This window comes from Martes martes (genome assembly GCF_963455335.1).
Source record: "Martes martes genome assembly, chromosome: 1".
NCBI classification, from domain to species: domain Eukaryota; kingdom Metazoa; phylum Chordata; class Mammalia; order Carnivora; family Mustelidae; genus Martes; species Martes martes.
Genome location: NC_137888.1, coordinates 71,123,853 through 71,195,941, shown reverse-complemented (window position 1 = coordinate 71,195,941; position 72,089 = coordinate 71,123,853).

Genomic DNA, 72,089 nt, shown 5'->3' with positions numbered 1-72,089 from the left:
GACTGATTCTATTTTCTTGCATAATACAGAATTTGTTTACTTTAATCTCTAATACTGCATTATTTTAGCAATTCTGGCTTTTGACAAGGTAGCTTAGATTTGTATGAGGCAACCCATTTGTGTAATAGTTATAGGAAGGGGAAGGTGAGGTTCTCCATCTGCCAGGAACATTTCGTTTCTTTTTGAAAAGAGAAAAGAATTGTAGCTAGGATATATAAAAGCCGAAGATGAGCTATACATGTCAGCTACAAAAATGGTAGAGCATAATGACTGGTAAGAGGAAACATTTTACGTGTAAGAAGGAGAGGCAAGTCAGTGTTATGTTGTGTGTTATGTTCTATTTCTCAAATTACTGAAAACCCTATGATGATAAAGAAATAGAGGGGTGGGTGGGAGAAAGGGCCATGTGGTGGTGGTGGGGTGAGAATAGTAAAGAAATAAGAAATTGAAGAAAACAAGTGACCACAGGGGAGGGGCAACAAGAATACAGCAGGGAGAAGAGCCTTCCTGTGGAGAGAGGAGATGGAATGTTAAGTTCTGAAGAACAGGCTTTGTCTGAAGTCCCCAGGGGAAGAAAAGAAATGAAGTAGAGAGCCTCTTCAGATTTACTAGGAAGACCCAGTACAATAAGAATAATAGGAGTAGTGTAGGTAGAACGTAAGCAGAGAAGATAAAACAAGAGAAGAGAAGAAACACAGAAAGTGAACTAGGAATAAAATAAATATATATGATTTGGAGGTGGGGAGCATACCCCCCCCAAAAAAAATCAGAAGACTGGATATTTAATTATTAAGCTTGGAGAGAAAAAAAAGTAGAAGGCTTTAATACAAGAAAACTAAAACCAGAAAATGGCTGAATATAAAGAAGAAAATTTATTTTCCATGTAGAGATAGGATAAGGGAATTTTTTATTTATTGCTAGGGAAAGACCTAACTAGAAGCTAGCCAGAGTTTTCATGAACACATTGTGTGTATATTAAAAAGATATGTACCATTAAGGAAATAAGATATATGTTCATGAAGGTGGAATCAAGAGGAGATAAACAGATTTATGAGTGCATAGGTCACCCTGTGGAAATTTAGGTAACATATTACTGAAAGCAGAGGGAACAGTGAGGGAAAGTACCCCTCTGTGTTTAATTATGGCCTATCAGGAAAACTTGTTGTTCAAAAGGGAGCCAAAGGCACAAGAAGAGAAAGTGACTGTGTAAGCTTAGAAATCATAATCCTGATTGGAAACAGCCAAATGGGTTTGGGCATTAGACAAAGGAGCTTAAAAAAACTCATTTTGAGTGATAGGACATGTAAAAAAGAAAAAGAGGGACCTTTAATCAAAGGCAAGCACAAAAAGTAGAAGCCTGGCATGACTGTTGAGATCGAGTGTTTGTACCAGTCATTAAGCTATTATTTCTTGGTTTCAAACCCACCCTGTAGACTCCCCCTGTGATGCTGGGGCTGCAACTCTGCAGACCACATTTCTGGCCAGCTGCTTTCTGGCAATAAGGATGCCAAAAGGACACATAAGGGTGGGGGTGCCTGGGTGGCACAGACTTTAAGTCTCTCCTTTTGGTTCAGGTCATGGTCCCAGGGTCCTGGGATGGAGCTCTGCATTGGGCTCCCTGCTCTCACTGTGTTTGTTTCTGTCAAATGAATAAATAAAAATCTTAAAAAAATGTATTAAGCAAAAAGGACACACACGGTTGAAGGAGGGGGAAAGGATATTCTTTTTGTGAGCTTACGTGTATTTCCCATTCCTGTGAGTGTCTTGCCAGTGATGCTTTTCATCCCAGCTCCTTTTAGGTACAGCATCTGATCCAGTTTGCAGTTTTTCCATCCCTTGTAGACCTGGTCTCAAGGCACCCCCCTCAGACATACCAGCAGCAGTCTGACAGCACACCCTCCATAGAAGTCCGAGTCTCAGCTTCACTTAGCCCTTCTCCAAGCCTCTAGGCTGTAATAATGCCAACCTTTCCCTTTGTTCCCCTACTCCTAGGACAGGTCATTGTTTCCCAGATTTACTACTTCTATTGAACATTTGTGTACCATTTTGATCCTTTCCTAGTTAGCTTTAGACCTAACTAATTCTTAAGCATCTACTGAGTTAATTTTGGTAAAAAAAAAAAAAAATTACTAAGGCTAATTATTAGGAGTTCTTTGTAATAGAATATTACATTAATTAGCTTCTGTTACTACTGATTCTGTTACTACTGATTCTGTTACTACTGATTATAATAGATGCTGTAGACTTCACATGACAGAAAGGAGAGCCTTTCAACAAGCCATTTTGCTTAAAATAAGCAGCAACAACTTTAAATTAAAAGAACAGCACAAATATATTAATAAGGGAATTGAAGCCTAAATGGAGGAGAAAAAATAGAAACTCAAGATACTTCGGGTGAGAATAAAATAGACAAACCAGGGAAAGATGTCATGTTGAGTAACATATAAGGAGGCAGTAAGTGGTGACATGAGTTTAATAAACACTGGCAAGCCAAACAACCTTGACCACCATTCCCCGATAATTAGAAGATATATACGGTTTATAAATGCACACACACGTAAATCAAATAATCCAAAAGTGAAAAAAATATCAGGACAATATCATAGGTATTACGTAAAAAAATGTCTGACAAGTTAATTTGAAATTTGAAAAAGTCTCCTGATAATCTTGTGAAGAAAATAAAGAGAGATATAAGGAATAGTTATATAGTCAGGTAGATATGTATTCTGTTAAATTACCATGGCCAAAGTTATTGATTAAAGGATCAATGACTATAAGCAGTGAAGGCTCCAGTGTTGTTTCACAAGCTCTGCCCTTGGTTTTGTCCTGTCCCACATTCATATTAAATCAATGATATCCCCTCCTTCCTGCCAGAGACCACTAGCAACATTACCTATAGCTGAAAAAGATGGGTTTACTACTTGTTGACATTGCAGGAAACTGTTATTATGGGGAGTTCTATTATAGGACTTGAGTTTCGGCAGAATAAAATTTTGGAGAGGGTCTAAGGAAATGGGGCTATCGACGTTATCAGGAAATAGGGGTAATTCTATGATTAGGTACTGTAATCAGTCTTTTTTCTTTTTTTTAAAGATTTTATTTATTTATTTGACAGACGGAGATCACAAATAGGCAGAGAAGCAGGCAGAGAGAGAGGAGGAAGCAGGCTCCCTGCTGAGCAGAGAGTCCGATGCGGGGCTCGATCCCAGGACCCTGGGATCATGATCTGAGCCGAAGGCAGAGGCTTTAACCCACTGAGCCACCCAGGCGCCCCAGTAATCAGTCTTACCTATGAAAAGAACATAGTTAGGATAAAGCCCAATTGATTAAAAAAAGAAGCAATAGTCACCTATGTTAGCTAGGGGAGGAGGAAATTTCATATTTGTGGCTTATACAGCGACCTTGGTTTCTTTCACTTTATCATACTCTTAGAGTGACCTTGTCTGATGTTGTTGTTCTGTAAGATGGCTTATGTTCAATAAGAGAACAACACGGTGTAGCTATAAGCCATCAGACCAGAATGTCAAGGGGTTCTTTTCTCTTTCTCAAGATTTATTCAGATAAGTACTTAGAAGGCAACTTAATTAAATTTGTGGATGACATCAAGATGAGAAAAGATAGTCACATGGACTCTAGAGATAAAATGTATGTTAGAGACTATAAAATACAAATTAGCCTTTTATAAATCTAGAAACAAAGACCTAAAACAATTAATGACTTATTCAATTATAAGGGCAAATACAAATTAAAAGTCAGAGACTTAATTCTCCCTGTTGAAAATAAAAACGGAGACTTCCCCTTTCCTTTTCGTAGAGCTTTTACTTTAGAAAACTGGTAAGTTCTCTCTCTCTCTCTCTCTCTCTCTCTCTCTTAAGATTTTCTATTCATTTAGGAGAGAGGGAGAGTGAGTGAGAGGGAGAGACAATCTGAAGCAGATTCCACACTGAGCACAGAGCGGGATGTGAGCCGGATGTGGGGCTTGATCCAACAACCATAAATTCATCACCTGAGCTGAAAGCAAGAGTCTGATGCCTAACCAACTGAGCCACTCAAGTACCCCTCTGTCTTTTTGAAAGATATAGGAATCTTACTAAAAGCTAAATATAGCTCTTGCCAGCTTTATGACCCAGGATTGTCCTTCTTAGGGATCTGGGAGACATCACTTCGGAAGGTAATCATCAAGGAATATCCTGACCCTGATTTCCCAGTTTCTGTGGAATGGTAGGAGCCCAGCTTTGGCAGCATCACACCAAGTTACAAAACCATTTCCTATTTTATAGATACAAGTTCGTGTTTCCTCTATATAAAGTCAATTAGCTAACATAGATAGTCACCCCAATTACTTGGTGAATTTAGGATGAACTGTGTGACAAATGGTGCTGTCGAGTCTTCTTTCTTGAGGACCAGTTCAGGTTTATCTTGAGAATATGTGTGTAAGGATTGTATCTCCGTGGCTCCAGAAGAGGGGGTGAGATTTCTTTCTGCCTTGGCATTGTCTTTAACAGATTGCATGGGATGCATATCACATTCTGATTTAATAATAAGTTGTTTTCTTCTTCTTCTGCCTTCATGGAGAAGTTTCCTGGGTTGGGAGGAGATTTTGTTTTTAATTATATTTCCACAACACAAGGTCACAGGGCACTGGAAAAGATGGAGCAGTTACATAGTTCTAGTAATGAATATAGTAAATGCATGCATGTATTTATTTATTTATTTTAAAAAGATTTTATTTATTTATTTGGGAGAGAGAGCATGAGCAGGGCAAGGAGCACAGGGAGAGGGGGAGGGATAATCAGACTCCCCACTTATCATGGAGACTGAAGTGAGGCTTGAAGGAGGTCTTGATCCCAAGACCCTGAGTTCATGACCTGGGGTGAAGTCAGAGGCTTAACCTACTGAGTCACCCAGGTGCCCCTGCAAATGCATTTAAATATGTCAGATAGTAAAGGGAAAATGGATTCAAAGTTCTGAGATACATCTCTAGTACTTATTTATCCTAATGCTAGAACTTTTTACTTTTTTTAAAGATTGTTTACTTGAGGGAGAGAGAGAGAGAGAGGACACAAGGGGAGGGGGCAGAGGGACAGGGAGAGAGAGAATCTCAAGGAGACTCCCTGCTGAGTGCAGAGCCTGATGGGGGACCTGTCCTGAGATGATGACCTGAGCCAACACTTAATGGACTGAGCCCCTGAGGCACCCTGAAGTTTGTACTTTTGGATCACTTTCCTCCAGTTCCCACTCCCCCTACCTCTATCTCTGGTAACCATAAGTTTGATCTCTTTTCACTGAGGTTTTGTTTTTTAGATTCCACATATCATATGGTATTTGTCTTTCTGTATTTGACTTATTTCACTTAGCATAATGCCGTCAAGGTCCATTCATGTTATTGTTAAATGGTAGGATTTCCTCATTTTTTATGGCTGGATAATATTCCTATATTATTGCATTCCATATCTATATATATACCACAACATCTTTTTTTTTTAAAGATTTTATTTATTTGAGGCAGAGCGTGTACAAGTTGGGGGTAGGGACGGGAAAGGAGAGAGAGAGAAGCAGGCTCCCTACAGAGCAGGGAGCGTGACCCAGGGCTCCATCTCAGCTCGTTATGACCTAAGCTGAAGGCAGACGCATAACCAACTGAGCCATCCAGGCATCCATATATGACAACTTCTTTAACCACTCATCTGTTGAGGGACACTTAGGTTGTTTCCATGTCTTATTACCATGTCTTGGTTATTATAAATAGTGCTGCTATGAATATGATGATGCAGATATCTTTTTGAATTAGTGTTTTTGTTTCCTTTGGATATATTCCCAGAAGTGGCATTACTGGATCATATGGTAGTTTTCATTTTAATTTTTTGAGGAATCTCCATATTGTTTTCCATAGTGGCTACACCAAATTACATCCCCATCCACATTGTAGAAAGGTCACATACAGCATGATGACTATGGCTAACACTGCTGTATGAAGTCTAGGAAAGTTGTGAAGAGAGTAAATCCTAACAGTTCTTATCACAAGAAGAAAATATTTTTCTTCTTTATTGTATCCGTAGGAGAATATGGATGTTAGCTGAATCTAGTGTAGTAATCATTTTATAATATATGTAAATCAAATCACCATACTATTGTCCTTAAACTTATACAGTGATGTATATCAATTATTTCTCAAAAAAAAACCCAGAAAAAACATTTTGAGATTAGAGATAAGACCAGTACCTTACTCTTGTCTGAGTAGTTATGAGTAGAAAGATTCCAGAAGGAGGCAAACGTTAGAGGTACTTCTCCTCAATTCATCATCCCCTCACCATCTTTCTTCCTGAGGTGGCTTCTAAATTCCAGAATGTTCATGCAATTCTGTAGGATTAGTGTGTGGGCCGTGGGAGTGATTTAGGAGAGGATTCTGGTTGTTGGCACCATTATGTGTACCACACAGTCATTTGCTCAGCTGTGCATCATTTAGTCTTAATCTGGAGTACAGTGTATCATTGTTGCCACCACCCCACAGATGTTCACCTTCCCATCTGCTCTCCATTCCAGTGATCACTGATCCCTCCACTGAGAACCCCACCTTTCTTATCAGCAGGAACAAAACCCTTATAGTAACTGGCTCTTTTTCTTTCACAAATTTTTGAGAACTTCTTGAGAGTGCTGGTGAGGGTCACAGAGTATGAGTAAAGTTTGGGAAAGAACACAATTGGTCAGTGCTTCACAGTATCATTTTATCTCAATGTTTTTCATCTACATTGGACAATCTATAGAGTTATCCTGGAGAAAATATGAAGAGAAAACAATAATACTCATAACTCAGATGACAAAGTGTTGCCTAATTGTCATTAAAAAAATTGTCGTAAAAGGCTGGTAATTCAGAGGATGGTAGAGGGAGGCTGAAGTAAACATTGTGAGGTGGATAAAGCATAAATTCTTATAGCTGACCAATTCATTTATTTTGACATTTATTTTGAAATCATTACAATAATGTCAGTCACATGTTTCTTAAAGGAAAGTTAATGGCAGATGATCTTTACAAAGTGACAAAATCTGTACCACAAAAGCATTTTCTTTGAATTCCACAACATATTTAAAGTTTCACTGTCTATACATTACCAACTTTTTATATTGTTTCTTTATCTAGAGATAAGAGGATTTTCCAAATTAGAGATATGCATTTAATTATTAACAAAAACATTCTGTGTTTGGAAAATTTGTAGGCAAAATTTCTCCTTGTTCAGCTGAACATTATAAAACACTAAGGAAATTCATATGCCCTTTAAAAGAAGAGTTTGTATGAGGTTAGCCTACAAAGCATAAAATGGGCTAATTTAGGAAAGTACAAATGCAATCTGCTAAATATATAGCAGTGTTGTTACACTGTGAAAAAATGAGGATAGTCTCCAAGGGTGGAGTTTACATTTTTCTTGCGGTATAAATAACTGCATTGCAAGGGAACAGAAAAAAGAGAGAAAGAGAGGAAGAGAGAGAGGACTACCATGGACTAAAATGGTAAAGGGGAGCTGGAAATGTAGAGCTTTGTGGGTTGTGTGGAGAGAAATAAATAAGAATGGGGTTTTCCACTCTTCTAACATAGTTCATACTGGAGTGTGGCTGATGGAAAGAGATGAGTTCCTCTTAGGACATGCTCAGTTTGCTGTGGCTGGGGATAACTAGGTACGTATATATAGAACTGGAGTTCGTGAAAGAGGATTTAGCTACAGAAAAAGATTTGGGGATTATTGTTTTAGAGGTGATAGAAAAGTTATTGAATGTTATTGAAGGTATAAATTATGAGAATCTGGAAGCCATGAATATTGAAAGGTTTCTAGGTCAAAAGGAGACATGAGATTAGGGAAAAAAATGCTATCTCCAAAGTATTCACTGGCTTTCCACACTACGTTTAAGTAAGGGGGAAACAAATAATTGAAAACTTAAAAAATACATGAAAATTTGCCACCAACTAAACACAATAGGTCACTGTTTCCATCAGCATCATTACTCTGGGGACTGTAGTAGGCAAAGTTGTGAGTCACATTATTCTTTCATTTCCAACTTTGTGGCCCTAAATCTCTCCAATATGAAATAATCCCCAGATGACTTGTGTCTCAGACTGTGCACAGCCTTATCCCAAATGGCCCTAGTACTTTAGAGCTTTCCTTGTTAGTCCATCCATTCATGCTTTTTCTCCATGAAAACCTTGTTATCTTCTTTTCTATTTTTCCCCTCAGTATCAGCTAAATTATCTGATGCATGATATGCTCAATACTAATGAACACTAATGATATTATATATGTGTATACACACTTAATATATGCATATACACATATAATTATATATATATAAAATATTCTCTTTTTTCTCCCAAATAACACATATATGTTGTCATTCTAAAGGCATGATTATAATTTAGACAGGATAGAGGATTGAAGAAATTGGTTGGGGCAAAGGTAACTCTTGTGCTCAAGCTGTACAAAAATGAACTCATTGTTTATTGTAGAGACAGTTTAAATAGTAGGCTTAGTTGATTTTAAAAGTTACATAGTTTTAGAAAATGTCAAGAATAACAAAAGAATAAGGTAGAAAACCACATCAGCCTGGGAATAGCAACTGATAGCATTTCTATGCCTCTTTTTATACATGTTAATTTCAGATCACTGCCACCATTATCATCTTCTAACCATTTTCTCTTTGTCATCTTTATTGACAAAACTGGTTGAGTGCCCATTCTGTACCAGCACTGGGTTAAGTGTCTTACTTGGAGTAATTTAGTCTCAAAACAACTTATACTGTAGGTATTATTTTCTTTATTTTGCAGAAGAGGAATTGAGACTTTGAGAAGTTACGGAGTTTACCCAAAGACAAGTAGCTAGTGTTGGAAGAAGCAGGATACACATCTGGACAACCTGAATCCTGAGCTGTACTTTTGAGATTATGCTATATTAAACTGGGTGTTGTTTAAAGTATTTGAAAAGGCAGTCATGATAACAGAGTCATCTCTTAGTAACCTTTGTGTTATTTTTCTTCCAGTCAAGCCTTTTGAACTTACATCTTTTGAATGCTAGTTGTGGTGAGCTTGGTTTACAAAGATGCTTTGTACTATAATTACTTCATAATTAGAGTAACTCTTCTATCCATTCTTCATTTGGAAAAGTTTTATTTTTGTGGCTTATACTTTTATTCTTCGCCTGGTACTAGGTAACAGTGTAATTAGTAACCATAGCTAGTTACATACTACTTTTAGAATAACTATGTGCCCTGAATTGAGTTATAATGTCCTGAACTGAGTAGTAAAGTGTGCAATAATATTTTCTAGGCACAAGATAAAGTAAAGAGGAAATTTGAAACTTTAGGACAATACTGTGCAAATCAGACATGCTGTCTGAACCACACTGATGCTTCATTATAATTAAATCAGTATAATAATAGTGTTTATCTTAAATTTATCAAATCCAGATAAACTCTCTCATATTCTCTGGGGTTCAAATTGTTAGATTCAGCAAATAAAAATATACCAAGTTAAATTTGAATTTCAGATCAACAACAAAAACAATCTTTTTAGTATAACTATGTCCCTAATAGTGCATACAATATATTTACACTTAAAAAAATCATTGTTTATTCAAAATTTGCATTTAATTGGGCATCTAGTTAGTATTTTTGTTCACACATCTATCTGGTGACTCTCCTTAGTCTTAGACAAATACTTTTCAATCACTTGAATGATTTTAGAGCCTTTCCTTTGAGAAAAATAGTGTCCTTCACCCAGTGCATCCTGTAACTTCTCACAGAGTGGTGCTGGGGAGACCTCCATCTTGCCTGAAATCAGGAAATGGTTTCCTAATGACTCACATTGAATGACCCTCTGGTATGTGACATATGTTATTCTCTTCCAGCAACACATATGTACTTATTAAAGAACTCAATCATATGATTAAGACAGCATTTAGAAAGACACTCTAAGAGTCATGCTTCATTCTCCTTGGAGAAGGTGATGTGTTTTCCCGTAGCAGGGCAAGGAAGCTGTGAGAGGTAGGAATGGAGACTCTTTGAGTGTGTATACTTTTATGTAGTCATTTTAATAGTATCTTAAATATATACCCTCTTTTATCTTTAGTATTTTAATTATTATCTTACTTTATGCCATGTTGGTTTTTATTTTATTTTATTTTATTTATTTATTTGACAGACAGAGATCACAAGTAGGCAGGGAGGCAGGCAGAGAAGGGGGGTGGGAAGCAGGCTCCCTGCTGAGCGGAGAGCCCGATATGGGGCTCGATCCCAGGACCCTGGGATCATGACTCCCAGCCAAAGGCAGAGGCTTTAACCCACTGAGCCACCCAGATGTCCCATATGCCGTGTTGGTTTTTATATAAATTTGTATGCTGCCTTTAAAATCTCACCTGGAACCGTGAGCCTTCCAATGTGGCATAATATGAAGTATAGAGTATCACTAGGACGTATAATTGGCCAAAGGAAAAAAAAATAATATAATTAAGACTTTAAAGTTAACTCTCATTTATAGGATATATTGGGACTAAAGGAACAAATTGACAAATGCTGTGTAGTCACTAAACTTTGAAGATTTATCTTCAGGGTATATGTCTTATATTCACCCTCTTGCAGTATCCTCTCCCCTTGAATCTAGGTTGGTATCAAGACTTGCTTTTTGATTGATAGATATTGTGTGAAAATGACACTAGGGGACATACCAGGCTAGAAGGTAGGAAACCTTGCAGCTTCTGTCCTTGGAATATTTGTTTTGGTATGTTCCTTCTTGGAATCTGGCCTCCATGCTATAAGTAGTGCAAACCACACGGAAATGCCATGGATCAGTGTTTTTGTTAACAACCCAATGGAGAGCCAGCCATCCTCCAAGCTGCGAACCAGCATTCATTTCCAGACATATGGGTGAACCCTAGTCAAGTCTTTTGATTTACCCTAGTCAAGTCTTTTGATTCTTTCAGGTCTGGCCATCATCTAACTGAAATTACATGGGAGACTCTAAGTAAGAACTTTAGAATTGAACCTGATCTATCTATAACACTGAAATAATAAGTAGTATATTATCATTTTAAATTTCAGAATTGTTAGTTATTCAGCAATAGGTAAGTGGCACAAAACACAGGCAAGCGGACAAACTCAGAATTTGAGAAATTCTGCGGGACAACTTACCCAGTTTCTTTAACAGCTTAGTAGCAGGAGAAAGAGATAAATAAAGGAAGGAATGTGTTTTCTTTTAGGCTAAAAGTGGGGCAGCCAGACATCAAGTGTGGCTATTGTTTAGATTCTAATACAAAACAATTATTTAAAAATATTTTTGAGGCAATTTGGGAAGTTTGAATACATTCATAAATTATTGATAATTCTGTTAGGAGTTAAGGTGACAAAAGATAAGGTCCTTTTTAAAAATAGTTGCATCTAAAACTATGTGAGAGTGAAAAGATAGATCTTCCATTTGCTTTAAGATAATTCATCAATGAGAGAGATAAAGTGAGAAAGGGATAATGTGAAGCAAGAATAAAAATTTTTTGATAATTGTTCACTCTGTGAAGGGTGTATGGAAGTCCATTGTAGTAACTTCTCTACTTCAATGCATATTTGAATTTTTCATAATTAAAAATAAGTGAAAATACTTTCTGAAGCAATGCAAAATATAAACCACACACATTATCTACTCATACATGTAAACATGAAAATTATACACATATCCATATAAATACAAAAATAAATAGAATTATTCAGAAAATAACTATATATCATAGCTGAGATTAGAGATGTCTATATTTCAAATTAATATTTATCTTCAATAAAATATACTGATAATATTATAAAAAGTAAGGTATGTAAAATACTTTATAACCAACCCTGTTTCCTGTCTTATCAGTATGTTCAACATAAAATTTAAGATTTAAACAGAATCTTCCATCATTTTTCCTTGATGTTATTCCCTATGCTACCCCTCCCATTTATTTTTATTTATAGTAACATGCAATAAGTATATTGTATTGACTTGAAAGCTTTATGGAAGTTGTCAGGGGCTAGAGGACATAGATGAAGTTACCTCATATTCCATATTAGATTCCAAAATTAACCTGTCTTCAATCACAGTTTTGCAAAACAGGACAATTGTTGGTTTTGTCCATATATATAAATTCTAAATAGTTAAGTTAGTTGTTTACTAGTTACTAAAGAGTCATTAAATTTTAATTCTTGAATAAATTTAGATAAATACTTAATGTATAGGAATCTGGTTAATATTCCTTCCTTTAAAGAGTCACCAAAAATAAAGAAAAGGATCGCTGCATTAAAATGTCAGAAGTGGTCCCAAAGTACAAATTTTAAAGTGACCTTTAAGGCATTTTGGAGCTTTTCATTTCAAATTAATATATCAAATGGATAAGTAATAGCACAGATTTTTTTTTTCCCTCATGAAACGTCCCTTTATAAACTTGAAAAGAACCTGAGAACCCTAAATTAAAATTGTTAAATCATAAAATTAAGAGCTAATAGTTGGACTTCAAATAGTCAATGATAAGTGGACTCAGCTTGATGTAGACAGCTTTGTAAGAATCTTTAAAATTCTTATAATGTTCCTGCTGTGAGCTGAAGCTGTGCTAAAAACTCATTCTTTTCAAATGACCCCAAGAAGAAATGACTCTCCTGAAAATGCAGAATGTTAAATTAATTATTAAGTTGTATTTTTAAGGCTTCACAGACCCTAATATTATCTCAGATTCTTTGATAAGGGCCTTGATTCCCGAGTCTTTTTCATTAGGATGGTAATTTGGTCAACTGAGAGGAAGCCTGCCCTGGTGTGATGGCAAGAGAATAAAGGTAAACTCATTTGCTTTTTGCAGATTAGTTATTAAATGTCACATTGACATTTACCAATGGCATTGACAGTATGACAGGCTTTCTTTTTTCCTGCTACTCTCTGGAAAAAAATATGAATTTATAACTTAAAAGATGCTATCTACTTCCCCAAACATCTGTGGTTAATCTGATTAAAATGATTGGGACAGAGTCAGAAGGAACATGCCACAGTTTATAAAATGAATTCGTTTTAAAAACACTGTGTGAAGCAAAAGTTTCTCAGTGTGTATTAATAGAAGAAAACTTCGTTTTTGTGGATCCATTTTAATCTGTCAAAAGAGGTGATTGCAGAAGTCTCCATGGGTGATTTAGAGATGATCATAGATGTACTTTGCAAAGAGATAAAAATTAATAGTAGTAGGAAATTAGTGAATTTCTTGCCAACAACAGTGTGTTATGATATAATCTCTCATAGAAAGTAATCTCTTAAAAAATAAAGCTGAGGATTTTTTTTTTTTTTTTCTGCATTATCTGAACATTGACAATCCGGATCTTTTACATCCTTGAGTTTCCAGTTGTTTCCTGTTTTTATCTCTGCTAAGATTTAGACTAGCCACAGAGAGTACAAGTCCAGGGTTCTTGTGGTGGCTACCCATCTGGTGCTCCTGGCTCCTACTTGGCTACCCCGGGGGATTAGCATCAAGTGGGCAGCTTTTTGTCTGTTGGAGCCCCTCAAACTCTTCTGTCTCAATGCACCCTACCCAGAAGGATTGATTGCCTTCTTTTTATGTAAGGAGCTCATTCATTGTAGACCAAATGCAACCCAGTCATTGATCTCGAGATGGATTGACAACTAATAGCAAGAATAGTCATTGCTCCAGGGGTGTTTCCATTTTAGTAACCTCTGAAGTCCAAGCAGGGTTCTCAGATTTCGGGGTACCTAAGAAATACTTGATGAGATTGTGAACAACATTGCAGCCTTTGGGTAGCATTCCCAGAAATGATTTCAGCTGTGTGGAACGGGATCGAGTGATGTGTGTTTTAAACAAGCTCCCAGAGTTATTCTTTTTTTTTTTTCCCTGTTATTACATAAAAAAAAAAAAAAAAAAGCCTTACTGAGACATAATTCACATTCCATTTAAAATGTAAAATTCAGTTGCTTTTCGTATTTTCACAGAGTTTTACAGCCATCTCCATAGAACTTTAAGGCATTTTCATCAGTCCCAAAAGAAACCTCATACCCATTAGCAGTGACTCTCCATTCTGCTACTACTTGACAACCAAGAATCTACTTTCTGTCTTCCTACACTTGCTTACTATAGACATTTCACATAAATGAAATCATACAGTATGTGGTCTTTTGTGACTGGCTTCTTCCATTTAGCATGATGTTTTCAAAGTTCATTCATGTTGTAGCATGTGTCAGTATTTCATTTTGTTGTTGTCATTGTTGCCACAAAATACTCTGTTGTATGGGTATACCTCATTTAATTGATCCATTCCTCAGGTGATGGACATTTGAGTTGTTTCCACTTTGGGACTGTTACGAATAGTGCTCATATGAACGTACACCGACAAGTTTTTGTTTGGATGTATGTTTTCATTTTTCTTGGGTATAAACTTGAAAGTGGTATTGCTGGGTCATATGGTAGCTCAATGTTTAACTTATTAGAGAACTGCTAAACTGTTTTTCCAAAGCAACTGTATCATTTACATTCCCATTAACAGGTATGTTTACATTTTCACAAATGCTTACAATTACCTTTTTTTTTTTTTAATGTTAGCCATTCTAGTGAATATCAAGTGGTATTACATTGTCATTTTAATTTGAATTTCCTTAAGTACTAAAGACCTTGAGCATCTCCTTGTGTGCGTTTGGGCATTTGTATATTTTCTTTGGAAAAACATCTATTCAAATCCTTTGCCTAGGATTTAATTATTTGTTCTTTTATTACTGAGTTGTAAGAGTGCTTTACATATCAATATAAGTCTCTTGTCAGGTATATGATTTGCAGATATTTTCTCCCACTATTTTGTCGGTTGTCTTTTCACTTTCTTGATGTTTGCTTTGAAGCACAAAACTTTTTAATTTTGATGTAGTTTATCTATTTTTTTCTTTTGTTGTCTGTGCTTTTGGTGTCATATGTCAGAAACTGTTGCCTAACACAAGATCAAAATTTATTCTTGTGCTTCTTATAATTTTAGCTTTTACATTTAATTCTATGATCCATTTTGAGTTAATTTTTATTTGTGGTGTATAGTAGAATTCAATTTCATTTTTTTTTGCATGTGAATATCCAGTTGTCTCAGAACTATTTGAAAAAGTTATTCTTTCTCTAATGAAGTGTCTCGACACCTTTGTTGAAAATCAGTTGACCATAAATATATGATTGTCTTTGTGAGTCTCAATCTGTTCCATTAATCTTTGTTTACTCTTGTGCCAAGTAGCACTATACACTTGTTTACCATATATCTGGGTTAATTTTGAAATTGGGAAATGTTTGTCCTCTAACTTTATTTTCCTTTTTCAGGATTGTTCTGGCTATTCTGGGTCCTTCCCAATTCCATTCAAACTTTAAGATCAACTTGTCAATTTCTTCAGGGAAGCTATCTGGGATTTTGATAGGAATTGCTTTGAATCTGTAGATCAGTATGGGGAATATTACCATCTTGACGATATCAGGTTTTGTAATTGGTAGATATACAATGTCTTTCCATTTATTTAGATCTTCTTTAATTTCTGTCAGTAATGTTTGGTAGTTTTCAGTGTCCAGATCCTGTACATCTTTTATGAAATTTATACTAAATATTTTATTCTTTTGATGCTAATATAAATAGATTTTTTTAATGTCATTGTTGGAATGGTCATTGCTAGCATATAGAGATAATTGATTTTTTTGTATTAATCTAGTAAACTTGTTGGGTTCACTTATTAGTTCTAATAGTTTTCTAGTGGATTACTTATGATCTGCAAATATAGGTAATTTTATCTCCTCTTTTGCAAACTTTTCCTTGCCTAATTGCTTGGGTCCTTGAGTAATTCTGATGCTAGAATTAGGTTAGAAGATTAGAATTTGAGAAAATGAATTAAAAACAAAATTTCAGACAACATTTCAGATATTGACAAATAAAGACAGGATTGAGGCCTCTGAAGCCCATACTTAAAGCCCACAAAAAGGTAGGTGTCCATTCCCCAGTACATAGATATAACCCCTAGAGGAGATGATTGAGGACTATGCTAACAATGTAGTTAAATTTGTTTCTTTTTGGAGAATTAAAGAATAAAGCATGCTTTTAATGACATTCCCCAAGAGAAACATATTTATACAACAAATACACAATTTTTAACACTTATTCTACTTAATAGCATATTGGGATAAAGGGAAATAAAAGTTATTTTTTTTTTAGTTCAGAGTCTATTACTTAATAGTTCTATGAACTGGGGAGAATCAATTAATCTCACTGGTTTTTATTTTATTTTATTTTAAATTCAAATCCATTAATTAACATATAGTGTATTATTGGTTGCAGAGGTAGAGTTCAGTGATTCATCTGTCTTACATAATACCCAGTGCTCATTACATCACATGCCCTCTTTAATATCCATCACCCTCTTACTGGTTTTTAATTTGCTGATTGTAAAATAAGAAAACTAATGATACTGTGTCTCCTTAAGGAATACATTCATATATTCATCAGCAGTGTATAACTTAAATACATAATGAATGACTCTTTTTATATCATAGTTTGTTGTTCACATTTGAAATCATATTTAAATTAAAACATTATTAAAAATATTGGTATCTTTCATTCTTTGTACCCAAGATTTAAAATCTTTTTTGTTGACATCTTATATGCACCAGTTACAAAACTTGTTATTGTTAAGATGGTAATATTCTCCATATTGACATTTACAAACTGGGATATAGTCATCTTAATATAATTCATGAGAAACTAGAATTTCACTTATGGTATTAATCATTTTCATTCATGAAGGAATGCACTCTATTTTAGAGGACTCTTTAATTTCATCTCTTAAAACCAATGTTATTTTACAATAAACCCTTACTACTAAGTTGTTCATAACCACCAGTGTTTAAAGTGGTAAGATCAACACAGACATGTATATACTTTAGTAGTAACACATCTTTTTCACTTATTTTTCTGGCATTAGTTTAATTATATAACTAAAAATGAACTAGGTCATGTATTCCCCGACTATCTCTAAACACACTTGAAAGCAAACAAATTAAATAGAATAGCCTTTTCTGTTTACTTTATCCTGAAGAGATTCTTCTTATTATCTACAAAATATTATAAATGTACATAAGAGGTCTAAAGTTTATTAGACTCATTTTAAGGAATTTAAGTCTTTTGGAACTTAGCTCAGTGTGATTTTTAGTTTAGGGTTGTTATAGCTGAGGAAACTATTGGATGTCCAGCTTTTAAAGATTATTTATTTATTTATCTGACAGACAGAGATTACAAGTAGGCAGAGAGGCAGGCAGAGAGGAGGAGGAAGCAGGCTCCCTGCTGAGCAGAGAGCCCGATGTGGGGCTCAATCCCAGGACCCTGGGATCATGACCTGAGCCGAAGGCAGAGGCTTTAACCCACTGAGCCACCCAGGTGCCCTGGATGTCCAGCTTTTAAAAAAAATTTTTTTCATAGATTGGATTCACATTGGTGACTAAGAGGGTTATATGCAAAGATGAATTATGGTACTTCATCCTGTTCTTCTTCCTCTCTTTTTTAAAACAGCATTTGCTTTGCCAAAAGGAATTAATGAAATGGATCAGCTCACCCTGAACCTGTCTAGAAATTGAACTTGTGTATTGGTTTAGAAATTTAAGGCAGAAAATGGGAAATTCTGGTGTTCAACTCCAACACTCAATGCCAGGAAAGACAGAGTGGGAGGTGGGAAGAGATTTTCTAAATTGGTTTCATGAATGGCTGGTGCTGGTCATTGATTTTTCACCCATAAATCCAACCTCCCAGCCCCAGATTATGGTAGAGCACTGGACTATATCTCAGGGAGCTGACTCCTGCGATCTGTTTTTCCCAGGCTCCCCTGTTGGCTAACCCACAGCTAAGTTCAGTCAATGCAAAGTGCTAGGGAGTGGTTGGGGGCAGAAAGAAGATAGAAATCAGGGATTTCTCTTCTAACTAGGGAATAAAATTTGGTCAGGGCCTGAAGTTTACATAATGTTTTGAGCCCTCTTCAAGAAAAAGAATATAAAATTACATATACAAGGTACTTTAGGAGTGTATATTTACTTAGAGTGAGAAAAGAAATCACATTTAATGATTTTAAAAAGCTGTCAAGGGATACCTGGGTGCCTCAGTCACTTAATGTGTCTGACTCTGATTTTGGCTCAGGTTATGATTTCAGGGTCATGGAATGTAGATCTGTGTTGGGCTCTGTGCTTGGCAGGGAGTCTGCTTGAGATTTTCCCCTTCTGCCTCTCTTCTCTGTCTCCCCCAACTCTCTCTCCTTCAGATAAATACATAAATCTTAAAAAAAAAATAAAAACAAAACAAATAAAAACCTGGAAAATATCACGAACATAAAAATATCAAGATAAGTATCCCAAAAATTTCCATTAACTTACTGCTGTACCTCCATAATATTTGGTAATATTTGTTTTCAATATTTTTGATTGCATACTCTAATTACTTTTTCATATGACAATGATTTTGTAATATTTTACCTAAACAGAGTGTAAAATAATAGTCTTTCCTCTGGCATGGCTGATCAAAACTTGTTCTTTTATTATTTATAGTTGAGATGCACAAAACACATGATTTCATGTGCAGACATTTTGGCTATTCATAGTACTGCTACAGATTTGTGTGTTGAAAACACAGAATTCTAACTTTCCACTTTGCAAGGTTTTTATAAAAAGCATATTGCACATTTATAATTATATATACCATGTAAAATATATTCCTAAAAAAGGGCACTTTGTTTTCTTTGGATTTTAACAACCTAAGTATTATCTTAGAATTTTATATGATAGACTATTAGAAGAATCTTCCTCAAAGTAGCTTTTGAGTCCACACATTGCAAATGCAATTTCCCTTCTATCATCCATACACTTGGTGCTGGACACCCTGGAATATTTTCATATCATGGTAGAGTGCCCCATCCTATCAGGACATTAGATAGATATACATAGTGGACAGTAGAGGAGTTTCTAGAGACCAGATTTTATACCAGGATGGCCAGCAAAAATTTCACTATACGTGAAAGTGATTGCAAGCTGCACTATATCTCACTGAGATCTCTTTAAGTTGTATCTCTAATTCTACTGCACCTTAGTTGGATTCAAATTCTGGTAGCTACTCCCATGTCGCATGACACAAGAGAAATGTGATGATGGGAAAATTAGAATGGAAATAGACCATGGTCTTAACCAACTGCAATTAATTTGTCCTATTAAATTTCTTACTCTCAACATTTTCACAACTCAGGACCATGTACACACATTGCTAAGGTCCTTTCCAGGGGCTCTGAGGCTTAAGTTTCAATGGTTTCACAGTAAATCCGTCTTTGTTCTTTGTTTCTGTTGGTGTTCTTGCCTGGTTCTGGGTCTGTAATAGACAACATCACCTCAGTGGTTCCCACTTCCTCAGTGTAGCCTTTGCCATTGTTTTACCTCCATGTTGTTCTTAATTTCTGGCTTTCCTACCAACTGTAACTTGGCTTCTTAGTGATTCTAACACTTCTTAACAGTTATATATATTAAATTTCCTCTGTTGAGCTACTTGTTGTGACCTTTGATTTCCTAACTGGACTCTGCCTGATAGCAAGGGCATCTATAAAACCATTAAGCTGAAGAAGGAAAAAATGGACAGTCCACAAGTGAAGTATTATTAGTCAAACTGAAGGGTTTAGTCTTAGTTTGGTCTGAGAATTTAAGTTGTAAAGGGTGAGGATAGTGTAATAAATAGTTGGGATCCATGTTTTGGTGTTCACTGACAACTTTTAAGCCTCACTTCTCCTTCCTCTTTGGCCCCACATCTTGGAGAGCTACTCAGTAGGCCCCGGAGCACCTTCTTCTGATGCAGGCAGGAAGTCCAAACAGTGCATGGGAGCCCTCAGGTCAGTCCCCTATAAAAATTCCCCAGCCCGTATAAAAATCCCAATCCAATCACCTTTCTTGCTCTCTTAAGCCATTTTCAGACGTGCTTGAGAGACATAATAATGATTTCTTTAGTTTCATACCCTCTTGGCAAGTGTGTGGTATCTTTATTCTCTATATTGAACCAAGTTTTTGGTGGGGGGAATTTCATTTCTATGGAGAAGTAACAGAGAAAGATGTTTCAGTACCTAAATCTCTAAATTCTTTTTTTTTTAAATTAGGTATAATTGACATATACCGTTATGTTAGTTTCAAATGTACAACATAATAATCCAATGTTTATATATCTCAAAATCCTTCATGTCTATAGGGGCATTTGTTTTATTTAGATCTTGACTCTGTGCACAGAGCCAACAAAATGCTCGTTAAAGTTTGTTACCACCATGTGAAATTACCTAGAAGTTCTTTCCTAGTTCAACCTAAGAAACCACACATAAACATAATACTGAGCTGCTTTTCAGAAGTTTCACAGGGACCTTCTTTTAAGTTGCCAGCTGGAGAGGGTTTCGATATTTAAACACTATTTTCTCAGAAATCTGAGAGTTGTATGATACCAAAAGAGTATCCTCATTCTTACTATTTGTAGAAAACACCTGGGAAAAACCATAGGATACCATTTTTTAAAATTTTTTTTTTTGCCAGCTTCATGTCCTTTCATAATCAAAAATATGAGGGTCTTACTACATATTCAGTGAAACCCTGTAGACATTTCAAATGGGGCATCAGGTATTTGGGGCTTTATTTTTGCTACCTGTTCATTTTGTCAGGACAATATACATTTTTCTCCTCTTCTGGAAGGTAGAACTTCATTACTATGGGTAAGGCGATGAATATATACCTTGGAAAAGAGTATTACATTCCTTAGAAAATATTTTAGGGTATATTTGTATGGGCAATGGCATACTCAAGCTCTTCTTGGCAAATAGATAATTAATATGTCATTGTTGAATAAATGTAAGAGGTAATACAAGGTATGTTTCTCTTTCTTAAAATATTCTTAAAGAGGTATCATTTTTTTCTCACATCTATCATTTCTTTGTTGATATTAGTAGATTATCTGACATCACATTATTTTACAATCCATCTAGTAAAGTGTGGAGGAATATTTTCTTTATTCTTGAGGATCTAGAAATTAACTAAAGTTTTTCTTTAGCCTTTCACACCTTGTCAATTAATAATGTAAGGAGTTTTTTAGGAACCAAGAACCTAGAAGGGCAATATTCCTATTCTGAAGGCAGCAGGTTTGATAAAAATATAAAATCATCTTTTTTGAATTTACAAATGAGACAGTTAATTCAATGTTACCAGGTTGGAGTTCTGTAAGAAAAAAGGATAATTAACTGTTGTTGAAAACCCATTGCTACTAACAATTGTTATTCCTTCCCTCAAAAACATTTTATTTATTGAATTTTACGCTGCCATTACTAATAAGCACCATTATTGTATATGCTAAGAAAGAAAAAAATGTTGCCAACTGAAGTATGACACATGCTTTTTTTTAATCACATAGAGCTTTTCTGCACATTTTCTCTTTTGCATCTTCAAAAACATTAGTAATACTATATTTCATTAAAGAATGCTCAATTTTGGGCTCTCAGATTTTCTTTTCAGCCACTGGCACTTTTTTTTTTTTTAAGTTTAGATGTTGACACTTTCTTAATCATTTCAGATGGTATGAAAATAAAACTTTTCAACATCAAGCAAGCAGTCGTTGTAAATGGCAGTTAAGCTCAAAGCATGAAACTAAATTGAAACAATAAAAATATGACCAAGTTTGCACATGAACAGTAATGCCAGTTATGTAGCAATTCCACAACAACAATCATGAGAGAACATTAGAAGACACGCTATGATCCCAGATATGTTAGAATGTTCAAAAATTGGCATCTCAGAATTTCTGAACTGTGTAAGGTTGTTGCACACAGCTAGCAGTCTGGGTCCCAAGCAGTCTACTGAGACATGTGATCTGCCTGTCAGGAAAGGCAGCTGAAGGCTTTCTAGGTAGATGGGAGAGCCTCAGCTGCTGCAAATCATCCTACATTTAATTTCTTAAATATGTGATATATTCTCCCCTTTTTTTAAGTGGAGAGCATGATTGATCTACTTCACTGTCTTGGCCAAGACCCACCTGCAAGGTGGCTTTAGAAAATGGATGCAATATTTCTTACTTCTCTTCCACTAGTAATTTAACAATAGATGTAATATGTTCAATAAACCTCTGTAAGTACTGCTTTCATAACTTAAGTGTTGGTAGCTTCATTACAATCCATTTGTCTCTCACAGGGGCATAATATGTGCTTTCACTTAGCACAGAATTTGTATTTTTTTCTCTTCAATACCATCATCAACCTTTCTACTTCTCTCCTTTTTTCCCTCTTCTTTTAGAGAGGGGAAAGAGGTTGAACATTTACAATATGTAGCCCTTTTTCCTACTTCTTTTGGCAAAAAAGAAGAAGAAAGATATAACCTTGGGAACAATTGTGCATGTCTAGTAGCATTGTTTCATCCAGACTAGAAACATGAAAATTTCTTTTTTGCAAATTTTTTTGCACAAATGGAATAGGCTATTTTCATATGAGGGAGTTATATTTAGAAACATTTTCTTTAAATAAAAATAATGAAAAATAATGGCTATCTCACCAGAATTGAAACATTGACTACATTTTAATTTAATAAATAACATATGTATGAAAGGATTGGTTCTGTGTTGAATATGGAATGGCTGTTTTATTTTGATTGGTATTCAGCATGATATTTTTTAATGTTTTTAAATGGGGAAGATTAATACCACAAAGAATAACCTGAAACCTGAATTTTATTCTAAGCAACAATAGAGAATATTTCAAACAATAAGTAGATTAGAACACAGATGTTATTGTAATGAGAGTTTTTGATAAAGGATGCTGCATCATGGTGACTAGATGACTTAAGGAAACACATTTGAAAGTTTAACCATGAATTATCTCAGAAAAATTCAATGTAGTTGAACCTATATTCACCATTTATTTTCCTCAACACAACAGGCATAGGGGATTTTTCCATAACACAGTGCGTGTGAACCTGAAAACCCAAGCATTTTGTAAATCTCCCAATAACGATAATAGAATGTCTTAGAAAAGGGTGGGGGGCAAGAACTTGCAACACCTATGCAACTTTGTGGAGAAAGCACTACCAAAAATTAATAATATTTATAGATTTGGAAATAATATGGACAGTCCAGGCAGGAAGTTCAGAGTGGTTAAGGACTGCCTTTTGGGATATTAATCTATATAAAGTCAACAGAACAGAAATACTGACTCAGGGACACTGAGCTTGTGCAGATATAGAGGGCTGAGCAGTGGGGTTGCAGCTGAGGTACACACAGCAGAAAGTTCAATCTTCTTTGAACCCAAAGTCACACTGCGAGTAGGTTCCTCCATGGAGAGGGAAACCTGGCTGCAGGGAATCTATTTAAATTTCCTTGAGATACAGTTGAAAGGGATCTCTCCTTTACTGCTCAAAATTTAACTCTACCATTTCCCATCTTGTTTTCCCTTCTCTAGATAAGATTCTTCTGTATTATTGTAATTTTCATATGATGCTTTATGATTCCCCTATTTTCCAGTTGTTTATGGGCCCTTTGGTATTGTAGAAACATTTGAGTAGCAGAACAGACTCAGTGTGCTTAGGAAGCAAATGGGTGACCAAGTCCATTCATTCAAGAAATTTCCATTATCAGTGAGAAGGCAGAAGCTAGAGATCTTTTGATAGATGTTATAAATTTTAAGAATTTTTAATGAATAAAATATGACAGTTGAATTAAGGAAGAAAATAACTGAAAAAAAGTTTAAAGGTTATAACTACAAGATATTAATCACCCCCATATAAAATGTACTTTTTTATAAGGGTAAATAAAAATGATTTGATTTCAAATTACATGTTACCTATATTATTAGGACGCTGAACTGACTGAAAATTGGTACAATACATTACACTAAATATCATCTTAGTTGATCACTATGCGCCACACTTGAATGATCTTTAAGAGATTAGTAAATTCTGCTCAGGTACTTTAAGATTTGTACTTCCCACACAAAGGAAGCCCTATGATGAAACTAAATGGAAGTTCTCTAAGCTAAATAACAGAGGGTGACAGAAGGGGTGGGGATAGAGAGAGAGAGAGAGGGGTCAGATTCAGTAATTCCACGTCAAACACAGTGCCTCATACAGAGGGGGGCCTGGATGCCTGGGAAAGGGTCAGCTGTCACAGTGCACATGGATTCCATTCCACTTGACCAGTTTAGCTTCCACTGGGAAAGCTTCCGATCTGCTCGTTGTAGGGGAGAAATAAATATACTCCCTACCTTTTTAGCATTACTAAGAAAAAAATTATTTTTAAGGGCTAAAATCTACTTTAAGTCTTAAGTCAAATAGAGTTCTAATAGTGAGCAGATTATTTGACAAGTATCATTTGAACTTGTGGAAAGGGGCAGAAGTGGTTTCTTGGCTCTCTCAGTGCCATGCTATGCAGGCAGTGACCCACTTCACCGTGCGTAAGCCTAACTAAGTGATGCTCTCATGGGCCACCTGATGAACCTCAGATGCATCTCACTTCTTGTTTTACAGAGGGTGATCCTGATGGCTAAAGAAGTGAAACAATTTAAGACATTGTGTGTAGCTTTGAAAAACTGATATACCTTTGTAAATTAAAAAAAATGTAGAATCATTAACTTTGCTTATCTTGGGTGAACCCTGAGGCTCCATTAATAATTTTTCATATGTAAAAAATAATTTTTCATATATATGCCTCTGTATTGTTGAATTTTTAGAACCATCTTTGTATTTTGTTAAAAATTTTGTAGAATTCCTTGTTTCAAGCCTTTCAGACACCATAAAAGAAACTTTATATCCAAGAGTATGTGGAGACATGCCAGGCTTTAGGGATAAGAATCAAAGACAAGACTCAAGGTGCTAAAAAGTCTGCAGTAGGTCATCAAATTCTTCACAGTTTCATCAAGTACTCTGCTTTAGTTTCCAGAAAGGAGTAGATTATTCCCCCTTCTCTTTTACTGGTCTTTAAACTAGTTGTTCTCATCTGGGTTACATTAGAATTACCTGATTTAAAACATACATATGCCAGGCCCCACCCCAGAGACCAATTTAGGGAATCTGGAGTGGAGCCAGAAGGTGGGTAGCTTTTTAAATTTCCCCCAGTGATGCTCATATGCAACCTCACGAAGAACCAGAGCTCTAAAGGACAATTCTCAAAGTGTTGTGGACCCCTAGAAATCCCTAAGACCTTTTCAGGAGGTCCATGAGGCAAAACCTATTTTCATAATAATACTAAAACATGATTTGCCCTTTTCACTGTATTGACATTTGCACTGATAGAGCACAAGGCAATGGTGTGTGAAACTGCTGGTGTCTCATCACGAACCAAGACAGTGGCAGCAGAATGTTCTAGTAGGTACTGTGTTCTTTACTGTCACACATCATCTATTAAAAGGAAAAAAAAATGCTAGTTTCATTTAGGAATGTCCTTGATAAAGTAGTAGAAGTAGTAGCGACTTTTCATTTTATTAAATCTCAGCCATTGAGTTTACATCTTTCTAATATTTTGTGTCAAAATGGGAAATGCACAAAAAGCTCTTCTATCACAAAAGGAAGTACATGTGTAATTACTTGAGTGGGAGCCTGAACTAGCTGGTTACTTAGCTGCTTTTCTTTTCATAAAATATTGCTTTTATTTGAAAGAAACACTGTCAAACTATACCTAGTCAGACTTGAGTATTTGACAGACTTTTTTTCTTTCTTTCTTTTAATGAATCATTTGGGCCTGTCACTTCAAGGAAAAACAACTGTCTATTTGTTGCCAGTGGGAGAATTTGAACTTTCAAGTGAAAATAAGAGTTTTAGATAACTTGCTCCTACCACTGTGAGCCTAACAACTTCCCCATACTGACTTTTCTGATTAGATTCCTGATGATGTTAACAAGTATGGTATTAAAAATATTGCATAATGAAATGTGTAGACATTTGAAAGATCTGCATACCACAGTGAAATATTTTCCAAATGAAAAATGCACATGTTACAAAATCACACATAGGTAAAAGAGCCATTGAAATGCAGGATATAGATCAATAGATTATAATGTAACCGAATCTGCAGTTTCCTTGACATGATTGCAGTTTCCACACTCTAAGTGACTTTAAAAAAATTACTGCTTGTCAACGATTGATGTACTATCAAAAAATAATATCTACAATTACCTGGAAAGGCTATTAAAATACTTTTCCCTGTTGTAAGTGCATATTTTTGAGGCAGGTTTTCTTAATGTACTTCAACCAAACCTATTATAGCAAAAATTTGAAGAAAGAAGCCTATATAGTAATCAAGCTGTCTCCTATTAAGTCAGAATTAAAAGATGTTTCCAAAGCCTTAAAATAATGCCACTTTTCTCTTTTTTCCATAAAACTTGGATTTTAATTCACTGTAAAAAATAATTATATATCAGAAATTAAGATAATTGTTGCAAAATCTAAGATTTTTTAGTTTCAAAAATCATTGAGCTTATCAGAACAATTTTTATTTTTTCCACATTTATTAAGATAAAATTGACATAGGGAGGGGGGTAGGGAGAGGGTGGTTGGGTTATGAACATTGGGGAGGGTATGTGCTATGGTGAGTGCTGTGAAGTATATAAGCCTGACGATTCACAGACCTGTACCCCTGGGGTTAATAATACATTATATGTTAACAAAAAATTTTAAAAAAAAGATATAATTGACATTTATTATTGTGTAAGTTTAAGGTGTACCACATAATGATTTATGTATATATTGTGAAATGACCACAATAAGATCACATCCATCACTTCAGATAGTTACAATATATATATATATATTTTTGTAACGAGAACTTTGAAGATCTGTTCTCTTAGAAATTTTCAAATACACAATTTAGTAGTGTTAATTCTAATCTCCATGCTGTACATACATCCCCTGAACTTCCGTATCTTACAACTAGAAGTTTGTACCTTTTGACCACCTTCATCAGCCATTTCCCCCACACCCCATACCCTCCCTCTGCCAACAATCAATCTGTTCTCCATTTTTATGAATTTGATTGTTTTTTTCTGTTCTACACACAGGTGAGATCAGACAGTATTTGTCTTTGTTTGACTTACTTCACTTAGCTTAAGGCCCTAAAAGTCCATCCGTATCATCACTAATGGCAGGATTTTCTTCTTTTGTATGGCTGAATACTATCCCACTGTATATAAATGCCACATTTTCTTTATCCATTCATTCATTATTGGACACTTAAGTTCTTTCCATGTCTTGGCTATTGTCAATAATGCTGCAGTGACCAAAGGAGTGCAGATCTCTCTTCAAATAGTAATTTCATTGCCTAGGGATGCATACTCAGAATTTCTGGATTGTATGATAGTTCTGTTATTTCTTGAGGAACTGTTTTGCATAATGTCTGCACCAATTTACATTCCCATCAACAGTGCATGAGGATTTCTCATGAGGATTTCTTTTTCTCCATATTCTCTCTAGCACTTGTTATGACTTGTCTTTTTGATTATAACCATTCTGATATGTGTGAGGTGTTATCTTATTGTGGTTTTGATTTACATTTCCTTGACAATTATTGGTTTTGGATATTAACCCTTTATCAGATATGTGGTTTGCAAGTATTTTCTCTGATTCTGTAGGGTGCTTTTCATTTTATTGTTCATTTCTTTTGCCTTATAGAAACATTTTAGTTTGATGCGGTCCCATTTGTTGATTTTTGCTTTTGTTACTTATACTTTAGGTATCATATCCGAAAGAGTCATTGTGAAAACCAATTTCAAAATTTCTCCCTATGTTTTCTTCTAGGAGTTTCAGGTCTTACATTTAAGACTTTGATTCGTTTTGAGTTAATTTCTGTGAGCAGTGTAAGATAGGGATTTCAATTTCATTCTTTTGTATACGCATATCCAGTTTTCCTAGCACTGCTTACTAGAGAGACTGTCTTTTCTTCATTGGGCTTCCTTGTCAAATATTAGTTGACTATATATGCATAGGTTTATTTCTGGGCTCTTGATTCGGTTCTGCAGGTTTATGAGACTGTTTTTATGCCATACCATACTGTTTGATTACTCTAACTTTAAATCAGAGAATATGATGTCTCCAGTTTTATTCTTTCTCAGAATTGCTTTGCTTATTTCTTACCTTTCCTTTTGTCTTGGAAAATATAGTTATTTTTATTAAAATATGTTATTAGGGTTAATTAGTAATGGATTTAGTACTGTTATTTTAAATAAATTTCTTAAATTTCAAAGATGGTCTAAATATAGCCCACATACTGGGGTTTTTAATTATTGTTTTTTGTTTGTTTCTTTGCTTGTTTGCTTTGCAAAGTGTAAAGCATACTGAAACCACAAGTTTGAGATCCTTGAGAACCATTGTCTCCCCTTTCTCTTGCTACACACACACACAAACACACACACACACACGTATGCAAGCTTCATTTACTTTCTCAAGAGAGATACAGGCATGATAATTAGTAAAGTTGAGCATATTTTCTTGTACTTGTTGGCTGAATGTGTGTCTTTTTTGGAAAAATGTGTATTCAAATCTTCTGCTCACCTTATAATAGGGTTGTTTTGTTTTATTTTGTTTTGTTATTGACTTGTATTTGTTCTTTATGTATTTTGAATATTAACCCCTTACTAGATGTATGATTTGAAAATAGTTTCTCCCATTCAGAGGTTGTCTTTTCATTTTGTTGATAGTTTCCTTTACTGTGCACAAGCTTGATATCATTCCTTACATTTGTTTTGGCATTTTTTTTGCCCTTGCTTTTAGTGTCAGATTTTTAAAAAAATCATTATCAAGATCTGTGTCAAGGAGCTTACCATCTATATTTTTTTTTCTAGGAGTTTTATGGTTTCAGGACTTATGTTCAAGTCTTTAATCCATTTTTAGTTAATTTTTGTGTATGATGTAAAATAGTGGTCCAGTTTTATTCTTTTACATGTGACCAATTAATATATTCTTATTAAATGAATAAATGAATGAGTGGTTATTTGTATAACATTTTTTGTCCTCTGATAGTTTCAGAGAGAATTCTAATAGACATTTCTCCATTGCTACTTTCATTAGACAGTTGTTTATAAAATCATGATTATATTTATTTTCACATCTTATTATATGTATACAACTTGTATGTATTTGACATGCACATTCTTCTAAAAGGTCCACCAGCAAAGAGAAAACTAAGAGGAATGGTAGTCATATTGACATCATTTTAAATATTTTTTTTAAAGATTTTATTTATTTGACAGAGAGAGAGAGAGCTCACAAGCAGACAGAGAGGCAGGCAGAGAGAGGGGGGGAAGCAGGCTCCCTGCCAAGCAGAGAGCCTGATGTGGGTCTTGATCGCAGGACCCTAAGATCCCATGATCTGAGCCGAAAGCAGAGGCTTAACCCACTGAGCCACCCAGGTGCCATATATTGACATCATTTTAGTTTCAATGATAGAGATGCCCTGTTTGGATGAAACTGATTTACACAGCTCTCTTGACAAGTTCATATTCATCTTTCAACTATTCCAACATTGTGGAAAGCTATTTTCATCAGTCAAGTATTGAATTCATTAACAATTTATCAGATCTTTGGCATTAAGCAGTATTAGGCTCCCAGCAGATGGCTTGGGACTTGAAGTTCTCATCACAATGTTATCTTGCATTCAGGTCAGTTTTATATTCTAGAGGAATATATTTGCTGGTCTGTTCTATTTGGCTTCTCTAAGTCTTTAGCATATTCCCACAATATTATCTGTTCTATTTCTCTTTCCTTTTGTCTTCATCCTTATTTCATTTCCAAGTGCCTGTTCTGAGACTTCCAAACAAGTTTAATTTTATCGTTTTGATATTTCTCCTTTCTAGTAGATCTGTTTCTTCTGAATGATGGGAGGAATCAAAAGTAATATTATTAACTGCTTTCTTTATGCCAACTTCCACTTTTTTTTGGCTTTTAATCCTCATAAAATTCTTATTATTTCCCTTTTTACCAAGTATTAAAAAAAGAATTTTTTTCCAGAAAACAAATTGCTGAAACACGGTGGTAATGAAATTTATCTCCAGATTTATTGGATTGTAATAGTTATTATTTGCCATTATATTGTTCCTGCTTTTTTTTTAAAAAGCACAAGCCCTAGTCTATTAAATTTTGGTAATAATTAGGATAATAGTAATTATGTTTTGTGTTATATATCAATTTATGGTTTAGTGCCTATTTTTGGTGCATCAGTATATATATATATATATGTGTGTGTGTGTGTGTGTGTATATATATGTGTATGTGTATATATATACATGCATGTGTATGTGTATATATATATGAAATCATATATGCATCATCTTTACTTTCCCTTAATAATTCCAGGTGCTTCTACTGTTAGTTTCCAGTTTCCAGTTTGGTTTTTGACTTTTTAGTTTAATGACAGTCTGATAATAGTAAGAGCTAGCTATCACTGAATGTGTAGCATTATGCAAGACACCATCTCATTTAACCACACAATGAACTTCATGGCAGGGATTGTTCACATTGTTCACCTATGAAATGGATGCACAGATTGACCAAGTGATTCTCAAAGATTTATGAATCCAGGAGAAAGGGCATAATTGCCTCTTTCTCAGGTGGAGGAGTTTCCTCCCAAATCACTAGCCTAGCCCATTTTTTTTTTCAAATTGAAAACTATGATCCAGAGTATAAAATCACTTTCTATAATCTAAATTGTTAAAATTAGTACTATTTTAAGACATAATACAAATAGGAGATCTGGTTAGATGACTACTTCCCCCCATTATCAAATACCATATGTAAAAAATAATTATTTAACAGGACTTGTTAGTTTTGGGAAATATTAAATTTTTATTACATCAGGTATTGACTATTTTCAAAGTATTTGGTTTTTTAAAAGATTTTATTTATTTATTTATTATTTATAGAATGCAACTGTGGGGACGGGCAGAGGGACAGAGAGAGGGAGAATCCCAAGCAGACTCTGTGCTGAGTGTGGATCTGGATGCAGGGCTCGATCCTAGGACCCTGTGCTCTGAGCAGGGTCAAGACCTGTGCTGAAACCAAGAGTCAGGTGCTCAGAGGGCTGAGCTACCCAGGCTCCCCTTCAAAGTATTTGAAACATAGTACAGTGACGAGAATAAAGATCAGAACCCAGAAATAACTATTTTTAACATGTGATACTTAATCTTTCTAGCCAGGTATTTATTCACAAAAATTGAAACACCTTGCTTAGTGAACTGATTTTTATCTTGCAACATTAGTGAATAGTTTCTATGGCATTATTTTTCAACAGTATCATTCTAATGTATGGATAATATTCTGTCTTTTGTCTTTGCCAGGTTTTGTTTAACTGATGCTATATTGCTATTCATTTAGGCTAATCTCACTGTTCAGAGGAATTCTGCTATAAACATTGTTTTATTTATTCACTCAAACATATATTGAAAATTCACAATCTGTAAGTCTTTGCACTTCCATACAAGATAGCTTCTGACTTGGACCAGAGTTCTGGCTATAGAGTTGCAACACAGAGCTGCTCAATTTTTGACAAGTCAACTTCTCTGAGATTCAGTGTCTTTATGTGTATAATGAGGTTGTTAGAGCACGTGGCTTCTGATGTCTCCTGCCTACCTGATGATCTAATTTTCTTGGAAAATAATGTCAACTGAATTAAGATGATGAAGGAAGTATTTGATCTATTCAATCCGAACTCCTTTCTGAGTGGATCAGTCAGTTATCTACTGGGTTCTTCGCAAAGGAGTCAGGAGTGCTTTTTTTCATGCTTCATCCTTGATGCTCTCACTGCTATGCAATATTTACTCAGTGTACTGTCCCCATAGATAGCAGCTGCAGTCTAAGTCATCCAGTGATAAGAGGATGCTTTCATTTTTGTAGGTATTTTAATTTTTAAAAAATTGACAAAAATAATGCGTAAGACCAAAAGGAATGAAGCAGTGAACATAGTTGGGAATTTAGACACCAAAACAGGGTGCACAGTGGATATTTTAGCTGGAAGGCTCTTTCAGTTACGGTCCAGATCAAAGGCATAGGCAGTTGCTTATATGCAGTATTAGACCAGCAAGATAGACTTAGCTCCTTAAAAAGGACATATTTGCATTTTCTCTGTATCTTTCTACTTGAAATTTAGTGTAGTTTCTGATTTTTATTCAGAAATTGTCTCTAATGGACCTCTGTGAATTGTGTTATTGTTTTGATTAGAGATTTAGTATAAAATTTTAGTAGCTTTTATACTATCCTAGCATAATATTTATGGCATAATTTTCAGGAATTAAAGTCTATAGATAGGCCAAATTCTGTCACACATACAGTACGCTAGGCATTGTGGGGTGGGGTTGTCTAGTGTGCAACATTGTTTTGGAGCTCTCCGGAGGTACCCAAGCCACTCTGACAAAGGCAGAAACTGCCTGTTATTCCCACTTTTCTTAATATCTAATTAAAAATGCAGTGCCGAGACTCGAAGATGGCGGGGAAGTAGGAGGAGGCGCCTTTTCAACCTGCACCCTAAAGTGAGCTGATTACCTACCAAAGAACTCCGATCACCCATGAAATCAGCCTGAGATCAGAATTATACACGTCTGGATCTCTACGGGGGCCAGAAGACGCCAGTGGGCAGGTAAAGTGGAGTGGGAACGTCGGACTGATATCGGAAGATAAACAAAAGGGGGAGGGAGCCACCAGAGGCGACCGACTGGAAAATAATACCCCAATACGAGAGTGCCCGGCATCTGGGGACCAGCATTAACTTGGAGTCTGGTTGAAAGCACTCAAAAGAGCAAAGACTCGCGCGGGGAAATTGTGGGAATCGGGGCGGATAGGGATAGGGGCTTAAGTCCCCAGACCCAGGACAGCATCCCCTGGCGCTGAGCCGGAGAGTGCGGCGGAGAAACCTGGTCTTTGTCCCGGAGCCGCCAGTGCGCCCGAGAACGGGTGGAGTCCGGCTCCCGTGAGGGGCTGGGGCCACGCCAGACGGCAGAACGCGCACCTTCCTGGAGATGCGCGCGTGCCTCAACCTCCCCTGAGAGAGGTCCACGAACGCCCAGCCTGGTGTTCTGGGACCCACGCGGTGGTAGACCCACGCGGCGATAGAGCCGATAGAGCTGGAGGCGCCGCGCCCCAAACCATCCCCTGGGAGAGGTGCGCGCAAGCCCTGAGCTCTCAGCCCCAGCCAGCGGGAAAATCTCAGTGTGCGATCCCTGCTTGGAACGTCTCTGGCGGTCTGGAGCTGCCCAGACAGCCACAGCTGCCTTGGTTTTGCGTACAAGCAGGAGATCCTGCGTCCACAGGGACCGTGACTCAGAACCTGCTCTGCCAGCGGCCCAGCAGCTGCAGCACCTGCAGGGGAGCAGACTGAGGCTTCTCTCTGAGAGGGAGGTTGGGGTGCAGTTTTCTTTCCTCTAAACCTCCAAAAACCATCAAAAGCTGTCAAGGCGAGAGAAAAGAAGTGAACAAACATAAAAACCTCCAGAGAACAAAAACCTGAAAAAAAAACGTTTTTCTCAGAGCCCACCCCCTTGAGGGGGTTGGGAGGACTTAACTCAGGGAACATCATTGACTGAAAACCCACGTGGCAGCCCCCCCCCCAGAAAACAAATCAGGAAAAAAAAAAAAAAAAAAAGACTACAAGAGAACAACCACCACTACTTCATAGATACAACTTTTATTTTTAATTCTTTCCCACTATTCTGGTTCATATTTTTTTCTTTTTTTATATAGATAATTTTTTAACCTATTTACCATCACAGTGAGATGTCCAGTACATCAAATTCCATGATAAACTTCTAACCTGAATTTTTTGATACATACACATGTGTTTTTCTTTTGCTTTTCTATTTTCTTAATTTTTAAAAAAATTTTTTAATTTAGTTTAGTCCAGTTTATTCCTTTTTTATTTTTATTTTCTAATATTCATATAGAGTTAAACTTCAAGGTAACCCCCTTTCTCCAAGCAATGCTACCCCTATAGGTGAACCAATTTTTAATCCCCCTTTTTCTTAGGAAAGTTGAGTCCTTTAACAAAGATATCAAGATACATCCAGGAAGAATCAAAATAACCTTCCTCGCCCACACCGAGAATCTATAACCATGCTCCCATCTTTTTCTTCTGCCAGTGTCTCTGTGTATTTATGTTTGTCTGGATAGTATATAAATCTTATACTTGGGGTTCTTCTTGACGAGGCTCCTCCTTTTTTTTGCTTATATATATATATTTTTTCTCTCGTCATATACTTTTATCAGTCTTTTTGTTTGTCTGTTTTTGTTTGTATACGTCATAAACCTTACCCTGGGGCCCATTTGGGCTGAACCTTCACTTTTATCTTCCCTTTCTTTCCTGTCTCTCTCTCTCCCTCTTTTTTCTTTTTCTTTTCTTTTTTCTCTCATTTGGGTGGGGAATCCTGAGTGCTCAGAAGCGTTCCAGGGTGCACCTTGACTGCACCACGGTCAATACATCCAGCTACATCTGTCCAGTCATCTCTCACCAAAATGACTAGGAGGAGGAATCCCCAACAGAAGAAAAATACAGAGGATGGGCCTTCTGCAACAGAGCTAACGGCTATCAACATAGACAATATGTCAGAAAGAGAATTCAGGCTAACAATTATCCAGGCAATAGCTAGGTTGGAGAAAGCCATGGATGACCAAACAGAATTGATTAGGGCAGAATTGAAAGCGACCAGAGAGGAGGTTCATAATGTTAGGGCAGAGCTGAAGGCCACCAGGGATGAGGTTCACAACGCTCTCAATGAGTTCCAATCTAATCTAAATTCTCTAAAAGCTAGGGTAACTGAGACAGAAGATAGAATTAGTGATCTGGAGGACAAACAAATAGAGAGAAAGGATCAGGAGGAAGCCTGGAACAAACAGCTTAGAAGCCACGAAAACAGAATCAGGGAAATAAATGATGCCATGAAACGTTCCAACGTCAGAATTATTGGAATCCCTGAAGGGGAGGAGAAAGAAAGAAGTCTAGAAGATATAGTGGAACAAATTTTTCATGAAAATTTCCCCAATCTTGCGAATGGAACAAGTGTTCATGTACTAGAAGTAGAAAGGTCCCCCCCCAAGATTATAAATTCAAAAAAAACATCCAGGCACCTCATATTAAAATTGAGGAATCATAATTGTAGATACAATCTCTTGAAAGCTGCTAGGACAAAGAACCTCCTTACATACAGAGGAAAGCCCATCAGAATAACGTCAGACCTGTCCACAGAGACCTGGCAAGCCAGAAAGGGCTGGCAAGATATATTCAGGGCACTAAATGAGAAGAACATGCAGCCAAGAATACTTTATCCAGCAAGACTGACATTCAAAATGGATGGAGAGATAAAGAGTTTCCAAGACCGGCAAGGCTTGAAAGACTATGCAACCACCAAGCCGACACTGCAGGAAATATTAAGGGGGGTTCTATAAAAGAGGAAAAATCCTAAGAATAGCATTGAACAGAAATATAGAGACAATCGACAGAAAGAAAGACTTCAAAGATAACACAATGTCAATAAAAACGTATCTCTCAATAATCACTCTCAATGTGAATGGCCTAAATGCACCCATAAAACGACACAGGGTTGCAGATTGGATAAAACGACAGGACCCATCCATATGTTGTCTACAAGAGACCCATTTTGAACCTAAAGATACACCCAGACTGAAAGTGAAGGGATGGAGAAGCATCTTTCACGCCAATGGGCCTCAAAAGAAGGCCGGGGTAGCGATTCTCATATCAGATAAATTAGATTTTAAACTAAAGACGGTAGTCAGGGATACAGAAGGACACTACATCATTCTTAAAGGGACTATCCACCAAGATGATCTAACAATTGTAAATATCTATGCCCCCAATATGGGAGCAGCCAATTACATAAGAAAACTATTAATCAAGATAAAGAGTCATATTGATATGAATACATTAATAGTAGGAGATCTTAACACGCCTCTCTCAGAAATAGACAGATCATCGAAGCAGAAAATCAATAAAGAAATAAGAGCATTGAATGACACATTGGACCAGATGGACCTCATAGATATATACAGAACATTCCACCCTAAAACAACAGAATACTCATTCTTCTCAAGTGCACATGGAACCTTCTCCAGAATAGACCACATACTGGGTCACAAATCAGGGCTCAACCGATACCAAAAGACTGAGATTATTCCCTGCATATTCTCAGATCACAATGCTTTGAAACTGGAGCTCAATCACAAGGAAAAGTTCAGAAGGAACTCAAATACCTGGAAGCTAAAGACCACCTTGCTTAAGAATGCTTGGATCAACCAGGAGATCAAAGAAGAACTTAAACAATTTATGGAAACCAATGAGAACGAAGACACTTCAGTCCAAAACCTATGGGATACAGCAAAGGCGGTCCTAAGGGGGAAATTCATAGCCATCCAAGCCTCCCTCAAAAAAATTGAAAAATCCAGAATACACCAGCTGTCTCTACACCTTAAAGAACTGGAGAATCAACAACAAATCAAACCAACTCCACACGTAAGAAGGGAAATAATCAAGATTAGAGCAGAGATCAACGAGGTAGAAACCAGAGATACAGTAGAACGTATCAACGAAACTAGAAGCTGGTTTTTTGAAAGAATCAATAAGATCGATAAACCATTGGCCACACTAATCCAAAAGAAAAGAGAGAAAGCCCAAATTAATAAAATTATGAATGAAAAGGGAGAGATCACAACTAACACCAAGGAAGTAGAAACAATCATCAGAAGCTATTGTCAACAGTTATATGCCAATAAGCTAAGCAACCTAGATGAAATGGATGCATTCCTGGAAAACTATAAACTCCCAAAATTGAACCAGGAAGAAATTGACAACCTGAATAGACCGATATCTAGTAACGAGATTGAAGCAGTGATCAAAAACCTCCCAAAAAACAAGAGCCCAGGACCTGACGGATTCCCTGGGGAATTCTATCAAACTTTCAAAGAAGAAATAATACCTATTCTCCTGAAGCTGTTTCAAAAAATTGAAGCAGAAGGAAAACTTCCAGACTCTTTTTATGAAGCCAGCATCACCCTGATCCCCAAACCAGGCAAAGACCCTACCAAAAAGGAGAATTTCAGACCGATATCACTGATGAATATGGATGCTAAGATTCTCAACAAGATCCTAGCAAACAGGATCCAACAGCACATTAAAAAGATTATCCACCATGACCAGGTAGGATTCATCCCTGGGTTACAAGGATGGTTCAACATTCGCAAATCAATCAATGTGATAGAACAAATCAATAAGAGAAGAGAGAAGAACCACATGATCCTCTCCATTGATGCAGAAAAAGCTTTTGACAAAATCCAGCATCCGTTCCTGATTAAAACGCTTCAAAGTATAGGGATAGAGGGAACATTCCTGAACTTCATCAAATCTATCTATGAAAAACCCACAGCAAATATCATCCTCAATGGGAAAAAGCTCGCAGCCTTCCCATTGAGATCAGGAACACGACAAGGATGCCCACTCTCACCACTCTTGTTCAACATAGTATTAGAAGTCCTAGCAACAGCAATCAGACAACAAAGAGAAATAAAAGGTATCCAAATTGGCAAGGAAGAAGTCAAACTCTCTCTCTTCGCAGATGACATGATTCTTTATATGGAAAACCCGAAAGACTCCACCTCCAAACTACTAGAACTCATACAGCAATTCAGTAATGTAGCAGGATACAAAGTCAATGTCCAGAAATCAGTGGCTTTCTTATACACTAACAATGAAAATACAGAAAGGCAAATTAGAGAATCGATTCCATTTACTATAGCACCAAAAACCATAAGATACCTCGGAATAAACCTAACCAAAGAGGTTAAAGATCTGTACTCGAGGAACTACAGAACACTCCTAAAAGAAATTGAAGAAGACACAAAAAGATGGAAGACCATTCCATGCTCTTGGATGGGAAGAATAAACATCGTTAAAATGTCTATACTGCCCAGAGCAATCTATACTTTTAATGCCATTCCAATCAAAATTCCACCAGTATTTTTCAAAGAGCTGGAGCAAATAATACTAAAATTTGTATGGAATCAGAAGAGACCCCGAATTGCTAAGGAAATGTTGAAAAACAAAAATAAAACTGGTGGCATCACGTTACCTGATTTCAAGCTTTACTACAAAGCTGTGATCACCAAGACAGCATGGTACTGGCATAAAAACAGACACATGGACCAGTGGAACAGAGTAGAGAGCCCAGATATGGACTCTCAACTCTATGGTCAAATAATCTTTGACAAAACAGGAAAAAATATCCAGTGGAAAAAAGACAGTCTCTTCAATAAATGGTGCTGGGAAAACTGGACAGCTATATGTAGAAGAATGAAACTTGACCATTCTCTTACACCGTACACAAAGATAAACTCGAAATGGATAAAAGACCTCAACGTGAGACAGGAATCCATCAGAATCCTCGAGGAGAACATAGGGAGTAACCTCTTTGATATCAGCCATAGCAACTTCTTTCAAGATATGTCTCCAAAGGCGAAGGAAATAAAGGCAAAGATGAACTTCTGGGACTTCATCAAGATAAAAAGCTTCTGCACAGCAAAAGAAACAGTCATCAAAACAAAGAGGCAACCCACGGAATGGGAGAAGATATTTGCAAATGACAGTACAGATAAAAGGTTGATATCCAGGATCTATAAAGAACTCCTCAAACTCAACACACACAAAACAGATAATCATATCAAAAAATGGGCAGAAGATATGAACAGACACTTCTCCAATGAAGACATACAAATGGCTACCAGACACATGAAAAAATGTTCATCATCACTAGCCATCAGGGAGATTCAAATCAAAACCACATTGAGATACCACCTTACACCAGTTAGAATGGCCAAAATTAGCAAGACAGGAAACAACGTGTGTTGGAGAGGATGTGGAGAAAGGGGAACCCTCTTACACTGTTGGTGGGAATGCAAACTGGTGCAGCCACTTTGGAGAACAGTGTGGAGATTCCTCAGGAAATTAAAAATAGATCTTCCCTATGACCCTGCAATTGCACTGCTGGGTATTTACCCCAAAGATACAGATGTAGTGAAAAGAAGGGCCATCTGTACCCCAATGTTTATAGCAGCAATGGCCACGGTCGCCAAACTGTGGAAAGAACCAAGATGCCCTTCAACGGATGAATGGATAAGGAAGATGTGGTCCATATACACTATGGAGTATTATGCCTCCATCAGAAAGGACGAATACCCAACTTTTGTAGCAACATGGACAGGACTGGAAGAGATTATGTTGAGTGAAATAAGTCAAGCAGAGAAAGTCAAGTATCATATGGTTTCACTTATTGGTGGAGCATGACAAATAATATAGAGGACAAGGGTAGATGGAGAGGAGAAGGGAGTTGAGGGAAATTGGAAGGGGAGGTGAACCATGAGAGACTATGGACTCTGAAAAACAACCTGAGGGTTTTGAAGGGGCGGGGTGGGAGGGTGGGGGAACCAGGTGGTGGGTATTAGGGAGGGCACAGATTGCATGGAGCACTGGGTGTGGTGAAAAAACAATGAATACTGTTACGCTGAAAATAAATAAAAAATTAAAAAAAAAAATAATAAAACCAACCTGTCAAAAAAAAAAATAAATAAAAATGCAGTGCCTTTTTACAAAAATTAAGATGTTTTACTTTTATTGTAAGTGGACTATTTAGCATTCCCAGTATTCTTTTCATCTAGATATGTCTTAATGTACTTGGATGATGATTTTATAGCAGAATGGGAAGTAATTAAAATATAAAAATTAACTTGTTCCAGAGATCATATTATGTGAATTTAGCTTCTGGGAAATTGAATATTGCTTAATTTCACAGAGACAACACAAGGTATGGGTAATGACATGTTCATTGGTATTCTAACCATGGTTGTTCTCTTGCATTCCCATAGTATCCTAGACACCTCTGCCTGCTCTGTTCTAAACAACTATATTGGGGAGTAGTTCTGGAGACCCTCATATTTTGACAAATTTCCAAAATTTTTAACTCTAGACTAAAGATAGGTATGGAATACTTATGAACTCCTGAAGAGGTGTACTAAGCTTGATTGGCAAAAAACGGGTATGACTCTGCGGTAGTGAGGGGAGGTTTATGACATCCATCAGTAGATAGTTGAATTGTGTTCCAGGGCCTTTCAAAAGTTTTTAATTTTATAAGAAAAGTTCTAAAGAACTCTGACCCTTGAGCTGAAGAACTGGGTACCATTATGGCCAGGCAGCAAATCAGTGATATTTCTCCTATTGTCAAGGGACAACACATTTGATAATTGCCTGATTAGTTGTAATAATAAATATAGTTAGGTGAATTACTGTCCATTACCAGAGGAAAATATCTTTTTATTCTTGGTTCTGGGAATATCCCCAAATTTGTTAGTATCAGCTTCCAAATAAATGACATTGGAGAGATTGATTCATTCATTATGTGGCCTGGTCAGGATTTTATAAACACTCAGCTTGACATTTAAGAGTCTAGTAATAAAAAAAAAAAAAAAAGTTAATTGATGACCTTTGAGAAATCTGGTTTTCTGTTTGGGTCTGTTTAATGGTCTCTTTTGGGAATTTTAGTGGAAGGAAACAGGGTATTTTGTGGCCATGGGCAATTTGGCTCATTTTGGCATCCTCCACAGTGCCTTCTGTAGTGCATATAGCAGATACCATATACACACTTATTGAATTGAATTGTACTCATGATCCTATGCTTGCATGCTCAAAGTAGTTTTCTCTCTTCTAAGTCAACCCAAGAATTGTAATGACATGGTATGGAAAACCTTACCTGAAATGCTATTGGTCACAATTGAATTACTTATTTTTCTAATCCCACACTCAGTCTTGAACATCTATAAACACTCTATATTGGTCTGGATTCCCTGAAAACAAAATTCTAGAGTGAAGAATTCAGTGCAAGGATTTTTTTTTTTTTTTTTTTTTTTTGGTAGGGAGATACGAAGATAATTCTGGAATTCATGTTGAAAGAGTAGGGAAGTAAGTAAGTAAAGCAGGAAAGGTCGAAGAGACAATAAATGGTGTGTTCATGAGTAGGGCACCTGGAGTTTAAGTTTGCTGGAGAGCTTCTGAGAGATAATACTCCTTATTATCTTAAACTTAAGGCTTCCCACAGTATGTATCTATTAATTATACAGCCTTTTTACTGGATTCTACTTCTGCATTTTGTAAGTTGCATGTTTCTTGCAAATTTAACATGACCAGGTAATTATTGACTTCATTTAACCAGGGCTGCTCTCCAAGGCTCAAAGAGCCTGCTCTGAGCATAGAAAACATTTCTGTTGTAACGATACTAGTGGCTCTGGGACCATGAGTAGCTGCAGTCTATCCATTCATTTGGCAGTAGCAGCAGTTGTGGTTATCCGTGCTGCCAGGTGGTATGGTTATTCCTTTTACTTCTGTTTTTCTACTCTGGCTACAAAAGCATAGTTTAAGTTCCTCTTATTCCATGAAATTATCTCACAATGAATTCTACTTTATAATTTCCCTGTATACCAAATGCTTCTGACTTTCTATTCAGTTTTTTTAAAATTTATTTTTTTTTTCAGTGTTCCAAAATTCATTGTTTATGCACCACACCCAGTGCTCCATGTGGTACATGCCCTCCATAATATCCGCCACCAGGCTCACCCAGCCCCCCCCCCCAAACCCCTCAGTTTGTCTCAGAGTCCACAGTCTCTCATGGTTTGTCTCTCCCCTCCGAATTCTCCCAACTCACTTCTCCTCTCCATCTCCCAATGTCCTCCGTGTTATTCCTTATACTCCACAAGTAAGTGAAACCATATGATAATTGGCTCTCTCTGCTTGACTTACTTCACTCAGCATAATCTCCTCTAGTCCCATCCATGTTGATACAAAAGCTGGATATTCATCATTTCTTTTTTTTTTTATTTTTATTTTTTTTTTTATATTCATCATTTCTGATGGAGGCATAATACTCCATTGTATACATGGACCATATCTTCTTTATCCATTCCTCTGTTGAAGGGCATCTTGGCTCTTTCCACAGTTTGGTGACTGTGGCTATTGCTGCTATGAACATTGGAGAACAGATGGCCCTTCTTTTCACTATGTCTGTATCTTTGGTGTAAATACCCAGTAGTGCAATTGCAGGGTCATAGGGTAGCTCTATTTTTAATTTCTTAAGGAATCTCCACACAGTTTTCCAAAGTGGCTGCAGCAACTTTCATTCCCACTAATAGTGTAAGAGGGATCCCCTTTCTCCACATCTTCTCCAACACTTGTTGTTTACTGTCTTGTTGATTTTGGCCATTCTAACTGGTGTAAGGTGGAATCTCAATGTGATTTTGATTTCAGTCTCCCTGATGGCTAATGATGATGAACATTTTTTCATGTGTCTGTTAGCTACTTGTATGTCTTCTTTGGAGAATTGTCTGTTCATGTCTTCTGCCCATTGTTTGACATGATTATCTGTTTTGTGTGTGTTGAGTTTGAGAAGTTCCCCCTTTGTCTATAGTGTCATTTGAGAGTATCTTCTCCTATTCTGTGGGTTGCCTCTTTGTTTTGTTGACTGTTTCCTTTGCTGTGCAGAAACTTTTGATCTTGATGAAGTCCCAGAAGTTCATTTTCACTTTTGTTTCCTTTGCCTTTGGAGACATGTCTTGAAAGAAGTTGCCATGGCTGATGTCGAAGAGGTGACTGGCTATCTTCTCCTCTAGGATTTTGATAGATTCCTGCCTCATGTTGAGGTCTTTTATCCATTTTGAGTTTGTCTTTGTGTATGGTGTAAGAGAATGATCAAGTTTCATTCTTCTATAAATAGCTGTCCAATTTTCCCAGCACCATTTATTGAAGAGACTGTTTTTTTCCCACTGTATATTTTTTACTGCTTCATTGAAGATTATTTGAACATACTGTTGAGGGTCCATATCTGGGCTGTCTACTCTGTTCCACTGATCTTTGTGTCTGTTTTTGTGCCAGTACCATGCTGTCTTGGTGATCACAGCTTTGTGAGAATTTCAGAGCAATATTCCTGATGAATATGGATGCCAAAATTCTCAACAAGATCCTAGCTAATAGGACCCAACAGTACATTAAAAAGATTATTCACCATGAACAGGTGGGATTCATCCATGGGATACAAGGGTGGCTCAACATCTGCAAATCAATCAATGTGATAGAACAAATCAATAAGAGAAGAGGGAACCATATGGTCCTCTTAATTGATGCAGAAAAAGCATTTGACAAGATACAGCATCCGTTCCTGATTAAAATGCTTCAAAGTATAGGGATAGAGGGAACATTCCCCAACTTCATAAAATCTATCTATGAAAAACCCACAAAGAATATCTTCTCAATGGGGAAAAGCTGACAGCCTTCCCTTTGAGATCAGGAACACAACAGGGATGTCCACCCTCATCACTATTGTTCAACATAGTACTAGAAGTCCTAGCAGCAGCAACCAGACAACAAAAAGAAGTAAGAGGTATTCATATTGGCAAAGAAGAAGTCAAACTCTGTCTCTTCACAGATGACATGATACTTTATATGGAAAACCCAAAAGATTCCACCTCTAAACTACTAGAACTCATACATCAATTCAGTAATGCAGCAGGATACATAATCAATGTATAGAAATCAGTCACTTTCTTATACACTAACAATGAAAATATAGAAAGGGAAGTTAGAGAGTCGATTCCATTTAGTATAGCACCAAGAACCATAAGATACCTGGGAATAAACCTAACCAAAGAGATAAAGGATCTGTACTCGAGGAACTACAGAACACTCATAAAAGAAACTGACGAAGACACAAAAAGATGGAATAGCATTCCATGCTCATGGATCAGAAGAATAAACATTGCTAAAATGTCTATACTGCCTAGAGCAATCTATACTTTCAGTGCCATCCTGATAAAAATTCCACCGGCATTTTTGAAAGTGCTGGAACAAACAATCCTAAAATTTGTATGGAACTAGAAGAGACCCTGAATTGCTAAGGAAATGTTGAAAAAGAAAAACAAAATTGGGGGTATCACGTGGCCTGATTTCAGGCTTCTGTGTCTTTTTACATTTCACTCAGTATACTGCTTTTGAAATTGATCCAAGTTTTTGTATGTATCAGAAGTTCATTGCTTTTTATTGCTGAGTAGTATTTTACTGTGTAGATATACTATCTGCATTTATACATTTACCAGTTGAAGGATGTTTGGGATATTTCCAGTTTTGAGTGATTAGAAATGAAAATGCTAAAACATTTATTTACAAGTCATTGTGTAGACTTTTTTTTTTAAAGATTTATTTATTTGAGAGAGAAAGGTGGGGGTGGAGAGGTGAGGGAGAGAGAGTCTTAAGCAGACTGCACACTGAGTGCGAGTACAATGTGGGGCTGGATCTCACAACCCTGATATCACGACCCGAGCTAAAAGTAAGATTCAGTCGCTTAACTAGTTGAGCCACCCAGGTGTCCCTGGACATATGTTTTAAATTCCCTTGGTAAGAGTGGGATTGTTGGATCATATGATAGGTGTATGTTCATAATATAAGTGACCATGCCATTTATATTCTCAAAAGCAACATGTAAGAGCTCCAGTTTGTCCAAATCTTTATCTTTGGATAAAAATATCAGATTTAAATTTTAACCATTGACGTAGATGCAGAAATGTATCTAATTGTGATTTTAATTTGTTTATCAAATGACTATGTTGAGTACTTTTTTATGTGCTTATTTAGAATCCATATTTGGCCATTCATATATATTCCTTAGTGAAATGTCTGCTCAAATCTTTTGCCTACTAAATTGCTTCTCTTCTTACTATTGATTATTAAAAATTTCTTATGTAGATTCAGTATAGGTATTTTGCCAAGCGTGTGTTTGCAAAGCTTTTTCCTAGTCTTTAATTCGTCTTTTCATTTCCTTACTGTATTAGTCAACGTTTTCTAGACAACCAATACGATTTATTATGAGAAAGAAGTAGAGGGAAGGAGAGAGAGAGATAAAGACAGAGAAAAAGAGAGAGATTTAAGGAATTGGGTCACATTATTGTGGGTATAAGGGCTGGCAAATCTGAAATTAATAGGGCAAGCTAGCAGGCAACAGATTTCAAGAGATATGGACAAGAATTCCCATGTGCGGGGGCACCTGGGTAGTTCAGTGGGTTAAAGCCTCTGCCTTTGGCTCAGGTTCTGATCCCAGGGTCCTGGGATCGAGCCCCGCATTGGGCTCTCTGCTCAGCAGGGAGCCTGCTTCCCTTCCTCCCTCTCTCTCTGCCTGCCCCTTGCCTACTTGTGATCTCTGTCTGTCAAATAAATAAATAAAAAAATCTTAAAAAAAAAAAAAAGAATTCCACGTGCATTGCAACATTATTTACAATAGTTCAGAGGTAGAAACACACTAAATATCCATTGATGAATGAATGGATTAAAAAATGTGGTATGTACATACACTCATGCCATACATGCTATGCCATAAAAAAGAAAATCCTGTCATTGCCTCAACATGGCTGAAGTTTGAGGACATAATGCTAAATAAAATAGGCCAGTCACACAAGGACAAATACTGCATGATTCCATGTGTATGAGATGTATAAAGTAGTCAAACTCATAGAAGCACAAAGGGGAATGGCAATTGCCAGAAGCTAGGGGAAGTGGAATTGGGGAGTTGTTAAATGGATATAAAGTTTTAGTACTGCAAGATGAAAAAGTTCTAGAGATCTGCTCTACAATATTGTACTTATAGTTAACAATACTTACGTTCACTTAAAAATTTCTTAAGAGAGTACATCTCATATGTATATTCTTTTAACCACAGTTAAAAAAAAAAAAGAGTTGATACTGTAGTCTTGCATCTGAAGGCTGGAAACTCTGAATTTCTATGTTGTAGTCTGAAGGTAAAACTCCTTCAGAAAACCTTAGCCTTTGCTCTTCAGGCCTTCCGCTGATTGGTTGAGCTTCACCTACATTATGGAAAATAACTTAAAGTCAACTGATTATAAATGTCAATCACATTTAAAAAGTATCTTTATAGCAATATCTAAACTTGTGTTTGGCCAAACAGCTAACTATATTCACTATATTTCAAATAAGTAGACACATAAAATTAACCATAATGTAGTAAGAAATCTTTGTCTAACTCAATATCACAAAATTATTTTGGGGTGTTTTTTATTAAAAATTCTGTACCTTCAGGGACACCTGGGTGGCTCAGTCGGTTAAGTGCCTGCCTTCAGCTCAGGTCATGATCCTGGGATTGAGCCCTGATAGGGATCCCTGTTCAATGGCGAGCCTGCTTCTTCCTCTGCACGCCCCCACCCCCTGCTCATGCTCTCTCATTCTCTCAAATAAATAAATAAAATCTTAAAAAAAAATTTGTAGCTTCAGATTTTATATTTAGGTTTATGATTCATTTTGAGTTGTTCTTCACATGGGGTGTGATATAAAGGTTGAGGTCATTTTTAGGGTAGTGACAGGGAAAATATGCATATCCTTTGCTGGAAAGACTGTTCTTTTTCCATTAAATTATGTTGCACCTTTGCCACATATTATTGACCATATATGTGTAGTTCTGTCAGTTCTGTTCCCTTGATCTTATATGTTTGTTCTTTTGCCAGTTCTGCATGTTTTGATTGCTATAACTTTGAAATAAAATAGTGGTTCTTCCAGTTTTTTCTTCTTTTTCAAAGCTGTTTTGACTATTCTAGGTCCTGTGCTTCCCCGTATAAATGGTATAATCAGCTTATCAATTTCTGGTGGCTAATCACCTACCTGTCAGTAGCGTCCACATCTTGTCCAAGGCAGAGACATTTTCAGAGAAGTGAAGACCAGTCTGTTCTGGTACCCACAAAGTGCATTACTGGCAGCCTGGGGCAGGACGGAGACTATGAGAGGGTATATGTGGGCTCCAGACCATAATAGGTAGTGGCAGTGGCTCATCACAGACTTGCTTCTGCCCATAGAGAGATTCAAACGGTGTTACAGATATGGTTTGTTCTTTGCTTATTTGCATCATTAATTTAAATTATTGGGCTCTCCCCACCATTCCCAAAAGAGGTGTACAATCTCCATTTGTCCTATTTTATTTTGCCAGGAATTTAGAGTTTTTTGGTCCTCTTTTTAATCATCATTTTCCCTATGTTACCAGGCAGTGAACTATATTTAAACATTCCTTTAATTTATATTTAAGAGGCCATGCCCAGCACTTTTTATGCATTAAACAGCTAACAGTGTATGGGGTATACTAATCGCATGATAGAAGGAGGTGTGTTATACTAATAGCAAAGGAATATGTTAAGTTGAGGAGAAGAATCCCTTTTTCACATCGAGCTTTTTTTTTTTTTTAAATAGGAGTAGAATCTCATGATTTTAATTTCAAAGATACAGTTAATATTTCTTAATTGTTCTGTTTGTTCCCAAGTATATTTAAGGACAGAGGACAAATAAGAGCAACTTTGTTACCAGGTCATTGTTTTTCTTCATTTCCTAACATTTTCCAAACACTTCATCCAGAGAACCAAAAAAATCATAGGATGATGTGTCTCTGGGATTTCTTAGTTTTGAGGAAAAAAAAAAAGAGGAATACCCTCTACCTTACCTTATTACTTCCCCCTATCCTCCCCCACCCCACCTCATGGTCACCAATTCTGTCCATCTCTCTGTTCTTATATATATTAGAGCATTGGAGGGGTTTCTCAAAGTATCCGAAAGTGGAAGTGGCTTACCAAACTGCAGATTCTGGAGGAGGTGTACTTGAAGTTTGATCTAATCTGTTAGATACAGTTTTGATGAATAAAATAAAAGGCAGAAGCCTGCATTTGATATTTTGTTTTAAATTGCCACTAATTTAAATAATGTCCCATAATAATTTTCAGACCCAACAATTCATATACCTAAATCAAGTCTTAACTAAAAATCAAGTAGCTATTAAATTTTGTTTGTCAAAATATGGCCTCTGACAGGTTACAAATCTTGGCTCATAAACCATCCACTAGACTAAACATTTACTATTGGCTTGCAAGAACTTATTTGTATTTGTAGACAGAACCTAATATCTCTGTGATATAGAGAGGTTAGTACCCAAATTCACTGTTACTTCTAAATTTTATTTTGAAGATCAGTATTGGTAAAGAGCACCCTTTATACAAAGTTGAGCATATATGTATGTAAATATGTATAAATATTCCTCAGTACACGTCCTTTTACTCTGATTTATGCCTTCTTTTAGAAAAATTCAATTAGTCAGCAAGTCGGAAGGGATATTATAGAGAAATGAGAAGATGCCTTTATTTACAATCTAAATGATGGTAATAATTTTTGTTTTAAAAAATATCCCATGTTTTGAGTGTTCTTAATAACCTGTCCAAGGGAAGTCTTTCACAACATGAGGAAATTTAATACCATATTCCCTCCCCTTATATTCTTCTTTATTCCAAAGATTCTGTCTTTGATGTGTGCTAGGCTTTCTGATGCTTATTTTTCAAGTTTCACCTTCTCATTTTGTTGTGATTCCCTCCTTTTGAGAACAACTGTCTTATATCAGAGTAGCATAATTTTCTGGGGAATCGGGAGTCTTGATCTGGAGGAGGAACTGATTATTGGGAGAAATGGCCAATGATGACCAATTTACCCTATCTTCCAAAGTATATGTTTAAAGCAGCCAGAGCTAATGGGGATCGAGGCCTGCCTTTGTGGTCTCATGCTATAGATCACATTCTAGTATGTAGTATATGCCAGGCATCAGACTAAAATTTAGAAAGCAGTGTGCCCATGGTACCATATATTTCTAGTATATTCTTTGAGGTTAAATATAAACCTTAGTTTACTAATAAAGCAAATTATTTGATGACAAACTGTCTCCTGAGTGATCATTTTTATACACAGTTCTTTTAAAGAAGTACAATTTTTATTCTAGTAAACATTACTATGTTATGTCTTTATAGTATCTAAATGCCAATAATTAGTTCCCCATTAGCCATAAGATGCCTTTTAGCAATAGAGGTATTCTGCTATAACAGGGTATATAGAAAAGATCTTTCTTTCACACATTTGAAATAATAGAGCCTATGGGAAAATAATTTTAGGGGCAGATCACTGAAAACCTATGTAACTTTATATCCAGAGTCCTCAAGGGACAGTAATTGTGGCCTCTGGAGCTAATTTGGAGCATGTGGACAGTAGGGTGCTCAAAGGATCTCAAAATTCACAAACACAATTAAGTGGAAATGCTGGCTTTTGGCCATTGAGAGAAGTTGGGTGCAGATGGAGCTGTGAGACAGGAAAGTCTTTCGAAGAGGGCCGGAGGCCCTTGGGAAGGAGCCTTTAAAATACAGATGAAAGGCCTCCTGTCTGTGCAGCAGCCAGGTTGAGGGATTATTTCCTTTCCTGATAAAAGTTACAATTCTGTTCCCTCTCTTCTGCCTTTCTTACCCATGAAAAAATGCCACGTGATCCAGCATAACAATCAGCATGTACTGATACCACTCCCCTATTCACCAACTGCTTCTGTAGTAGCTGGTGTTAATTGAAACACATGTCACAGCTAAAAAGACTGGGCTGAATTTCTTGGAATGGTGAGCAGTTGTCTCCCTGCTGTGTCACAGAATTCTGAGCTGGGCTCTTCTATCACTACAATTAAATAGCCCTGAAGTAGAGACAAGACATTCTACCAGAAAGGAATGATCATATTGTTGACAAGTGGAAATTTTCTTCTGTTGTGGCTTGATGCCCATTTACTGATGGTATAAAAATTACCAAACTTAAGAATTTCTAAATATTAGTTGCCTTAGTAGCAAAATAGATGTAAGGTTGTTTTTAGTCAAGGGAGTAATTATTTCATTTCCTTTGAAAGGAATTAAATTCCAATTTCATTAAATTCCAATACCTAAGCCAATTTGAAGAATGAACTTTGAGAAGATAATGACATATATTTAAATAGAATTTGATGCTAATTCTCTCTTCAGGTATTTCTCTCGTATTTCCATGAGGGGGCCTGAGGATACCCTGGAGATAACAGATAAAGTTTCACTGCTTGTCTTAAAAATACATCTAACATGAAAGGTGGTAGAAAATTTCTTCTAACAATTATTATTAAGAGGGGAAATTGAGCAGTGGGTTGGAATTGAATTTTAAATATTTTTTAGCTTGTTACTTTTCCCATGACATTGACATGGAAGGACATGCAAACAGCTTTGGGATTTAAGTTTGCTTTATAGTTTTTCCTAGATAAATTATTAAAGTCATGCCTGAGTAATCATTTTTAATAAAGAAAAGCATCTCTTGGCATTTAATGATCATCAAAGATTTGATGCTGTATTGAAATTTCATTTTAAGATAAACTTGCTTAATTATTTTTTAGGGGAGGTGTCATTATTTAGTCTACACGGATTTCACACTATCCATTTCTTTCTTACAGTTCATATTACATATAATTTTGAAGAGATACTCTAAATTTTATTTACAAAATAGTTCAAGTCTGATTAACTGTAAAAAATTATCTTTTATTGCTGTGTTTGGTTTGTGTTTATTTCTTCAGATTTTCCAGCTGGAGAAGTTGACAGCAAGTACATTTATAAGAAACCATCTCATACTAAACACTAATCTCCTCAGTTCTCAGTTTCTTAAAACAGGAAGAATAGATTAAATATAGCATGATCCCAGAGATTTGTATAAGAGTTACTACATTTTGTTTTTGTCTTTTTGACATGGATGTGCTGTACATTTGGGAACTAAAGTTCATTTTAGAAAGTATCTTTGACTTTTCATATCTGTAACACAGATGTCTGTCTTCAAATCCTCCTGCCAGTTGGAGTTTAATGTCTCAGAAGATATTTACATAAAAACATGTCAACTACCATGCTAGATTTCTAGCATTCTGTTCTGGGGTTCTTAAAGAGTTCTTTTCTCATCTTTTGCTTGTAGTACAATAGTGTGTAGATTGAGTGGTTAAAAGTTGAAGATTTTGAAATCAGACTTCCTGTCTGTGTTCATATTTACTACTATTTAGTTGTGTGTTTTTGAACAATTCATATTTCAAAGCAATATTAGTACTTTATAAGATTATCAAAAAGATGAGTTAATATATATAAAATGTTTATAGTGGTTAACACATAATAATTATTATATAAATACGAGTCATTCTTACTATTATTCTCTCTCTTTCTCTAATGATATTCCTTACTTGCAGTTTTCCAAATTATAGCAGTAATAGAAGTCAGTTGTGAAAATAAAATAAATAGCACATTAATCAAAATCAGCCACCCATATCCTTTGATTACTTATGTGCTTACAGGTGGGTACTTTTATTTTTTGACGTTAATTTTTCAGGAGTGAGCTTGTTCTGTCCTGAAGTTTTAAGAGGTGTTTCTAGTTTGCTTTTTCAAAATGACTAGAAAAATCTACATTTCAACCAGTGAGAATAAGTTTTTCCTTATATCCCTACAAGCATTAGGTCCTATGCTTTAAAAAAAATTTTTTTTTTGCTAGATTAAGTAATATCTATTTCCTTATTTTTGTTTTCCTGACTTATAGTGAGTTAGAATATTTGTTGTTTGTTGATCTTTCGCTAACAGCTTCTTCTCCTTTGCCCATTTTCTATTAGGTTCCTTTGCCCATTTTCTATTAGGTTCTGTCTTTTTCTTGTTAGTTTATGAGTTCAATGTATATTTTACTTATAATCACATTTTGATACTATGTTTTGTAAATATTTATCGAAGTCTAATCTTGCTTATTAACTTGATTATAACTTTTGCCATGACAAAGATTTTAAACATATATTTGGATAAATATATCTTTTTCCTTAGATTCTGGATTTCCTCCCTTGGTTAAGAATGTTTCCCCCAATTAAATTGTGCATAAAGTGTCCTTTTTTGGTATTTTTTTTACACATTTTATTGTGGTATTCTGAATATATTTTAAACATGGTAGGAGATAAGACTCAAATTTTTCTCTTTTTTCAGGTATATAGTTTTCTGGTATAATTTATGAAACAAAAAATCTTTTTACATCGTATTAAAATATCAGTTTTGTCATTGTGTTAGTTTTTTATTGTTGCATAACATTACTAAAAATTTGGCAGCTTAAATAATGCATATTTATTATGTCAAAGTTTCTGTGAGTCAGGAGTCCAGGCATGAATTAGCTACTAATCTGTTTACAGTCTCATCAGGCTGCAATCAAGGTGTTGTCTGGAACCTTGATGTCATTTGAGGCATGGACTCCTCTGTGCGTACTGGTTTAGAGCAGAATTTAGTTCTTTACATTTATAAGACAGAGGTCACCACCTTCTTGCTAGTTGTCACCTAGGGGTTCTAAACTCCTAAAAGCCATTCTCAGGTTCTTGATGTGGCCTTCTCGATAGGGAGTGGTCAGCATGTCTGTTTGCTGCTTCCAGGGCAGCAAGATAATCTTTCCTACTTCCAGTCGCTCCCAGCAGAGTAGGCCTGAAAGGCCAGACTCACAGATGATACTATCACTTTTGATTTTAACTCAACACCAACTGATTAAGGATTTTAGTTACATTTGCAAAATCCCTTTCCCATATAATGTAACCTAGTCATGGGAATGAAATCTTACCATTTTTACAAGTTCCTCCTATTCTCAGTGGAAGGGGAATATACAGAGTGTATACACTTGAACTTGAGGGAGATCTTAGATTCTGCCTACCAGAGTCATATTAAATTCTCTATTTGTAGATTCTCTCTTCCAGTCTAGTTATTTGTCTATCCTGCTGAATACTATAAATTCAGTGTTATATTGATTTGAGTACTATAAATTCAATGTCATATTGATTTGATTTCAATGGTTTTATAGAATTTTCTTATATCTCATAACTCAAGTTCTTCATTAACAAGTCCTTTGTACATCACTTCATACTTTTCGTGGCTATTCTAATGATTTCTTTTATTTCTTATTAATATTAAGATGACTTCTATCCATTTCCCAACAGAATAAAACAATGAGGTTTTTTTTTGTAAAGTGTAAATTGCATTTTTCTATTCTTTTTTTTCATTTAATTTTATTTTTTCAGTGTTCCAAGATTCATTGTTTGTGTACCATACCCAGTACTCCAAGCAATACGTGCCCTCCACAATACCCACCACCAGGCTCACCCAACCCCCCATCCTCCTCCCCTCCAAAACCCTCAGTTTGTTTCTCAGAGTCCACAGTCATGGACTGTGGATTTCCCACAATTCACTTTTCCTTTCTTTCTCTTAATGTCCACCATGTTATTCCTTATGCTCCACAAGTAAGCGAAACCAGATGATGATTGACTCTCTCTGCTTGACTTATTTCACTCAAGAGACAAACAATGAGGTTTTAATTTGAATTTCAGTAAAATGGTATATTAATTCCAGAAAAATGTATTTTATATCTTTCTACTTAAAAAGTAAGGTGTATTTTACGGTGGTTAGATCTTGTTTATTACTCTTCAAAAATATTTTATAGATTTTAAAAGTCTGACTCAATTTATGTTTACTCTTCTATTTTGAAAAGTGGTATAACTTAAGTTAAACATGTGGACATCATAGCTAATCCCCCTGGGCTTGAGTCAGAGCTCCTTTCATTACCCATTCCTTCACTTAGTAGCTTTTTCACTTTGGATGGTTTCTTATCCCTTTCCTGCCTTGTTCCCTCATCTGAAAAATAGGGATGATAATAATAGTACTAACACTATTGTAGGGATTAGTGAAATTAATATGTGTAAATCACTTGGAATATTACCTGGCTCATAGTCAACACCAGTAAACATGTAAGTGTTATAAGCATGTTATAAGTGTTATAAGTCTCTTGTGATTTTATTTACACTCTCTGATAAATAATGAGCCTGAGAACTTTCTTACTAGCTATTTGGACTTTGGGAAGTGCCTATGAATAGTCTTTTGCTCTTACTTTCATTGGTCATCTTTCATTTTCATGTTACTTGTGTTTTATGTATCTGGATGCTAGTAGTATATCAAGTATTTGTATTAGAAACATCTTTCACACTTATTGGGCTTTTCACTTTTAATTTTGTGTGTGTATGTGTGTGTGTGTGGTGGACAGGACCTCTTCATTTCAATGTAATGCAGTTTACCAATTTTTCTCTTTATGGTTCATGCTTTCAATTTGATGTTTAAGAAATATTCCCCTGCTGTAGGGTCATAATGTTTTTTTTTTCTTTATTATCGCTTAGAAATTTTATTATATTTCTAAATTAGGGCTGTCATACATCTATAATAGATTTGCCAAAATTCATTTTTTCCAATTGATGACACTATTTATTGAAAAGATTCAATGCACTTCATACTCACTTTTTTTTTTTTTTGGTAAATCAAGTAACCATACACACATGTAGTTCTTTTCTTACATCTTCTGTGATGTTCTACTGGTCTTCTTGTCTAGTATTTAAAAATAACACTCTTAGTTGATGTAGCTTTTAATATTTCTTGATAACTAGTAGCATTAATCCTCCAGCTTTATTTATTTCTTCAAAATTTTCTTGACTATTACTGGTCCATTACATATACTGTGCAGAATCTGGTTGTTAGTTTACACATCCAAGCACAGGTGTACACATATCCACATACAGAGCCTTCTATGGTTTCAGTTGTGATTACTTTGTATTTATAGACCAATTTGAGAATAATTAACATTTTCATGATACTGAGTTTCCAATCCATGAAAATAGCATGTTTCTCCTTTTAACTTTGGGCGTCTTAATTTCTCCTAATAATGTTTTCTATTTTTTTGTAGAGGATTGCATAATTTTTGTTAAATGTATTATCAAACATTTAATGTTTTTGACACAATTTATGAATTATAGTGTCCTCAAGTTTTATTTTGAAGTTTTGTTGCTAGCATATAGAAATGTAATTGATTTTGTTTATTGATCTTATATCCATCAACATTGCTAAATTCGTTTTTACTTTGAATAGTTTACAGGTTGCTATGTTTGATTTTTCACTGTAGGTAATTATATTTTCTGTAAGTAATAATAACTTTATTTCCTTTTTCTCCCTTGCCTCTTTGCACTGGTCAGTACCTCCAGGACATCATGAAATTGACATGGTAATAGCTGGCTTCCTTTTCAAATTCTGATTTCTGAGAGAAAATTTCAGTTTAAGGTAGGTCTTTCTATTCTTTGTGTGTGTGTGTGTGTGTGTGTGTAATGAGTTTTAATTTTATCAAATTAAATATGATATTTGATATCAAATTTCTGTATCTATTGAAGTAACACATTATGTTTCTCCTTTATTCTGGCTTTAAGTGTAGGTTTTGTGAACAAATAATCACCATTTAAATATATGGGAAAAGACAGATGCCATAAGATAAACTATAGAACTCATGGGAGAGACCTCAAGGTTATGCAAGTTTTGGGGCAATTTGGTTCAGGGAGCAGTCATGCAGGAAGAGAGCACAGGGTAAATGAGAAGCCAAAAAAGGAAGAAAAAAAAAATGCTATTGAAAAGTTGTGTTATAAAAATGGATTCTAGAAGCCCAAATTAAGTGTATTGTTAATGCCTAAGAAAAAATATTCAAACCTAAAATAAGGATATTGGCATTAAAGTCTTGAATTAAGAATATGGACTCATGGTTTGAGTCAATAAAGCCTAAATTCTTTCTTAGTTACTTACAATTAAACTTACTGGTCCAAAACAAAACAAAACAAAAAAAACCTAACTAGTTAACTTGGATTGAGATTCAGGTAAATTGGAATAAGAAAGTTGATTTAACTGCTAAGCCAGAAGTTGGATTCTGTAACATAAGATGATTATTCATCATTTGGTTACCTGTGTGTGTATTATACACAATGACTCTTGAGAATGGTAGAAGAGATTGTATAATCTAAATGTCCAGCTAAATGGCCATTTTAATTACTTTCTAGAGAGGAGAAATTATTTAATAACAAAAAAGAGCAAAGTTTTATTTCATATGCCTTTTTATAATGGATATATTAATATAAGTTCTGCTTTCCAGTTTTGTGACCAATAAATTCATATGTTATATAAGTACTTAATAGATATACAATACTATAGTGATGCAAGGAATAATTATTATTACTGCTAAAATAGCTATGCTTATTCTCTAGGTGATGACTGAACAAAATCATTGGTGATATATCAATCATTGAGCAGAGAAGCAGAGAGGTGATATGGAATAAATAGTTTATTATAGGGATTTAACATGATGCAGTTATGGGATCTTGGTAAGCAGTTTACTGTGGCTATTATTTCTGTGTTTGTTTCTGGTCTGTAGGCAGCCAGGCAGGCAGTGGAACAGACAACACTAAAGAGAGAAAGAGACAGACCTGAAGGTGGGGAGAAACAAAGACAAATGAAACTTCCACTGATGACTGGAAGAATAAGGTCAAACAGAATAAGGCCATCTTTCTATTATACCCTAGCTTCTAATTTTGATGATTGGGTGGCCTGCTGGAAAAGATAATGCCTTTCTTCATGAAGCTAAGTATGTCAGGAGTCAGAGTAACTAAAGAAGTCCAGTCCAAGTTCAGTTCACTCTGGGCTGGAAGAGATGAGCCCCACCAAAGCAGGCCAGGAATAGAGCAACCAACTGTCCTGATTTTCCCAGGACTGAGGGGTTTCCCAGGATAGGAGACTTAACAGTACAGAAACTGGGACAATCTCAGTTAAATCAGAAAGATTGATCACCCTAGCAAAAGATCCCCAAATAGCTTATTTGACCTGCGTTAGATTTAACAGTACACTGAAATTTCAAGTGTAAACATGGCAGATGCTTCACTTCCACCTTTCAGATCTCTTGCAAATTTCTTGCATAGTCTGGTCTACCAATGAAGGGGAGAGAGTTTTGGGAAGTGGAGTTCCAGTTTAGTTAAGTTTGCACAGTAATGCAATCTCTAGAGGTAGCCACTGAGAAATTTTTTATTTGATTTTATGTTTAAGGATAAATTGTAAGCTCCTTTACAAATCAGTTTTGCGGCAGCAAATGCACAAAAATCCAGTTCTTCAGAACTGTGAATGTGGCTAATTCATTTAAAGTGAGGCATAAGTGTTTTAACCAAATGCTGATAGTATCTTGTAATGTTTACATCATAAAATCATGATGCATGTAAAATATTTTAACATTCCAAAATCTCTTTGAATGTATACTTTATTTTTAGATAAACTAATGTACTATACAAATATCTTACTTCATCAAGTTTTCCTTCATTATTTTCAAGTATTTTTTAACTTAGATACCAAAAATAAATGGGAAGCCACCTTTGCATTTCTCATACATAGTAGGCTATTTCTCGTCTTGTTCTCTGTGATTTTAAAAGCATCTAAGGAATTTTCCTGAAGTTCAGATTACATTAGTCCCTCCTTATCCATGGTTTTATGTTCTGTGGTTTCAGTCACCCGTGTTGTTCTGTGATCCAGAAGCAAATGATCCTCCCCTGGCATATGGTCAGAAGGTCCATAGCAGCCTACAGCGATGTCACAGCACCCGTTATTCACCTCACCTCATCTTAGCTGGTGGGCATTTTATTCTCTCACATCATCATCAGAAGAAGGGTGAGCACAGTACAGTAAGATTTTTTAAGAGAGATCACATTCAGATAACTTTTATCACAGTATATTGTTACAGTTGTTCTATTTTATTATTAGCTATTGTTGTTAATCTCTTATTGTGCCTAATTTATAAATTAAATTTTATCATAAGCATGTATTATCAGGAAAAAGCATAATACACATAAAGGCTTGGTACTATTGTAATTTCAGGCATCTACTGGGGTTCTCAGAATATATCTGTATAGAATATGAAGAAGCACTCCCTCTTTAAAAAAGAGACATTGAGACCTTTTTATCTAGATAGAAATGATACAGGTGATGCATTGATACATTATTTTAATTATTTATTATTAACTATAGTAAATTGGAGGCCTTTCTTAGGCAAATTCAGGTAATAAATAAATCATAAATTGGGCTTAGCTTTGTAATTTTAACTTCCAAGCAATTCCTTTCCACTTTTTTCTTTAAGATTTTAGGTTTTCACAATTTAATTATTATCAGATTAAATGATTCTCCTTTTTAAAACCAAGCCTTCAATTTTGGAGACTCGAAGTCCCTTTCAGACAAAATTGCTGAAGTTTCAACTGTTTGTAGCACTTAAACATTCGACTAGGTGCCTTAAGATATCAGTGGGAGACGAGGTGCCTTAAGATACAAATGGGAGTAGCCAGAGTAAAACTTTTGCAGTCTTTCAGCAAACTGAGTTTGATATTTAAGTATCAAAACATACATAGTTTTGAGAAGAAAACCTCAAGAAAAAAAGCCTCAAATAGGTGATTTCAATTATTTGAAAGGTTTTGGTGTGGAAGATAATGGATTCTATTTTCTATGTGATTCCAGTGAATAACAGTAGAACTCATCAAGAATCCCTAGTGAGCTCCTAATGACAAAATCCAATGGCCAGGGAAAGTTAAATATCAATTGTCTATTTCCCATGAGGCACGTGAGATTGTTGACTTCTACCTTCTCTTAAAAATTTTCTTTTTTTTCTCTTGTTTTCATACCCTTTCCTAGTCTTTTACAGTTCCGATTTCTTTGCTTTAATCCTAAAGCTGCTTTAACCTGAGTATCCTTTCAGATGTTTCTGAAATCTTACTCTTGTCTCTCCTGTCTTCCCTTCTCTCCCCTACCTGTCCCTTCCCTTCTCTGCTGTTCTTTTCTTACTCTGTTTCTGGCTTCTTGTCGATCTTGAGTCATTTTCAGAACTTGAGCTATTTTCTTTTCCCTAATCTGGAAATCCAGCCCAGTATGGTTTATTTTAGGAAGTTCTAGAGTGATATATCATACTGAAAACTCTCCTCAGAATGTTTCAGTGTCACTTAAACTCAATATTGCCTGTCTGGAACCCATTAACCACTACCTTCTTCCACAAATCCAGTTATTTCTCCTGTAGTTTGAATTTCTGGAACTGGTAGTGTCAGTTGCCAAATCACCAAATCCAGAAATCAGGAAATGATCTTTTTCTCTTATCATTATATTCAATTAGTCAAGAATTCTGTCTCTTGAATACTCTATCTCTTTAACTTACAACTTCTCTTTTCCCGGTAATGCCACTGTAGCTGCCACAGTTTTGTTTTGCAATTATTTTTCAACTATTGCAATAGTTTCCTGATTAGCATGCCTGACTTGAAATTTCTCGCATTCTCATTCATCCTTGTCTGTATGTTGGATGAGATATATTATAGAGGAAAATAATGGAAGATAGGGGATGGAACGTGTTGCACAGTATTTAAATTTTGTAAAGGACTGGTAGATTAAGTTTTCATGAGAAGTTGTTTAAATCAAGAATAGAAAGAGACCAAAGAGCACACAATGAAAATCTCTAGGAAATGAGTATATCAGGCAGCAGGAATAGCAAGTTCAAAAGCTCTAAGATAGAAGCACGGGGGCCTTTCTTACTAAAGATGGATGAGTTAACAGGAAAATTATAAAAGATGAGCTTAGAAAGTTACTGAGAGTATTTGGGAGTGGCAAATGGTATAGAACTAATGGAAAACAGTGGGAAGAAAGGCAGGCAGGTGCATGAGAGGAAACTAGCTTTAAAAGGAAAAAGACTCAATCCTGTTACTCCACACCACCCTGAAAAGAGCCTTCCACGCCTTCCCCTATGAACAACCTCCTGATAGGTCGATGAGCACATGGACAAAAACCGGATCGGACAACAGGCGCATGGAGGGTTAATCAGCTTAACACAGCCCACCAGCAAACTCATAAAAACCCCTAGACTTAGAAACTCCAAAGGCAACCCTCTGGAGTCCCCCTTCCTCCTCCAGAGCTTTGTACTGACACTCAGTAAAACTTTGCTGCCCACCTCTCTTTGTCTAATCTGCCATGTTCATTCTTCTAAGCAGTGTGACCAAGAACCGTAGGCACTAAAGGAAAAGAAATCCTGAAACAGAACCTAATCAAGCACACAGGAGATGATAAATTTTACTCTTAAAGAACAGGAAACCACTAAGTATTATAAGCTAGGGAGTTATATGATTTTGTGTATTATAAGGATTATTCTGGGTGCTGTATTGGGGAGGAGGATTTGGTACTGGGTAAATGTGGGAAATAGGGAGGGCAGTTAAGAAGATACTGTAATAGTCCATGTGAAGAACAGTGGTAAATGGAACTAGGATGGTGTAGAGCCTGGTCAGTTCCTCTTGAGCAGCAATTAAGTTCACATCACCAGTCACCTTCCTTATAAGGCCCTCACACAGCTGGCCACTGTACATTCACCTTAATTGCTCCAGGGTCAGGCCCTAGACATCCAGGGACAACCCCTGTTTTTGAAAACCTAGCTGAAATTATTCAAATTAACTATTCCTAAACCTCTTTGCCCTGCCTCACCCTTCACTTCCAATGGAAGCCTCAATAAAGATGCTAGCTCACAGTTCGCCTCCCTTCCTCTGCCTTGTGACCCAGAGTAGTACTTCCCTGAGTGGCCTTATGCTGTTTCTCCCCAGGGAACTGGGGCTACTACTACTACTACTACAACAACAACAAAAGCAACACATTAAAACTCTTTGCAGCTTCTGTGTGGTGAGATGCCTCTGGTCTCACCATACCTCACTTAAGGTATTGTGGCTAAAACAAATAGACAATATATATTTCATAAATATATTTACTGTATGAACAGTAGTTCTTGGAAAGCATTTTGGCTTTAAAAATTTAAAGAAGTGCCAACAGTTGGTAGTCATCAAATAAATATTTGATGACTTTCATGAATTAATATTAAAAAGAATTTTCTAAAAGAGATATCAGTAGGGAAGATATTGCTTTAATGCATGTACTCTTCAGAGACTTTCACTTAGTGTGTGTATTCAGAAGAGACGCAAGTATTTGTTGGATAATTATTATAATATTTTAAATATTTTAAATTAGTGTTTTGCCAAACCTGAGAGTTTTTGATTCTTTGATAGCTACTGTTGATGATGTTAAAGTCTACTGAGGGAAATCAAACAAATACAACAGAAAAGCACACATAAAAGAACTGTAGAAACATTAGTGCTATCTTCTCTATTAAAAGGTTAATCTTCAGGGGCTGTTATTGATGGTTGGCAAGTATAATTTTTAAAGTAGACAGGACACTGGTAAAAGAAGAAAAGGGTATAGTTGTGCATGAAAATTGTTGTGCCTCAGGTCTTGGCATGAATACAATAAAGAATTAGAGATCTGCAGCCCCCAAAGTGAAAGCAGAAAGCAATTTTATTAAAGGAACAGTAGACTCTAAGGGAGAGAAGGCGGTTTCCTCCAGGTAGAACCTGCTGCTGTGCTTCTGGGATTGGATATTATTAGGTCTCTCTAGGTGGGAGGAGCTGTGAGGTACAATGGAGGCTGCTTGAGGGATTCCTCCCACTTGCTGGGAGGGGGAGTTTTTGACTCTAGGTTTTGTACCAGAACCCTCTTGGCAGCCTTTCTTCCTGGGAGAAGGGCTAGAACTGCGATGCAAATGCATTATAATGAGACTAGGGGTAACTCTGGGACAGAGGTGGAAGAGGAGAGTGTCTGCTCTCCATCTGTAGCTCTTGGTCAGTTAGTCCCAAGGAGTCTGGAAGCTTCCAGGGTCTTGGAACTCACAAGGTCAGGATGTTGTGCCTTTCCACTTCTAAATGTGTAACCTATTTATCACTATCCTGGTCTCTAGCCCACGTCAAGGACTCGGGACTCTGCCTCAGGCATTCCTTCCACTGCTCATATCTAGCTTCAATCTAGCTCATATCTAACATCATGTTCAGGAGTTTCTAGAAAAAAACCCTAGGGCATCATTCAGTGACATGTGGTGATGAGTCTTTGTGTTCAGATACTTATTGATTTCCCTGGTTGGACTTGAAAAAATTAGACTGGGGATTTGCTATAAATGAAAGCAGTTAGTTTAAGTTGACAGACCCAGAAACCATTATTATTTAATAATTTTATATTTTCAAATTAAAATATACTGTAATTCCTCTTTTTTTGGACATATGTCTATGGATTTTATCAATTACATAGTTCCATTTGAGCATCACCACAATCAGGATATGTTCTGTCACCCTCCAAATTTCCCTCATGCTATCCTTTTGTAGTCACACTCTCCTCTCCCTACTAGCTCCTGAAAGTCATTGATACATTCTTGGTCACTCTAGTTTTGTCTGTTGCAGAGTACTTCCTTCACTCAGCATAATGCCTTTATGATTCATCCAGAGGTTTCCAAGGGCCCAGTGAAGGCCATGTGGATTGTTGCCAATTTTTAGAAATTATGTATGTAGCTGCTATAAATGTCCAGGTACCGTTTTTTATGTGAACATAAACTCTTATTTCTTTAGGGAAAATACCCAGAAGTAGGATTGGTGAGTCATATAGGGAGTGTATGTTTAACTTTATGAAAAAGTGCTAAACTGTTTCTAAAGGAACTATCGTTTTATGTTCTCATCAGCAATATAAGAGAGCTTCAGTTAGTTTGCCTCCTTGCTGATGTGAGATGTCATTGTGGTTTTTGTTTGTTTTGTTTTTTAAATTATTTATTTATTTATTTATTTGAGAGAGAAAGAGAGAGCATGTGTGTGCAGGGGCAAGGGCAGAGGGAGAGAAGACTATTCTTCCCTAAGCCTGGAGCCAGAGGGGGCTAGAAGCAGCGCTGGGGGTGGGGCTGGACCCTCCCACCCTGTGATCATGACTTGAGTCAAAATCAAGAGTCTGATGCTTAACTGACCAAGGCATTCAGGCACCCCAGAGATGTCAGTGTTTTTATTTCAGCTATTCTAATAGAATGTAATGGTATCTCATTGTGTTTTTTTTTAATTTAATGCATATATCTTTTAACCTGTTGTTTCGAAATAATTGTAGATTCACATGCATCTGTAAGAAATAAAAAAGAGAGATCACATATATAGCTTTCAGTGCAGTTTCTCCCAATGGTAACTACAGAATAATACACACTCTGAAACGTAACACTGATTAATTAAATCAAAAATACCAGGGGTACTTGGGTGGCTCAGTCAGATAAGCATCTGCCTTCGGCTTAGGTCATGATCCCAGGCTCCTGGGATCGAGTCCCACATGGGGCTCCTTGCTCAGCAGGGAACCTGCTTCTCCCTCTGCCTCCTGCTCCCCCTTCTTGTGCTCACTCTCTCTCTGTCAAATAAATAAATAAAATCTTAAAAAAAAAAAAACAAAAACCAAACACATCAAATAAATATACTGGCTTTTTTCAGAGTTCACCAGTTTTACCTGATTATGTATTTAATTTCATGTAATTTTATTTCGGGTATAGATTTATGTGACTATTTTAATAGTCAGGATACAGAACAGTCCCATTGCAAGAATTTCTTGAGCTACCCTTTATTAGCCACAGCTACCTTCCTTCTTGTCCTACTCCCTAATTCCTGGCAACCACTTATCTCTGTATAATCACTCTGTAATTTTTTCATTCCAGAGTTATATAAATGGAATGATATGGTATGTGATATTTCGAGATTGGCCTTTTCTATGTAACATAATTCCCTGAGGTACATCCAAGTTATGGCATGTATCAATAGTTCATTCCTTTTTTTGAAATTTAAATTCAGTTAATTAATATATAATATATTATTGGTTTCAGAAGTAGAGGCCAGTGATTGGTCAGTCTTATATAATACCCAGTGCTCATTACCTCACATGACCCCCTAATTGTGCATCACCCAATTATCCCTTCCCTCCAGCACCCTCCCCTCCAGCAACCCTGTCTGTTTCCTATGATTAAGAGTCTCTCATGGTTTATCTCCCTCTCTGGTTTTGTCTCGTTTTATTTTTTGCTTCCTTCTCCTATGATCCTCTGTTTTGTCTCTTAAATTCCATATATGAGTGAGATGACATGATAATTATCTTTCTCTGATAGACTTATTTCGTGTAGCATAAGTTCATTTTTTCTTATTGCTGAGTAGTATTCTGTGTATGGCTGTATGAGAAATTGCTTAACCATTCATTTACTGAAGAAAATTTTACTTGTTTTTGGTTTTATGCTATTATGGATATATATATGGATATATATATATTATATGTACATATAATATACACTACATACATATGTATATGTATGTACACACACACACACACACATACAGAGCTATTTGTGTTAACATAAGTTTTCATTTTTCTGGAATAAATGCCCAAATGTGCGATTGTTGGGTCATATGCTGAGTACATACATGGCTTTGTGAGAAACTACATGCTATTTTCCAGAGTGACAGAGCATTTTCTTTTTTTTTTTTCTTTTTAGTGTTCCAAGATTCATTTTGTATGTACCACACCCAGTGCTCCATGCAATAACAGAGCATTTTCTAGTCCCACCAGTAACAAATGAGTGAGTTGATTAGTTCTATATCCTCACCCACATGTGGTATTAACACTATTGTTATTTATTTAGCCATTCTGGTAGCTCGTTCTGATTTTAATCTACATTTCCCTAATGATTAATGATGTTGAAAAATTATTTGTTCATTTTTCATCTGTATATCCTCCTTGGCAAAGTATCTGTTCATGTCTTTTGGCTATTTGTTAATTGGGAGTTTTATTTTTTAATGAATAAATTTTTTAAAATTTATTTTTATTTTTTCTGTGTTCCAAGATTCATTGTTTATGCACCACACCCAGTGCTCCATGCGGTACATGCCCTCCATAATACCTACCACCAGGCTCACCCAAGCCCCACCCCCCTCCCCTCCAAAACCCTCAGTTTGTTTCTCAGAGTCCACAGTCTCTCATGGTTTGTCTCTCCCTCTGATTTCCCCCAACTCATTTCTCCTCTCCATCTACCAATGTCCTCTGTATTATTCCTTATGCTCCACAAGTAAGTGAAACCATATAATAATTGACTCTCTCTGCTTGACTTATTTCACTCAGCATAATTTCCTCCAGTCCTGTCCATGTTGATACAAAAGCTGGGTATTCATCCTTTCTGATGGAGGCATAATATTCCATTGTATATAGGGACCATATCTTCTTTATCCATTTATCTGTTGAAGGGCATCTTGGCTCTTTCCACAGTTTGGTGACTGTGGCTATTGCTGCTATGAACATTGGGGTACAGATGGCCCTTCTTTTCACTATGTCTGTATCTTTGGTGTAAATACCCAGTAGTGCAATTGCAGGGTCATAGGGTAGCTCTATTTTTAATTTCTTAAGGAATCTCCACACAGTTTTCCAAAGTGGCTGCACCAACTTTCATTGCCACTAACAGTGTAAGAGGGTTCCCCTTTCTCCACATCTTCTCCAACATTTGTTGTTTACTGTCTTGTTGATTTTGGCCATTCTAACTGGTGTAAGGTGGAATCTCAATGTGATTTTGATTTCAGTCTCCCTGATGGCTAATGATGATGAACATTTTTTCATGTGTCTGTTAGCTACTTGTATGTCTTCTTTGGAGAAGTGTTTGTTCATGTCTTCTGCCCATTTTTTGATATGATCATCTGTTTTGTGTGTGTTGACTTTGAGAAGTTCTTTATAGATCTTGGATATCAGCCCTTTGTCTGTAGTGTCAAATGCAAATATCTTCTCCTATTCTGTGGGGTGCCTCTTTGTTTTGTTAACTGTTTCCTTTGCTGTGCAGAAACTTTTGATCTTGATGAAGTCCTAAAAGTTCATTTTCACTTTTGTTTCCTTTGCCTTTGGAGACATGTCCTGAAAGAAGTTGCCATGGCTGATGTTGAAGAGGTGACTGGCTATGTTTTCCTCTAGGATTTTGATAGATTCCTGCCTCATGTTGAGGTCTTTATCCATTTTGAGTTTATCTTTGTATATGGTGTAAGAGAATGGTAAAGTTTCATTCTTCTATACATAGCTGTCCAATTTTCCCAGCACCATTTATTGAAGAGACTGTTTTTTTTTTTCCACTGTATATTTTTTCCTGCTTTGTTGAAATTGTTTGACCATAGAGTTGAGGGTCTATATCTGGGCTGTCTACTCTGTTCCAGGGGTCTATGTGTCTGTTTTTGTGCCAGTACCATGCTGTCTTGGTGATCACAGCTTTGTAGTAAAGCTTGAAATCAGGCAACATGATGCCTCAGTTTTGTTTTTCTTTTTCAACATTTCCTTAGCAATTTGGGGTCTTTTCTGGTTCCATACAAATTATAAGATAGTTTGTTCCAACACTTTGAAAAATGCTGGTAGAATTTTGATTGGGATGTCATTGAAACTATAGATTGCTGTAGGCAGTATAGACATTTTAACAATGTTTATTCTTCTGATCCATGAGCATGGAATGCTCTTCCATCTTTTTGTGTCTTCATCAGTTTCTTTCATGAGTGTCCTGTAGTTCCTTGAGTACAGATCTTTACCTCTTTGGTTAGATTTATTCCCAGGTATCTTATGGTTCTTGGTGCTATAGTGAATGGAATCAATTCTCTAATTTCCCTTTCTATATTTTCATTGTTAGTGTATAAGAAAGCAACTGATTTCTGTACACTGTTTTTGTATCCTGCTGTATGAGTTCTACTAGTTTGGAGGTGGAGTCTTTTGGCTTTTCCATATAAAATATCATGTCATCTGTGAAGAGAGAGTTTGACTTCTTCTTTGCCAATTTGAATACCTCTTCTTTTTGTTGTCTGATTGTTGTTGCTAGGACTTCTAGTACTATGTTGAACAACAGTGGCAAGAGTGGGCATCCTTGTTGTGTTCCTGATCTCATAGGGAAGGCTGTCAGCTTTTCCCCACTGAGAATGATATTCACTGTGGGTTTTTCATAAATAGATTTTATGGAGTTGAGGAGTGTTCCCTTTATCCCTATACTTTGAAGCATTTTAATCAGGACAGATGCTGTATCTTGTCCAATGATTTTTATGAATAAATTTTCAGAAATTTTTTTAATGTTCTGGAGTCATGGCCTTTGCCAAATAATGATGTGCCAGTATATTCTACTAGTCCATAGCTTAACTTTTCACACAATAAATAGTGTATTTTGTGCAGCAGGAATGTTATTTATTTTGATAAGTCTAATTTATTGATTATTTAGTATGTGGATCATGCTTCTGGTTCATGTTTGAAATCTTTTTGTCAAATCCACTTATGAAGATTTTTTGCTGTGTTTTCTTCTAAAACTTCGATAGTTTTACATTTAGATCTTTTCATTTTGAGTAAGGTTTTGTATATAATGCATGATTTAAGATGAAGATTATTACTTTTTAAATCATAGTATGGTATTTTTAATGTATTTCCTTTATTTTGGTTAACATTTTATATCAGGTATTTTAATCAGTATATCTTATTTTTAAGATTTTCTGTATGTATGTATGTATGTATGTATGTATTTATTTAGAGCATGAGCATTAAAGCAGGGAGGGGACAGAGAGAGAGGGAGAGAGATAATCCCAAGCAGACTCCCTGCTGAGCATGGAGCACCACACTGGGCTTCATACAGGATCCTAAGATCATGACCTGAGCAGAAATCAAGAGTGTGATGCTTAACTGACTGAACCACCCAGGTGCCCCTGTCATCAGTATTTCTAAGAAAGGTTGTTCATACAGATTGGAATCTGAAACTCGTCTTGAAGATCTTCAGTGAAAAATCTGTAGAGGGAGCTATCTTTTAACTAACATGAAAGATTTTCAGTTGAAGTTTCCCAATTAAAATTATACTTCATGATGGTCAAATGCAGATTCCTTGTTTGTTATGCTTCCTGGATCTGTGGATTCATGTGGGTTTTGTTTGTTTGTTTGTTTGTTTTTTTACCAGTCTGGAAAATTTGTAGCCATCATGTGTTACAAAATAGTTTCATTTCCTTCTTTTCATTACCCTCTTCTGAGATTGTCTTATTTTAAACTTGCATATTTTCTGTCTTCTTATCTCTCTTTGGATAAGTTATTTAGATATGCCTTGTAGTTCATTGATTCTCTTTTCAAATGTGTCCACTGTGATGTACATTTAACCTATCTTTTGAGATTCTGACTTCCCTGAATGTGTATATTTTTCTTCCTGAAAGTCAGTTGTTTTCAAGTTTGTGAAATCATATAATTGTCTTTCTCTGATTGACATATTTTGCTTAGCACAATACCCTCTAGTTCCATCCATGTCATTGCAAATGGCAAGATTTCATTTTTTGGTAGCCAAGTAATATTCCATTGTTTATATACATCACATCTTCTTTATCCATTCATCTGTTGATGGACATCTTAATTCTTTCCATATTTTGGATATACTGGCACAAAAACAGACACATAGATCAGTGGAATAGAATAGAGAACAGAGAAATCCCTCAACTCTATGGTCATCTAATCTTTGACAAAGCAAGAAGAATATCCAATGGAAAAAAGACAGTGTCTTTAATAATGTGTTGGAAAGATTGGACAGCCACATGCAGAAGAATGAAATTGGACCATTTTATTATACCATACACAAAATAAAGTCAAAATGGTTGAAAGATCTAAATGTGAGACAGGAATCCATCAAAATGCTAGAGGAGAATGCAGGCAGCAACCTTTTCAACCTTGGCTCCAGCAACTTCCTGCAAGAAACGTATCTAAAGGCAAGGGAAAGAAAAGCAAAAATGAACCATCGAGACTTCATCAAGATAAAAAACTTTTTGCACAGCAATGGAAACAGTCAACAAAACTAAAAGACAATCTACAGAATGGGAGAAGATATTTGAAAATGTCTTATCTTAGATGAAGGGCTAATAGACAAAATTTATTAAAAATTTAGCAAACTCAACACCCAAAAAACAAGTAATCCAGTCAAGAAATGGTCAGAAGACAGAAATTCTCAGAGTTTTAGTATCTTTAGCTCTGGGTTTTCTAAATTCCGTCATTGTGTTTATTGATGTCATTCTTCCTATTAACCTGAAGTGCTAATGAGGGATACTTTCCTATTGGGGAGAAATAATTATCTTCTATCTCAGTGGCCTATTTGGAGGCTTTTGTATCAGATCAGAGTAGTCCCTGTATTGGCTTGTTATTCAATCTTGATACAAGCTTCTCCTTACTGTTGTTCACACATTTATCTTGGCTTCCTATCACATTGACTCTCCCTCATTTGGGTTCTCCTATGCCAACTTTCCAATACTAAAATACTGCTTCTCACATTTTGGATACCAGCTCTTAGAATCTTGGCCTTTATGATTCAGTGACACAGTTTGTCTGGAAGTATTAGGAGCCCAGGTTCTTTGTGCCTCCAGGCTCAGTTCTAGTTAGTTTTTCTCTTTGTTCTCAATTGGTGAGGTGGTCTTGGAAATCCCACCACCTCTGATGAAGCTATAGATTCCTCAAAGCAAGCATCTTATCAGAACTCTAGTTGTTATGTTGTGACAAGGGGTGGTATAACCCAGCTCCTAGTTACTCATGATTTTGAAGCAGAAATCCAGGTTTTGTTTGTTTTAGCAACAAATTTCTTACCAACTTTTTAAATCTTGCTGCTGACATATGAACCTCATCTGGTATGCTTTACCCTTGTTACTCTTTTATCCTTTTCTTGATCATTGTAGCCTTATTTCATTCATTTTTGGCTTTGATACATAGCACTTCTCTAGAGAAAATCAGAATAATGTATCACCAATCTCAGTTTTCATATCATGCACAATCCTAGGAAACCATTTGACATGCCAGGAATGCTAGTCTTTCCTCAGTAACCAAAGCAAAACCTTAATGAATATGGACAAGAGATTCAGCATTTTTCTAAGGAATGCAAAAACAGTTTAAGGAACATGGCATTAGTAAAACCCATAAGAAAGCAGAGTTCAACAAATTTTGAACTCATGACTGCAAAGCAAACCTAAATGTCATTCAGAAATAGCCATTATATATACATGTGCTAACATTTTTTTAAATTAATTTTTTTTAATTAACATATAATGTATTATTAGCCCCAGGGGTACAGGTCTGTGAATCGCCAGGTTTACACACTTCACAGCACTCACTATAGCACATACCCTCCCCAATGCATGTGCTAGCATTTTTATAAGCCATTTCCAAATGGTTCTGAAATCCAAGTAGAAATATTATTTTTTTTCAAAATTACCTCTACTTATATTGTGACACACCCATACACCACCCTCATTTGATACTCTCAAAGCAAAGTGTCTCTGCAGTTTTCTTGTGGTGCTACGATGTTCTTTTCTTGCTCCCTTTCTGTTTGTACACATGTAAAGTATACGGTATCGTTAGAAAGAGTTGCCTACCCTGAGAATGCCAGTGCCTGAGCCAGTTGTGTGGGATCTTCCTCTTGGTCTTCCAGGAGTTTGGACTCCATTCAGGGAGAAAGAAAATGTTTCTGTATGCAAAGCGGAGCCCCAGTCAGGTCTGCCCTTGTGCTCTGTTTCACAGAGGGGGTCCCAGTGCTCACAAAATCATTCTACTCTCTCAGCTGGTACATTTACCTGTCTCAAATTATCTAAGGAGTCAGTCTTATCAGCTCCTAGTCCTTTTCCACTGTGACTAAAACCTACTCCAAGGGATTATTCAGAGATTTCATGTCACTACTGTGTTCATGCTTTTCCCACATTTTTGCTTCTTCCATCCCACCCCCAGAAAGTTAACAATCAAAACACCTCTGTAAATAGCAGTGGCACCAGTAAGCTCCTGGAGTGAGGTGGGATGAGAAGGCACACAGCTTGAGTGCACAAGTACTGGTTGCATCCTGACTCAGGTAGCCAAAATACTCTTCTATTAAAGTTAAATGGCGTCTGGGTGACTAAGGTGGTTAAGGATACCAGGATCCTAGGATTGGATCAAATCCCACATCGGGCTCCCTGCTCAGTGGGGAGTCTGCTTCTCCCTATGCCTTCCAAACCATCGCCCCCCCGCTCATCTCGCTCTCCCTTCTTGAAAAAATAACTAAGATCTTAAAAAAATAAACTTAAACAAGTGTCTGAAAACTAGGCTTAGTATTCCATTCCTTCATTTCATATGTCTTACTTGATATACTCAGATACCAGTGAGGGAGCAGTGACATCATCAATAAGGAGCACTGGGACAGCTAGTTTTGAACACTTATTTGCAAACAATAAATTAGTCCCATTTAAAAATATATATGTATATATATGTTTTAGAAACAAAGACTTTTTGCATATTTCTTATGCTTATAATCTCAAGATTATTCAAAGTGTAAGAAAATAAAGAATATTGTAAAGCTATAAAATTATTAAAGATCTATATCACTAGATAGACATATTCTAAAAGATAGTAAAGGTTCTGTTTCCATGAAGCTTCAGTATTTTCCTGAGCATTGATTTCTGTTACAAAGTTCTAGATTGATTTTTTTTTAAAGATTTTAATTATTTATTTGACAGACAGAGATCACAAGTAGGCAGAGAGGCAGGCAGAGAGAGAGGGAGAAGTAGGCTTCCTGCCGAACAGAGAGCCTGATGTGGGGCTCGATCCCAGGACCCTGGGATCATGACCTGAGTCGAAGGCAGAGGATTTAACCCACTGAGCCACCAAGGCGCCCCTCTAGGTTGATTTTTAATAAATACCATGACAACTTTGTTAGAGGTTTAAGACTCAACAAATAAGGAAAAAAATATTTTTTCTTATCTAATTCTTAGTAAGTAGAATTTATTAAGCCTATTATTAATTAATTAATTTATTCTAATAAATATTATATTCATATTATAATATTATAACATATATTATTTATAATATATAATATTATATAATAGGTATATAATATTAATATTATGTAATAATATAATATATAATATATATTATATAATTATATATAATAATATTAATATTATATAATATATTATTAATGCATAATGTAATATAAAATATAATATAATATGATATATAATATTATAGCACAATAAATATTTAATGTTATTTGTTAATTCTATTAATTGATATTAATTCTATTAATTATTTATTAATGATTTATTGATTATTAATTCTGAGTAAGTAGAATATTTGATTGTATCTATCTTATAAAAGGCTCTTTGCAGTTCAGGTTTTAAAATTAGGTTGTACATGTGAGGTCACCCATTTCTTATTAAGCACAGAATTTATTCTAAATTCCTATATTGCCTATATCAACAGTTCATTCTTCTTTATTAACAATTAACATTGCATGAGCTGGATGTATCACACTTTGTTTAACTACTCACCCATTGAAGGACACCTGAGTTGGTTCTAGTTTTTACTATTATGAATTAAACTTCCATC